Genomic DNA, 72,089 nt, shown 5'->3' with positions numbered 1-72,089 from the left:
AACTCATTTGATAAATATAAGTGTGAGTTTTCATGGAAAACACAAAATTGTCTGGGTGACCCCAAACTTTTGAACGGTAGTGTATATATGATTCTACTACAAAACAATGTGCTACTAAACAAGATATGTATATACTTATGCATTATTGTACCTGTATGCAAGTAGATAATATAGATGTTGTACTATATATAAACTATTTTATCCACTGTTTATTTTTTCTTTAACCAATATCTCCAGATATCATAGCCTGTATAGAGACGGGTTTTTTTCCAGTACTGTCCTTATTTCTTTTCCCTGACTGGTGTGACACAATCTCAACCATTTGAATTCCTCTATTGAGCCTTATAGAATATGCATACTGTATCATATTCAATTGTACTCACCACTCATAGATAGATACCACATTGCATTAACCCGTTGCGTACCTGCTCCGCAATAGTACGGCACACGCCGCTCATTGAAGCGGACCTGCGCCGTACTATTGCGGAGCAGGAATAAACTGTCACTATGTGTTATCACTATGTGATTTCACAGCGACGGCAACTGTCATTGACAGCTAACCGTCTCTGTTACCGGCCTGGGGACCAATCAGCAGGCCCCCATGCCGGTGATTGCTGTGATTGGTCAGTCTTCAGAGATTGACGAATCACAGCTGTCTGTGACGTCGTTTACAGGAGAAAGCTCCTGTCACTTTCTCTGATCTCCTTATTTCTGTGAGATTCGTGACGAGATCAGAGAAAGACATATAAAAAAAACAAACACAATTTTTATTAACCCCTTCCCGCAAATGGGCGTATAGTAACGCCGTGAGGATGAAGCGGGCACAGGAGCTGCGCGCTCCATCTTCATTGGGTGTTGGCTGTAATATACAGCCGACATCTCACTGCATTTCACTGTTATCTCCGATCGCCGTCGTTTAACCCCTTAAATGCTGCTGTCAATAGCGACAGCGGCATTTAAGTGATTGATACAGAGGGAGGGGGCTCCCTCTGCACCCCGTTGGCACCCCCCCCGCAAAAAATAGCGGGGTTATGATGCTTGCAATGGCAACCAGGGAGCCTAGCAGCGGCTTCCTGGTTGCCAGGTACGGGAGCCTAATAAGTCCTGCCCAAGGCAGGACGTAATAGGCTCAACTGTCAGTTGTAAAATGACAGTTACAATACACTGCACTACACAAGTACATACAGAAGTAGTGCAGTGTATTGTACAGGGGATCAGAAGATCAGATCTTCCAGTCTCCTAGTATGTGTAAAAAAAAAAGTGAAAAAAAATAAAAATTTAATAAAAGTTTTACGTAATAAAAACAATAATCGCCCAGTTTCCCTGATCAAGCCCTTTATAATTAGAAAAAAACGAAAAAAAAACCTAGACATAATAGGAACTATATAAATTTGGTATTGCCATAATCGTATCGAACCGCAGAATAAAGTATACATGTTGTTTATACTGCACAGAGAACGCCGTTAAAAATTTATTAAAAAAAACAGTGAGAGAATTTCTGTTTTTTGGTCTCCTCACCTCACAAAAAATGGAATGAAAACTGATCAAATTATCGCATGTACCCCAAAATGATGCTAATAAAAACTACAGCTCGTCCCATGAAAATCAAGCACTCACACATCTCGTCAACGGAAAAATAAAGTTATGACTCTTGGAACGCAATAATGCAAAACGACCTCCCAGACTAAGGGCAGATTCAGACGAACGTTGCGTTTTTGCGCGCGCTAAAACCACTTGACAGCTGCGTGTGTCATCCGTGTATGATGCGCGGCTGCGTGATTTTCGTGCAGCCGCCATCATAGAGATGAGTCTAGTCGACGCCCGTCACTGTCCAAGGTGCTGAAAGAGCTAACTGATCGGCAGTAACTCTTTCAGCACCCTCGACAGTGAATGCCGAACACAATATCGAGAAACCTGTTAAAAAAAAAGAAAAAGTTCGTACTTACCGAGAACTTCCCTCCCGGCCGTTGCCTTGGTGACGCGTCCTTGGTGACGCGCCTCTCTTGACATCGGGCCCCACCTCCCTGGATGACGCGGCAGTCCATGTGACCGCTGCAGCCTGTGCTTGGCCTGTGATTGGCTGGAGCTGTCACTTGGACTGAATTGTCATCCCGGGAGGTCAGACTGGAGGAAGAAGCCGGGAGTTATCGGTAAGTCAGAACTTCGTTTTTTTTTACAGGTTCATGTATATTGGGATCGGAAGTCACTGTCCATGGTGCTGAAACAGTTTAACTCTTTCAGTACCCTGGACAGTGACTATCTCCTGACGTCGCGTACCGGAAATTTTTTTGCCGGGTTCAGCCAAAACGAGTTCGGCCGAACCCGGTGAAGTTCGGTTCGGTTGTCCGGGTTCGCTCATCTCAAAGACACTCCGTTTGTATGTTTGGAAACAGAAAGGCATGTGGTGCTTTTCTGTTTACATTCATCCTTTTGACAGCTGGTGCGCTGTTTCAGTCGGTTCGCACGGAAGTGCTTCCGTGCGACCTGCGTGGTTTTCACGCACCCATTGACTTCAATGGGTGCGTGATGCGCGAAATACGCGGAGATATTGAGCATGTTGCGCTTTTTGCGCAGCTGACAAACGCTGCGCAAAAAGCACGGACTGTCTGTACTGCCCCATAGACTTGTATTGGTCTGTGCCTGGCGCGTGAAAACCACGCGGCCCGCACGGACCCAATACACGCTCGTGTGAATCCCCCCTAATTTATATGTGCAGGAGTTCTTCACCTAAAACCCCACGTCATCATTTGCAGCCCCCAATGGTAGACCCTGTAAATGCAGCGGAAACTATGACATTTTGGGGTCTGTGCTACATATGGGGCTAGTGAAGAAGTTAAAGATTAGGCAATGCTGGAGTGTGGATATTTTGTACAATACCACGGACACCCTTTAGAAGTGCGACTCCTACACCCAAAAATCCGACCTGTGCATGAAGGATTGGTTCAAAGCGTACGTCACTATCCATGGATAATTAATTTTATTATTCATTCACCCCATTATTACATCATCCTATTATGACCTGTTGCACTCCGCCCAGCTTACATATACCCTGATGTACTCCACACAGCTTACATATACCCTGATGTACTCCGCCCAGCTTACATATAGCCTGATGTACTCCGCCAAGTTTACATATGCCCTGATGTACTCTGCCCAGCTTACATATACCCTGATGTACTCCGCACAGTTTACATATACCCTGATACACTCCGCCAAGCTAACATATACTCTGATGAACTCCGCCCAGCTTACATATACCCTGATGTACTCCGCACAGCTTACATATACACTGATGTACTCCGCCCAGCTTACATATACCCTGATGTACTCCCCACAGCTTACATATACCCTGATACACTCCACCCAGCTAACATATACCCTGATGCACTCCGCCCAGTGTAAATATGCCCCCACATTATAAACTGAAACACCAGTAAAACACTAAACAAACCGAAAACCATTCCAGTAAAATCAGCGCTCCAAAATCCAAATGGCGCACCTTCCGTTCTGAGCCCTGCTGTGGGTCCAAACAGCAGTTTATTACCACATATGGGGTATTTTCGTAATCGGGAGAAATTGCCTTACAAATGTTGGGGTGCTTTTTCCCCTTTATTCCTTGCAAAAATTCGAAATTTCTAAGTTTTTCCAGAAAAAAAGTAGATTTTCATTTTCACAGACTAAGGGGGGATTCACACGAGCGTGTATTCGGTCCGTGCGGGCCGCGTGGTTTTCACGCGGCACGCATGGACCAATACAAGTCTATGGGGCAGTACACACAGTCCGTGCTTTTTGCGCAGCGTTTGTCTGCTGCGCAAAAAGCGCGACAGGTTCAATAACTCTGCGTATTTCGCGCATCACGCACTCATTGAAGTCAATGGGTGCGTGAAAATCACGCGCACCACACGGAAGCACTTCCGTGGGACGAGCGTGATTCGCGCAACAGCAGTGAAAAGGATGAATGAAAACAGAAAAGCACCACGTGCTTTTCTGTTTCCGAACATCCAAACGGAGTGTCTTTGCGATGAGCGAAGCCGGACAAGCGTACCGAACTTCACCGGGTTCGGCCAAACTCGTTTTGGCCGATCCCGGCAAAAAAATTATCGGTACGCGACGTCAGGAGATAGTCACTGTCCATGGTGCTGAAAGAGTTAAACTGTTTCAGCACCATGGACCGTGACTTCCGATCCCAAAATACATGAACCTGTAGAAAAAAAAACGAAGTTCTGACTTACCGCTAACTCCCGGCTTCTTCCTCCAGTCTGACCTCCCGGGATGACAATTAAGTCCAAGTGACAGCTCCAGCCAATCACAGGCCAGGCACAGGCTGCAGCGGTCACATGGACTGGCGCGTCATCCAGGGAGGTGGGGCCCGATGTCAAGAGAGGCGCATCACCAAGGACGCGTCACCAAGTCAACGGCCGGGAAGTTCTCGGTAAGTACGAACTTTTTCTTTTTTTTCTACAGGTTTTGCGATATTGTGTTCGGCATTCACTGTCAAGGGTGCTGAAAGAGTTAGCTCTTTCAGCACCTTGGACAGTGACGGCCGTCGACTAGCCTCATCTCTATGATGGCGGCTGCGCGAAAATCACGCAGCCGCGCATCAGACACGGATGACACACGCAGCTGTCAAATGGTTTTTGCGCGCGCAAAACGCTGCGTTGTTTGCGCGCGCAAAAACGCAACGCTCGTGTGAATCTGCCCTAACTCCAATAAATATAGCAAAATACCTGTGGGGTCAAAATGCTAACTATACTCCTAGATAAATTCCCTGCAGGGTGTAGTTTAAAAAATGGGGTCACTTTTGGGGGTTTCCACTGTTTTGGCACCACAAGACCTCTTCAAACCTGACATGGTGCCTAAAATATATTCTAAAAAAAGGAGGCCCAAAATCCACTAGGTGCTCCTTTGCTTCTGAGGCCTGTGTTTCAGTCCATTAGCACACTAGGGCCACATGTGGGATATTTCTAAAAACTGCAGAACCTGGGCAATAAACATTGAGATGCTTTTCTTAGGTAAAACCTTCTGTGGTACAGAAATTTTTTTTATTACAAATTAATTTTGTAAAAAAAAAAAATGAAATGTGAACATTTAAGATCTACTTTCCTTCAATTCCTGTAAAACGGCCTAAAGGGTTAAAACACTTTCTGAATGCTGTTTTGAATACTTTGAGGGGTGCAGTTTTCAAAATGGGGTGTTTTATGGGGTTTCTAATATATAGGGCCCTCAAAACCACTTCAGAACTGAACTCGTCCCTGAAAAAAATAGCCTTTTGAAATTTTCTTAAAAATGTGAGAAATTGCTGCTAAAGTTCTAAGCCTTGTAACGTCCTAGAAAAATAAAAGGATGTTCAAAAAACGATGCAAAGTAGACATATGGGAAATGTTAATTAGTAACTATTTTGATTGGTATTACTATCTGTTTTACAAGCAGATACATTTAAAATTGGAATATCATAATTTCTTCAAATTTTCTCAACATTTTGGTGTTTTTCACAAATAAGCAATTAATTTATCGACCAAATTTTTTCACTAACATAAAGTACAATATGTAACGAGAAAACAATCTTAGAATCAATTGGATAGGTAAAAGAATTCCCAAGTTATTACCACATAAAGTGACATATGTCAGATTTGAAAAAATGGGTCTGGTCCTCAAGGCCAAAATGAGCTTGGTCCTCAAGGGGTTAAACTCGCCATGATATTTACACTGCCGCTACTATTTCTTAACCAGTTCAGGACCGGGCTATTTTGAGCCTTCAGGACCAGACACCGTTTAGCCCTTTTTAGCACGTTTTAGTTAAATGGCTATAATTTTTTTTATTTGTTGGGCTAACGACTTGATTTTTGCGATGTTTTTTTCCGTAGACAATGCAGGTTTCTTTTTTATCGTTTTTATACACATCCTTTTTGCCATTTTAGAATTTTTATTCTTGAAGTTTGAAAATAATAGTAAAAAAATAAGCTTTTTTACGTTTCAGCTGTTTTTTTTTTTGGTAATAACATAGTTTTACCCTAAAATAGACCTTTTATTTGTGATTGTCATTGTCTAAAGTAAATTTTAATATATTACATGCCTATATTAGGGTAATTGGGTCCGGGCTAGCGTTACGACAATGATTGGCGGGAGGGGAACGTTTTTTTGGGGTGGGTATTTTATGTGTATTTATTATTAATGTTTTTGCACTTTACTTTACTTTTATTTTTTTATTACTATGGTCTGTCCCTCAAAGGTCAAAAAAGACCTTTGGGGAACTTGATATATTTTTTTTCTTTCTTTTACACCATGCTTTTCCACTGTAAGTGGAGCTGCACAACAGCCCCAGTTACAGGGGAAATCAACCCTCTCATAGTGACTATTGTCACTAATAGGACTGTGCTGGGTCTAGTAAGACCCAGCAGCAGTCTGTCAGTAACGGCACCCGGCGATCATGTGACCAGTCACATGAACACCGGGAGCAATAGAGACAGTGGCGCGGCCGCTGCCTCTATTCCTATACACAGCGTTCATTGAGCGCTGTGTACAAGTGATCAGAGAAGACAGAAGCAGCGAAAGCTGCTTCTATCTTCTCCTCAGAGTCCCCGGCAGTCACTGACAGCCGGAGACCCGACATTCAGCTTCCCGATCGCTCGGGCAGCAAGTTAAAACCCGAGCCGTAAATAGTCTATGGCTCTGGTTTTAAGGACCCTGACCGCTGGCCGTAAAAACACAGCCAGCGGTCGGGAACCAGCTACCTTGATGTTGAACCTGCGATTGATGTATCAATTTGTTATTTTGTTCCATTTTTACTGCTATGGTATGCTCAATTGAGTACTCTGTATATACCATGTTACACAGTTCTTATGACACTTGCATATGGAGAAACCTTTATATGTATTTAGTTTGATTGCTTTTTCAAAAAATTATTTCTAGGCCTGAAGAAGGTCATTAAGACCAAAACGTTGCATTCCGCCACTGGCATTAACATAAATAATAAAATATCTTAACTTCAGGGCAGACTTACACGAGCGTGTGCGTTTTGCGCACACAAAAAAACGCTGCGTTTTGCGTGCGCAAAAGGCACTTAACAGCTCCGTGTGGCATCACATAGGATGCGCGGCTGCGTGATTTTCGCGCAGCCGCCATCATTATGACACTCTGTTTCGATGTTTGTAAACAGAAAAGCACGTGGTGCTTTTCTGTTTGCAAACATACTTTTGACTGCTGTTGCGCGAATCACGCGCGTCCCACGGAAGTGCTTCCGTGTGGTGCGCGTGATTTTCACAATATAGGGCCTGTCGTGAGTTTTACGCAGTGCTGCGCAAAAATCACTGACAGTCTGCACTGCCGCATAGACTAGCATAGGTCCGTGCGACGCGCGTGAAAAGCACGCGCGTTGCACGGACGTATTACACGTTCGTGTAAATCCACCCTCAGTTTGTGTGCCGGATACTTTTTTCTGATTCAGAATTGGGTTGGGCCCCTATCCGTGCACCACCCTATGTTATTTAACCCTCTCAATGAACACAGTAAAAAATAAAAAACAACAAAAAATGGAATAAAAAGTGGTCAAAAACATGCATGTAACCCAAAATGGTACCAATAAAAACTACAGCTCGTCCCTGCAAAAAACACCGGGGAATCCCTCTGCAGTCAGCCCTGGGGACCTACAAAGGACCCCAGGGCTGTTTGTTGAGTTTGCCTGCTGTTCGGGCACACTATGTGCTGCCCAAACAGCAGCCTGTGTCATAGTGACACAGTATGATGTATTAACATACAGGAGTATGCTAATACATTACAAGAATAAAGTTATAAATACAGTTATCCCTTAGGCCCTGTTCATACTGAGTTTTTTTTACACGTTTTTTGACGCGGTAACCGCGCCAAAAAACGTCCGAAAATACCTCCCATTGATTTTAATGGGAGGCGGACGCGTTTTTTTTACTGCGAGCTGTAAAAAACACTCGCCATAAAAAGAAGCGTCATGCCCTATATTCAGGCGTTTACGCCTCTGACCTCCCATTGACATCAATAGGAGGCAGAGAAAACGTATTTTGCTGTGTTTTTGCCCGTGGCACTCAATGGGCGCAAGCGAAAAACGCAGCGAAAATCGCAGCAAACCGCGTGCAGGCAGATCAAAATCTGCCTCAAAATTCCAAACTGAATTTTGAGGCAGAATTTTCCTCTTGCAAAAAACTCAGCGTGAACTCAGCCTTGACCCCTTACCGCACCAGGACGCACCTGTACGTCTTGCATTGAAGTGCTTTAAGGCACCAGGGCGTACCGGTGCGTCTTGGCTAAAAACTGTCACCCTGTCAAATGACAAGGTGACAGAACTGTGCCGTCAACTGTTTATGACAGTTCATCGGCACAGTAAGACGGCAGGGGACCATTCACAGCGGTCTCCTGCCGGTGATCGCTGTGATTGGTCAGTCAAAGCAGACTGACCAATCACAGCTCCATGACGTGTGTATGTGATGGCGCTGGCTCAGAAGCTGAGCCAGCGCTATCACCGCCGGGTATCGGCTGTGCAACACCCTGCTGTAACGGCCAGGACCGAAGCTAGGCTCCGATCCGGCCGATTAACTCCTTCGATGCATCGATCAACGCGATCGATGCATCGAAGTGTCTTGTAGCCTGTTGGCAACCACGATGGTTGCCACGGGCGCGGGTGTCAGCTGTTTGTCACAGCTGACATCGTGCCCTAACGGCCAGGACCGGAGCTAGGCTCCGATCCGGCCGATTAACCCCTTAGATGCAGCTTTGGCTGCATCTAAGCGATTAGATCGTACCCTATGGTTGCTAATGACAACCATCGGCACCCACGGGTGTTCCAATGGTTGCTATGGCAACCTTAGCCTAACAATCGCCTCCTAGTACGGAAGCCTATTAGGCCCCGCCGGGAGGCGAAGCCTAATAGGCTTGCTGTCAGTGAATAGCTGACAGCTCTAATACACTGCACTATGTAGGTAGTGCAGTGTATTAGAATAGCGATCAGGGCTTCATGCCTTCAAGTTCCCTAGTGGGACCAAAAAAAAGTTAAAAGAAGTTAATAAAAATGTTGTAAAAAAGTATAAAAAAATACGTTTCATGTTAAAAAACACTATAACAGCCTTTTTTTCTATAATAAGTCTTTTATAATAGGAAAAACCAAAAAACATAAAAAAAGTACACATATGTGGTATCCCCGCGTCCATAACGACCCAAACGATAAAAATATCACGCTATTTTACCCGTACGGTGAACACCGTAAAAAAATTAAATAAAAAACTATTCCAGAATAGCTGATTGTTAGTCACTACCCCTCGCAAAACAGAATAAAAAAAGGGATCTAAAAGTTGCATGTACCCCAAAATTATACCATTAAAAACTGCAGCCCGTCCCGCAAAAAACAAGTCCTCCCACCACTTTTTTGACGGAAAAATAAAAAAGTTATGGCTCTCAGAATATGGTGACACCAAAAATAAATTATTTGAAACAAAAAGTGATTTTATCGTGCAGACGCTGCAAAACATAAGAAAAACTATATACATCTGGTATCGCCGTAATCGTACCGACCAGCAGAATAAAGTAAATTTGTCATTCATAGCGCATGGCGAACGCCATAAAAAAATAATAAGAAAAAACATCAGAATTGCAGGTTTTTGGTCACCTTGCTTGCCAAAAAAATTAAATACAAAGTGATCAAAAAATCGCATGTACCCCAAAATGGTGCCAATGAGATCTACAGATTGTCCCGCAACAAATAAGCCCTCACACGGCTCCGGTGGAGAAAAAATAAAGACGTTTTGGCTCTCAGAATATGGCGATGCAAAATGTGCAGAGTGTCCAAAAGCAGATAAGATCTGGCGCCATTTATCAGTGCGACATCGGCCACATATCTGCGGATTATTATTTATTTACCCAATTATCATACCCTCTTATTATACCCTGATGTACTCCGCACAGCTAACATATGCCCCCACATTATAAACTGAAATACCAGTAATACCCCAAACAGAACAACTAGCGAGCAAAATCCACGCTCCAAAAGCCAAATGGCGCTCCCTCCCTTCTGAGCCCTGCAGCGTGCCCAATCAGCAGTGTACATCCACATATATGGCATCGCCATAATCGGGAGAACCCGCTTAACAGTTTGAGGTATTTGTCTTCAGTGGCACGAACTGGGCACAAAATATTGTGCACTAAAATGGCACATACCTGTGGAAATTTGCAATTTTCACTTTGCACCATCCACTGAGCATTCATTTCTAATAGAAAAAAAAACCTGTGTGGTCAAAATTCCTTCAGGGGTGCAGTTTCCAAAATGGGGGTCACTACTTGGGGGTTTGTTTTACTATTTGACCCCAGAACCCTGCCATTGTGGGCTAATGCTACGAAAATCACCAAAATAGGTCTCACATGTGCCTTTCACTCCTAAGCCCTGTCATATGTCCAGGAAAATGATAAATGCATTGAGGGGTGTAGTTTACAAAATGGGGTCACTTCTCAGTGTTTTACGCTCTACTCTGGTACCTAAGGGAGCTCTGCAAATGCGACATAGCGCCCGTACACCAGTCCAGCAAAATCTGTGCTCTAAAAGCCACATGGCACTCCTTCCATTTTGAGCTCTGCCATGTGCCCAAACAGCAGTTTAGGGCCACACATGGGGTATTGCCGTACTCAGGAGAAATTGGGTAACAAATTATGTGTTGTTTTTTCTCCTATTACCTCTTGTGGGAAAAAAAATTGGGTGCAAAACGACATATTTTTGGGGAAAAAAATATTTTTTCATTTTCACTGCCTCATTCTAATACAATCTATGAAACACCCGTGGGATCAAAATGCTCAGTACACCCCTAGATGATTACCCTGAGGGGTAAAGTTTCCAAAATGGAGTCACTTCTCAGGGGTTTCTACTGTACGGGTACTTCAGGGGCTCTGCAAATGCGACATGGCGCCCAAAAAACAATCAACCAAAATCTACATGCGAAGTAGCACTCCTGCGATTCTGAGCCCTGCAGTGTATCCAAGCAGCAGTTTATGACCACATATGGGGTATTGCCATACTCGGGAGAAATTGCTTTACAATTGTTGGGGCACTTTTTCTCCTTTATTCCTTGTGAAAATGAAAACAATTCAACATTTTAGTGGAAAGAATGTAGATTTTCCTTTTCACTGCATAATCCCAATAATTCAGCAAAAAAACTGTGGGGTCAAAATGCTCACTATACCGCTAGATAAATTCCACGAGGGGTATAGTTCCCCAAATGGGGTCACTTTTGCCGGGTTTGCACTATTTTGGCCCCTCAGTGGCTTTGCAAATGTGACATGGGGCCGCAAACCATTCCAGCAAAACTTGAGCTCCAAAAGTCAAATGGTGCTCCGTCCTTTCTAACTTCCGCCGTGTGTCCAAACTGCAGTTTATTACCACATATGGGGTATTGCTGTGCTCAGAAGAGTTTGCTTTACAAATATTGGGGTGTTTTTTCTCCTTTATCTGTTGTAAAAATGAAAAAATCTGAGCTAAAACTACATTTTATTAGAAAAAATGTAGATTTTCAATTTCACTGCATAATTCCCATAAATTCAGCAAAAACCGTGTAGGGTCAAAATGCTAACTATACCCCTAGAAAAATTCCTTGAGGGGTGTAGTTTCCAAAATGGGGTCACTGTTGGGGAGTTTCCACTGTTATGGTCCCTCCAGGGCTTTTCAAACACGACATGGCACCGAAAACCATTCCAGCAAAATCTGCGCTCCAAAATCCAAATGGCCCTCGTTCCGTTCTGAGCCCTGCCGTGGGTCCAAACATCAGTTTATTACCACATATGGGGTATTGCCGTAATCGGGAGACATTGCTTTACAAATGTTGGGGTGATTTTTCTCCTTTATTCCTTGTAAAAACTAAAACATTGTATGTTTTTTCAGAAAAAAAGTAGATTTTCATTTTCACAGACCAGTTCCAATAAATTTAGCAAAAAAAACGGTGGGCTAAAAATGCTAACTATACCTCTTGAAAAATTCCTTGAGGGGTGTAGTTTCCAAAATGGGGTCACTTTTGGGGGGTTTCCACTGTTTTGGCACCACAAGACCTCTTCAAACCTGACATGGGGTCTAAAATATATTCTAATAAAATAGAGGCCCAAAAATCCACCAGGTGCTCCTTTGCTTCTGAGGCCGGTGTTTCATTCCATTACCGCACTAGGACCACATGTGGGATATTTCTAAAAATTGCAGAATCTGGGCAATAAATATTGAGTTGCGTTTCTCTGGTAAAACCTTCTGTGTTACAGAAAAAACTGTATTACAAATGAATTTCGTAAAAAAAAATGAAATTTGTAAATTTCACCTCTACTTTGCTTTATTTCCTGTGAAATGCCTAAAGGGTTAAAATAATTTCTGAATGCTGTTTTGAATACTTTGAGGTGTGCAGTTTTTAAAATTAGGTGTTTTTAGGGGGTTTCTAATATATAAGGCCCTCAAAGCCACTTCAGAACTGAACTGGTCCATGAAAAAATAGCCTTTTGAAATTTTCTTGAAAATGCGAGAAATTGCTGCTAAAGTTCTAAGCCTTGTAACGTCCTAGAAAAATAAAAGCACGTTCAAAAAACGATGCAAACATAAAGTAGACATATAGTAAATGTTAACTAGTAAATATTTTGTGTGGTATAACTGCCTGTCTTACAAGCAGATACATTACAATTTAGAAAAATGCAGATTTTTGCAAATTTTCTCTAAATTTTGGTGTTTTTTACAAATAAATATTGAATTTAACGACGAAATTTTTTCAGTATCATAAAGTACAACATGTCACGAGAAAACAATCTCAGAATCGCTTGGATAGGCAAAGTCATTCTGGAATTATTACCAGATAAAGTAACACATGTCAGATTTGCAAAAATCGGCTGTGTCCACAAGGCCAAAACAGGCTTAGACACTAAGGGGTTAATGGGATAAAAAAAAAAGTAACAAAAAAAAAAGTAACAAAAAAAAAAGTAACAAAAAAAAAGTAACAAAAATAAATAAACAAAAAAGTTAAAAAAAGACATTATTTTGCATAATATATATTTTATTGTCCTTACACTAAATAAAAACAAAAATCCTACACATATTAGGCATGTAAGCGACCGTAATAACCTGAAGAATTAATCTCATGGGTTATTTAGCGTGAAACGTGAACGGGATAAAAAATAAAGAAGAAAAGCGATGCAGAGAATCGCTTTTTCTTATATTCATGCTGTAAAAATTATTTTTTTCTACCACCAAACTATGAAAAAAAATAATACAATTTCTCCCACATAAAACAAGGCCTCATAAGGTCACATCACTGAAAAAATAAAAAATGATGGCTGCTGAAATGCAGAGAGGTAGAAACTGAAAAATGTAGCTGGTCATTAAGGGGCCGTTCACATATGTCCGGCGTTCGCTTGAGTTTACCTCCGTGTACGGCACCGGACCTCCCTGGGAGCCGGATCTAAAAACTTTACCTGCAGCGTTTTTGGCTCCAGCACCGTATCCTATCTATTTTAATGGTGGCCGGATGAACGCCGGGCACTGCCGCATCCACCTTCCGGCAGCACCCGGCAGGAAGGTGGATGTGAGCTAGGAGCGGAATTCCCAGTCATAGCATTGCGGGGATTCCACTCCAGGCGGAGACCCTGACGACTACTCTCCCACCCAGGGCCGGCCTTAGGTGTGTGCGACCTGTGACATTGCACATGGCGCATCACCCCAGCAGGTGGAAGGGGGCTCTGCCCTGGCTCCCTTCCCCTGCTTGTTTCAGAAGCCCCCGGGCCCGGCGACTGAGTAGTCGCCTTTCTGCCTGGCCGCTTCTTCACTCAGTGGCGTCGCTACCGCTATAGCAGCCATAGAGGCTGCTAGCGGCGACACCAGGCATGAGTGCGCCCGTCTGAACGGGGGACGGGAACCCCATAGCTGCTGCGGCTGCAACAGTGGTTGTGACGCCAGTATAGCAGAGCAGGGAGGTATCTCCCTGCTCTGAAATCTACTAGCGCCACTGTAGCTCCCTGAAGGAGCGGAATTCCCCGTATGGCCGGGGATTCCGCACCTGGACGAAGCGCTTGATGTCTCTGTCCATATATGAACAGTGACATCAGGAGCAACTCCTGAAGCGGAATCCCCGTACACAGCGTTGCCGACTCTGTGACCGGGGATTCCACTCCAAGATAAGCCAGTGACGTCACTGTCCATAAAAGGACACAGACGACAGGGGCTTCTCCTGGAGTGGAATCCCCGGTCACAGCGTCGGCAATGCTGTGTACGCGGATTCCACTTCAGGATTTGCCCCTGATATATGGACAGAGACATCAAGCAGAGCGCTCCAGGAGCGGAATACCCGGCCAAACGGGGATTCCGCTCCTTCAGGGAGCTACGGTGGCGCTATCTACAGGAGGTGGGTGTGCTATCTACAAGGGGGCTGTGTGGCACTACCTACAAGGGGCCATTGGGCTGTGTGGCACTACCTACAAGGGAGCTGTGGGCTGTGTGGCGCTATCTACAAAGGGGCCTGTGTGGCGCTGCCTACAAAGGGGCCTGTGTGGTGCTGCCTACGAGGGGGCTGTGTGGCGCTACCTACAAGAGGGCTGTGTGGCGCTACCTACAAGGGGGCTGTGTGGCGCTACCTACAAGGGGGCTGTGTGGCGCTACCTACAAGGGGGCTGTGTGGCGCTACCTACAAGGTGGCTGTGTGGTGCAACCTACTAGGGAGCTGTGTGGCGCTATCTACAGGGCGGCTGTGTGACATTATCTACAGCGGGCACTGTTTCATTATCTACAGGGGCATGTGTGGCACTATATACAGGAGGTGTGGCACTATCTAAAGGGAGCACTGTAGTATTATCTACAGGGGGTGTGTGGCACTATCAACAGAGGGAACTGCGGTATTATCTACAGGGGGTGTGGCACTATATACAGAGGGCACTGCGGCACTATATACAGAGGGCACTGTTTCATTATCTACACATGTTTTTAAAAATTTGGCAAAAACGGAAAACATGAAACGGGTTCGGAACGGGTACAAAACGGCCGTCAAAAACAAACCTAGATGGCTGTTTTTAACAGCCGACACCCAAACCCTGTTGTGTGAATCCCTGCGTGGTGTGGGATGGGTAGGAAATGCAGGGTGGTATTGGGTAGCTCTAAGGCCTCATTTACACGAACGTGATATACGTCCGTGCGACTCGCGTGCTTTTCACGCGGGTCGCACGGACCTATACAAGTCTATGGGGGAATGCAGACAGTCCGTGAGTTTTGCTCAGAGTGAGTGCGCTGAAAAAAACTCACGACATGTTCTAAAATTCTGCGTTTTTCGCGCATCACGCACCCATTAAAGTCAATGGGTGCGTGAAAACCACGAAGGTCGCACGGAAGCACTTCCCTGCGAACTGCGTGATTCGCGCAAGAGCTGTCAAACTGAATGTAAACAGAAAAGCACCACAAAGCACCACGTGCTTTTCTGTTTACAAACATCCGAACGGAGTGTCTTAGAGATGAGCGAACCGAACTTCACCGGGTTCGGCCGAACTCGTTTTGACCGAACCCGGCAGGAGACAGTCACTGTCCAGGGTGCTGAAAGAGTTAAACTGGTTCAGCACCCTGGACAGTGACTTCCGATCCCAATATACGCGAACGTGTAAAAAAAAAAAAGTTCTGACTTACCGATAACGCCCGACTTCTTCCTCCAGTCTGACCTCCCGGGATGACAATTCAGTCCAAGTGACAGCTGCAGCCAATCACAAGCCAAGCACAGGCTGCAGCGGTCACATGGACTGCCGCGTCATCCAGGGAGGTGGGGCCAGATGTCAAGAGAGGCGCGTCACCAAGGACGCGTCACCAAGGCAACGGCCGGGAAGTTCTCGGGAAGTACGAACCTCTTTTTTTTTTAAACAGGTTACTCGATATGGTGATCGGAATTCACTGTCGAGGGTGCTGAAAGAGTTACTGCCGATCAGTTAACTCTTTCAGCACCCTGGACAGTGACTGACGTCGACTAGCCTCATCTCTATGATGGCGGCTGCGCGAAAATCACGCAGCTGCGCATCATACACAGATGACACACGCAGCTGTCAAGTGCCTTTTGCGCACGCAAAACGCTGCGTTTTTTTGCGTGCGCAAAACGCACACGCTCGTGTAAATCAGGCCTAAAGGTGCCAAAAACTATCTACTCACTGAAGTTATGGCTAGTGTTTGGCGTCTTTTCAGGCTGCATTCAAGATTTGATCTGAGGTCAGTGGACAGCAGCTGCCTTCTGGGCTGTCTCTCTTTTGGCGCTGGGCCTTGGCGCTGCGCTGAAAATGACACACGTGACATTACATTGTGTGTGTCAGACTTTCGTGTAGCACCAAGGCCGGAGCAGAGAAGGAAAGCCCTGACATGGAACACAAGTATCTAATCTATCATGTATCCAATCTATCACAAACTATCCACCACTCTTAAAAAAAAGTGCAAACATTTTCATTTTTTGCATCAGTTTTTGCATCAGGTGTAATCACTTGAGAGACCAAAAAAACTGATGCTGATACAACTGATATATGTGAACGCACCCTAAGACCTTTTCAGGACTGGTCATTAAGGGGTTAATAAAGATCCTTTTTTTTTTTTTCCCCCATTCACTACTAGGTGAGAATTATCAAAACTATGGCATGGGAAAAATTGAGCTGTCACTCATAGCAACCTATCAAATACCAGCTCTCATCTTTCAGAGGCAAAATGAAAGCAGTAATTTGATTGGTTGCCGTAGGCTGCTTATCTATTTTTCTCTTGCGCTGTTTTTTTTAAGCTTCTCCTGCGTGGTACTTCTATATGTACATCACCTCCGATCAGAGTATATTTACCTCCTAACTCATCGCTTGTATTTGCACGCAGTTAAAGCAGTGCCGTAAGTCATATGACTATATGCGTATCAATCATATGTTCTACGTGATTACGTCATACGCTACTTTTTGCAGGAAGAAGGAAGTGTCCCAACATGGCGTCGCACACTGAGGCCGGGGCCGAGGTGCTGGGTGTGTAGGAAAGTGACGGATTCACAAGCAGTAGGGGAGGCAGCTCAGCGGGTGAGTACAGTCCAGGACTTCTTCCTAGTCGGGTTTTCTGGATCTGCACTAGTTTCCGTCACAGTGCCGGAAAGATTACAGCTGTGGGTGGTAAAACGATGACAGATTAAAGGCTCACACCACTGGTTCCTGGAGTCCTATGCCTGGCTCCCGCCTCTCCGCTGTGTCCTCATGATATGTGTCCTGGTGACTGGATCACAGCACTGGACTGACAGTAACAGTGACTGGATCACAGCTCCGGACTGACCATAACAGTGACTGGATCACAGCACTGGACTGACAGTAACAGTGACTGGATCACAGCTCCGGACTGACCATAACAGTGACTGGATCACAGCACTGGACTGACACAATGATGGTGACTGGATCACCGCACCGACCATAACAGTGACTGGATCACAGCACCGGACTGACCATAACCGTGACTGGATCACAGCACCAGACTGACCATAACAGTGACTGGATCACAGCACCGGTCTGACCATAACTGACTGGATCACAGCTCCGGACTGACCACAACAGTGACTGGATCACAGCACTGGACTGACACAATGATGGTGACTGGATCACCGCACCGACCATAACAGTGACTGGATCACAGCACCGGACTGACCATAACAGTGATTGGATCACAGCACCAGACTGACCATAACAGTGACTGGATCACAGCATCGGTCTGACCATAACTGACTGGATCACAGCACCGGACTGACCACAACAGTGACTGGATCACAGCACTGGACTGACACAATGATGGTGACTGGATCACCGCACCGACCATAACAGTGACTGGATCACAGCACCGGACTGACCATAACTGTGTCAGTCCGGTGCTGTGATCCAGTCACTGTTATGGTCAGTCCGGTGCTGTGATCCAGTCACTATGATAGTGACTGGATCACAGCACCGGACTGACAGTAACAGTGACTGGATCACAGCTCCATACTGACAATAACCGTGACTGGATCACAGCTCCATACTGAGAATAACAGTGACTGGATCACAGCACCGGACTGACCATAACAGTGACTGGATCGCAGCTCCGGACTGACAAGAACAGTGACTGGATCGCAGCTCCGGACTGACAAGAACAGTGACTGGATCACAGCACCGGACTGACAATAACAGTGACTGGATCACAGCACTGTACTGGCAAAATGATAGTGATTGGATCACAGGACTGACAATAACAGTGACTGGATCACAGCACCGTACTGGCAAAATGATAGTGATTGGATCACAGGACTGACACAATGATAGTGACTGGATCACAGGACTGACGCAATGATAGTGACTGGATCACAGGACTGACACAATGATAGTGACTGGATCACAGGATTGACGCAATGATAGTAACTGGATCACAGGACTGACACAATGATAGTAACTGGATCACAGGACTGACACAATGATAGTGACTGGATCACAGCATTTGACTGACACAATGTTAGTAACTGGAACATAGCACGGGACTAACACAATGATAGTGACTGGATCACAGCAGCGGACTGACACAATGATAGTGATTGGATCACAGGACTGACACAATGATAGTGATTGGATCACAGGACTGACACAATGATAGTGATTGGATCACAGAACTGACACATTAACTGACTTAATCTTATTGGTTACTCTGGGTGATTTCTCAACATTTATGTTGCTCTAGTCTTGATGAATCTTTTTGATAAATTTCAAACATTCTGGCACTTTTTTTCTTTTTTGGCACAGCGCCCATTTTACAGAAGTGACAATAGAAGAGCAGCCATATTGGTTGTCACTTTTGAATTTGTATTCTCAGAAAGCTGACACTTTGTTATTGAGTGAAACTGCTGATACTTCTGAAAGTTGCCAAATCAAAGGTGACAACCAACCATTATGGCTTCACTTCTGTTTATCGCTTTGCAAAAATGGCAGCCACAAATACCAATATCCCCGTAAGTAAGAGATGTAATGACCACAGACTTTGGCTGCTGCTCCAACGCCTCACTCACTATTATATAGTCAGTTTTTTAATTTTTGGTTGGAATTTCTCTTTAATATTGAATGTGCAACTACAGCTCTGTTGCTGTGGGCCTGAAAACTTTATTTAAAAAGCGACAATATTGTTACCCATAGCAACCAGTGACTTTTTTTTTTCTTTTCCAGTGCTGTTTAGTGAATAAAGTTATGTATAAGATGGGCACTTTGTCCCTTGGACCAGGGTGGCTCTTGGTGACATGGATGTGTGGACTTTCAGGTTTATTAATGACTATGGCGTCACTCATTAATTGTATCATACTCCGTGTATATTTACAAGTATATAACATGAGGTGTATACAAGGTGACTTCTTCATGACAGACGTCTTTCTATTTTCCCAAGACATGAACTATATACTGTAAAGTAATGTCCGCCTTTTTCCTGTTTTCTCATCTTGTTAGATAAATGGTTTTGATCTTGGTCAGCAATGTTCACACTGCAAATGACTCTCGGTTACAGTGGGATGGCTCGGATATATACTGTGATTAAATACGGGGGGATACGGTAGGAGAGGAAATCATTAGTTGTGATACGTGTTTGAAAAGCCCTCTAATGTTCACATTCTTCTAACTACAAGACCCAATTCACATGGCAAAGGTGCATGCACAGAGTTTGTATGGAGTCCCTAAGGTTGTGTTGAGCCGTCATATGGCACCATATCACGGAGATCGTCTAGAATATTTCCATAATACGGCCTCCTACAGAATGTCTCTATAAGTGTCCATATGAAATCGGAGGCCTACAAGGACACCGTATGGGCCCATAGCAATCTGTGGGCGCTGTATTACGGCTCCATACGTCTCTATACGTGTCCATATGAAATCGGAGGTCTACAAGGACACCGTATGGGCCCATAGCAATCTGTGGGCGCTGTATTACGGCTCCATACGTCTCGGAGCTCAAACAGAGGTGTAATTCGACCACATACATGAGACCTTAAATAGGCTCTGTCACCAGATTTTGCAACCCCTATCTCCTATTGCAGCAGATAGGCGCTGCAATGTAGATAAGAGTAACGTTTTGTTTTTTTTTAAAAACGAGCATTTTTGGCCAAGTTATGACCATTTTTATATTTATGTAAATGAGGCTTGCAAAAGTACAACTGGGCGTGTTTAAAGTAAAAGTCCAACTGGGCGTGTATTATGTGCGTACATCTGGGCGTGGATTGTGTGTTACATCTGGGCGTTTTTACTTCTTTTACTAGCTGGGCGTTGTGAATAGAAGTGTATGATGCTGACGAATCAGCATCATCCACTTCTCTTCACAACGCCCAGCTTCTGGCAGTGCACAGACACACAGCGTGTTCTCGAGAGATCACGCTGTGATGTCACTTCCTGCCCCAGGTCCTGCATCGTGTCGGACGAGCGAGGACACATCGGCGACAGAGGCTACATCGACTTACCTGCAAACGCTGATGCTGCTGCAGAATCAACTGTAGCCTCTGGTGCCGATGTGGCCGACACGATGCAGGACCTGGGGCAGGAAGTGAGTGACGTCACAGCGTGATCTCTCGAGAACACGCTGTGTCTGTGCACTGGCAGAAGCTGGGTGGTAACGAAGAGAAGTGGATGATGCTGATTCGTCAGCATCATACACTTCTAGTCACAACGCTCAGCTAGTAAAAGAAGTAAAAACGCCCAAATGTACACACACAATACACGCCCAGATGTACATAACTTTAAACACGCCCAGTTGTACTTTAGAAAGCCTCATTTGCATAAATATAAAAATGGTCATAACTTGGCCAAAAATGCTCGTTTTTCAAAAAAAAAAAAAAAGTTTCTCTGATCTACATTGCAGCGCCGATCTGCTGCAATAGGAGATAGGGGTTGCAAAATCTGGTGACAGAGCCTCTTTAAGCTATGTATACCTTTTTGAAGATCATTTTTCAAAGAAATCAATGTTTTATCTTATTTTAAACATTTTTAATATTGAAGTTTTAAGACACAGCTTCTATGAATCTTGTATACAGAGACGCTGTACCAGTTCCGTCAAAGCCAATTCTGTCAGTTCAGCTGAGCTGACGGCTCGGCTGCAAGCTGGTCCTGCGTGTTTCTGACACACAGGATCCACCTAATATCGATCTCATCTAAGTCCATAACTTAGATATGATCGTCATTAGCGGTATTCCGTGTGTCAGAAACAGGCAGGACCAGCTTTCACCGGAGCCATCAATGCAGGCTGTACTGACGGAATCGGCTGAGAGAATAATACAGCTTCTAGGTATACTGGGCGCATTGAAGGTGTATCTTAAAAGGTAATTTAAAAAAAAATTATTTTTTTTAAATAAAAGTCGATTTTAAAGTTGCCTTTAACTGTCAGCAAGCAGAGATCTCGATAATGGTGCAGAATTTAAACACAAAGTATATTAGAAAGTGGCAGAATTTTACAATGATTACGCTCTTGTTGAAAACCCCTGTCAGCCCTCGCCTATTACCTGTTTACAGGAGCGGTGATTGGTTATAGTGCTGTAGAGCGCGGGGATCTGTTACACTGTTTCCGGAGCGATTTTCCTGCTTTATCACTGCCTTATATCCCTGAAATAATCTACCTAAGTGACGTTGAAAATAAATGTTCAATTTCTAAGAAAGCTGACTTGTAAATACCATGATCTGAGCCGTCAGGAGAATCGGCGTGGCGCGCTCTCACGGCTTTCATTGATTTTAACGGGACAGAATTTTCTCCCTGCATGTTTAATTATTTTTCAAAAGATCCAAGCAACAAAGATACCAGTGTGACGATCTGATATAGGAGACTATTTATATCCGCGTCACTTTGTCTTAAAGGGGAATTCCACTTTTAGTTTTTTGTGACATGTCGCTGTGCTAGGCTGGGCGTTACGCAAGTAGCATAGCTCTGCAAGCTTGGTTGTTTTCATAGAGCAGCGATAGCGGGACAAGGTAGGATGGGGGTCTGGGGGCCTCGTTCTGGAGATAAGTGCAGTTCCCAGAGGTGGGACCCACATCTATTGGACATTTATGGCATAACCTGTGGATATGCCATCAATGTCCTAGTTGAGAATACCCCTTTAACCTACATAAATGCTGTGTAACTTTTTAAATACATTGTATTACTTATCTTGTATTGAGCCTGAGTAGTAAAATACAGTCTGTATTTTACTCCAGAGCTGCATTTATAATTCTGCATGTATTCTAGCTGAGATCTCTAAATTTTTTTCTCGTTCAGTGTCTGCACAGAACTTACTCTAGTGATTTGCATTCTGGGAAAATATATTTTTACACGAAGTACTGTGCAGTCAGGTATGTTCACACGTAGAGTAAACATTGTATTTTCCGCAACTGATTTCATTGCACAAAATCCGCAGCAGCAAAGTGGATGAAATCTGAACAAATCTCATCCACACGCAGAGTAAACCGTTTGTCGAAAAACGTTCATAAGTTGACCTACAGTGCGTTTTTAATTTATTCTTTGAAATTGCTTTTCTATTGCAGGTTTTCCCTATTGAATTCCGTGAAACCCACAAGAAATAGCAAATGTTGCGATTTTTGCGGCGGAAAAGAAAAGCTGCTGTTTCACTGCAAAAATCGCAACTCGGCATATGACCGTATTTTCATCTATCCCGAAATACTGTCAGTATATATGGATCCGTAAAAAATGAAGGGAGGGTGCAAATTTTCATCAGCATGTTGCATAGCAATGCTTCCGTAAATACGGACGGTATATGGATGTACATCCGTAACCGTCTGTATTTACAGAAGCTCCCATAGACTTCTATAGGAGAGTCCATGCCGTAATTACTGACAAGAAGAATAGGACAGGTTCTATAATTTTTTTCAGCAGGGACACCCATTAGTAAAAATACTGAAAGGTGTCCGTGGCCAATAGAAATTAATGGGTCCGTATTTACTGATGAAATGCTGAGGCCCCATGCACACGCCCGTATCCGCAAATACTGACCGTAAATACGGTTCCATATTGTTTTATAGTCTTCAGCAATGTACCCATTTCTGCTGAATGGTATCCGCAAACACGGTCCGTAGTGAATCCGTATTGTATATACGGTTCCGCAAAAAAAAAAGAAGAGGCCTGGTTAACCCCTTAAGGACACGGCCAATTTTAGCCTTGAGGACAGAGCAATTTTTTTTACATTTCCCTCTTTGCATCCCGACGCTCATAACGCTTTTATTTTTTGTACGACGTAGTTGTATGAGACTTTGTTTTTTGCGAGACGAGTTGTACTTTATGTACGTACCATTTTTTTGGTACAAATACATTATCGTTTAATTTCTATAAATTTTTAATTAGATTAAAATGCAGAAAAAAAGCAGTTGCGCAGCAGTTTTAATATTTTTTTTTTTACACCATACACCGATCATAATAAATAATGGTATACATTTGTAGTACAGGTTGTTACGGTCGTGGCGATACCAAATATGTCTATATTATTTCATGTTTTGGGACTTATATTTTAAAAAGTTGATTTATTATAAAAAATGTGTATTTCTGTGTATTTTATTTACTTTTTATTTATTTATTTACCATTATTTTTTTTTTACATTCATTTAACTTTTTTTTTTAATCCCATAAAGGGATTTATCATTTTGATTTTTATTTTGTAACTGTAATGTACTGGCATAGATCTATATGCCAGTACATTAGACTGTGTACTGATTGTACACAGGCAGTTGTTAGGGCATACCTCAGTATGCCCTAACAACAGGAAATATGTTCAGACAGCCCTGGGGTCCTTCACTGGACCCTGGGCTGTCTGGCCATACGAGTTGTGGGCTTTGATCGCGTCACAGTTATTTTCTGTGACGCGATCAATGTGCAGTCCCCTAACCTTGAACGCCGCGATCAGCTGTCATCGCGGCGTTCAAAGGGTTAACAGCGGAGAGAAGATGTTTCTCTTCTCTCCGCTGTCAGAGCGGGGCCGTGGCTGTGTATTACAGCCGTTGCCCCGCTCTCGATCGCAGGCACAGACGCGCAGGGACGGCTGTCACACAGGACGAGTATGCTCGTCCTAATGCGCGAAGTGCTCGCTGCTCAGGACGAGCATACTCGTCCTGTGTCGGCAACCAGTTAATGGGAAATCCCCTTTGTCGTGCTTAGCAACACTAATGTATTTGCGGATGGCTATACGTATTTGCGGGTGCACCTCCATAGCCATCTGCAATTTTGGCTTCCCTCATAGACTTCTAGACGGACATGCTCCATAATTCCCGGCACGTTTCTGCGGCATGGACACTCGTCCGTAGCGCTACGGAAAGGTGTCCACGTTCAATGAAAGCGAATGGGTCCATTTTTGCGGACCGCAATTGCGTTCCGCAAAAACAGAGTTTTTTTATGGTCGTGTGCATGGGTCCTTACAGTTGTGTGCATGGGGCCTTCAACAAATAAAAAGGTTTAGACCCCATGCACACGACCGTGCCCGCAATCACGGCCCGCGATTGCGGGCACGGCCGGCCGCGGACTGACAGCCGCATTTTCCGGCCGTGCTCCCATACAAAGTATGGGAGCACGGCCCGCAAAATGCGAAAGAACGGACATGTTCCATAATTCCCGGAACATTTCCACGGCACTGACACCCTTCCGTAGTGCTACGGAAAGGTGTCAGTGTTCAATGAAAGTGAATGGCTCCGTTTTTGCGAACAGAGGTTTTTTTACAGTCGTGTGCATGGGGCCTTATACTTACCACCCGGGCATTGTCATATCGACGCTTTCTTTAGCGTCCAGGCCGGCCTCCTGACATTTCATCCCATGTGCTGCTGCAGCCAATCGCATCCCAGGAGGCCGGACTGCACGGACAACAGAGGGACATGTTGCCATGACAATGGAGAACGGGGTAAGTCTAAACCTTTTTTTTTTTTTTTATCCACTGCAAACATACCACCCAAAAAACTGCACCACAATTTTTATACAGCGTATCTGCCCTGTGTGAACATGGCCTATCACTATTACACCTGGTTGCAGTACAAGTATGTAAACCAGTGAAAATGATGAACTGTCTGTGGCTTGTTTTGCGGAATCTCCTCTGACTGTGTTTAGGCTGAAGATTTTGTGGGAGGATTCGTGTGCGGGTTGAATACGTCCTCGCAGTTTGTGGGAGGATTCGTGTGCGGGTTGAATACGTCCTCGCAGTTTGTGGGAGGATTCGTGTGCGGGTTGAATACGTCCTCGCAGTTTGTGGGTGGATTCGTGTGCGGGTTGAATACGTCCTCGCAGTTTGTGGGTGGATTCGTGTGCGGGTTGAATACGTCCTCGCAGTATGTAGGAGGATTCGTGTGCGGGTTGAATACGTCCTCGCAGTTTGTGGGTGGATTCGTGTGCGGGTTGAATACGTCCTCGCAGTATGTAGGAGGATTCGTGTGCGGGTTGAATACGTCCTCGCCGTTTGTGGGTGGATTCGTGTGCGGGTTGAATACGTCCTCGCAGTTTGTGGGTGGATTCGTGTGCGGGTTGAATACGTCCTCGCAGTTTGTGGGTGGATTCGTGTGCGGGTTGAATACGTCCTCGCAGTTTGTGGGAGGCTTCGTGTGCGGGTTGAATACGTCCTCGCAGTTTGTGGGAGGCTTCGTGTGCGGGTTGAATACGTCCTCGCAGTTTGTGGGAGGCTTCGTGTGCGGGTTGAATACGTCCTCGCAGTTTGTGGGTGGATTCGTGTGCGGGTTGAATACGTCCTCGCAGTTTGTGGGTGGATTCGTGTGCGGGTTGAATACGTCCTCGCAGTTTGTGGGAGGCTTCGTGTGCGGGTTGAATACGTCCTCGCAGTTTGTGGGTGGATTCGTGTGCGGGTTGAATACGTCCTCGCAGTTTGTGGGTGGATTCGTGTGCGGGTTGAATACGTCCTCGCAGTTTGTGGGAGGCTTCGTGTGCGGGTTGAATACGTCCTCGCAGTTTGTGGGTGGATTCGTGTGCGGGTTGAATACGTCCTCGCAGTTTGTGGGTGGATTCGTGTGCGGGTTGAATACGTCCTCGCAGTTTGTGGGTGGATTCGTGTGCGGGTTGAATACGTCCTCGCAGTTTGTGGGAGGATTCGTGTGCGGGTTGAATACGTCCTCGCAGTTTGTGGGAGGCTTCGTGTGCGGGTTGAATACGTCCTCGCAGTTTGTGGGAGGCTTCGTGTGCGGGTTGAATACGTCCTCGCAGTTTGTGGGAGGCTTCGTGTGCGGGTTGAATACGTCCTCGCAGTTTGTGGGAGGCTTCGTGTGCGGGTTGAATACGTCCTCGCAGTTTGTGGGTGGATTCGTGTGCGGGTTGAATACGTCCTCGCAGTTTGTGGGTGGATTCGTGTGCGGGTTGAATACGTCCTCGCAGTTTCTGGGTGGATTCGTGTGCGGGTTGAATACGTCCTCGCAGTTTGTGGGAGGATTCGTGTGCGGGTTGAATACGTCCTCGCAGTTTGTGTGAGGCTTCGTGTGCGGGTTGAATACGTCCTCGCCGTTTGTGGGAGGCTTCGTGTGCGGGTTGAATGCGTCCTCGCCGTTTGTGGGAGGCTTCGTGTGCGGGTTTAATACGTCCTCGCAGTTTGTAGGAGGCTTCGTGTGCGGGTTGAATACGTCCTCGGAGTTTGTGGGAGGCTTCGTGTGCGGGTTGAATACGTCCTCGCACTTTGTGGGAGGCTTCGTGTGCGGGTTGAATACGTCCTCGCCGTTTGTGGGAGGCTTCGTGTGCGGGTTGAATGCGTCCTCGCCGTTTGTGGGAGGCTTCGTGTGCGGGTTTAATACGTCCTCGCAGTTTGTGGGAGACTTCGTGTGCGGGTTGAATACGTCCTCGCAGTTTGTGAGAGGCTTCGTGTGCGGGTTGAATACGTCCTCGCAGTTTGTGGGAGGATTTGTGTGTGGGTTGAATACGTCCTCGCAGTTTGTGGGAGGCTTCGTGTGCGGGTTGAATACGTCCTCGCAGTTTGTGAGAGGCTTCGTGTGCGGGTTGAATACGTCCTCGCAGTTTGTGGGAGGCTTCGTGTGCGGGTTGAATACGTCCTCGCAGTTTGTGGGAGGCTTCGTGTGCGGGTTGAATACGTCCTCGCAGTTTGTGGGAGGCTTCGTGTGCGGGTTGAATACGTCCTCGCAGTTTGTGGGAGGCTTCGTGTGCGGGTTGAATACGTCCTCGCAGTTTGTGGGAGGCTTCGTGTGCGGGTTGAATACGTCCTCGCAGTTTGTGGGAGGCTTCGTGTGCGGGTTGAATACGTCCTCGCAGTTTGTGGGAGGCTTCGTGTGCGGGTTGAATACGTCCTCGCAGTTTGTGGGAGGCTTCGTGTGCGGGTTGAATACGTCCTCGCAGTTTGTGGGAGGCTTCGTGTGCGGGTTGAATACGTCCTCGCAGTTTGTGGGAGGCTTCGTGTGCGGGTTGAATACGTCCTCGCAGTTTGTGGGAGGCTTCGTGTGCGGGTTGAATACGTTCTCGCACTTTGTGGGAGGCTTCGTGTCTGGGTTCACTTCTCTTTGTCAGTAATTCTGTCTTGTTTCAATGAAATTAAATATTTAAAACAGAAGTATTAATAATAAATGCAGTCATCAGCAGGAGGAGCGCAGCCGGTCCGCTCATTGGAATCCTCTAGAAAGGTTCTTTCCAAGTAGAATGAGACTTTTATACAGGTGGAAAGTTTGAGAAGGCATGTGAAGCTGTAAAGATTGTATCTGTCCTGGTAACAGTATTTCATATATTTGGTATGTGAGGTCTAGTAAGGCCTGAATATACAGAATGAGTATGTGGCTATAACAATCATAAGAATGTTTCTTGCCCTCCTACGTGGGTGGGGGTTCTGCATTGGTGCTGAGTCAGTGATTTAAATGTACAGGAGACCTTCTGTATATATAAGGGTGCGCTAACACGTGGCGTTCTTGCATTGTATTTCCGCAGATGAAAATGACAATGAATGCCTGTGGGAAAAATATTCTGCAACGCAAGAACTAGAGAAATCTTTCTGCGTTGCAGAATATTTTTCCCATGGGCATATATTGTAGTTTTCCACTGCATATTTTTACAATGCGGAAATACAATGCAAGTACACCGCGTGTTAGCGCACCCCAATGTTACCTGTACATGTAGTGGCTGAGCCGCTAATTGCCGTGCTTCACCTGTCCTTTGCGTGGTTGCAAGTACAAGTGAAACATGACAATTAGCGTTGTAGTTATTGCGGCTCAGCTGCAACGTGTACTGGTAGCCTGAGGCTATGTTCACACGCTTAACAAAAAACGGCTGTAAAATACGGAGCTGTTTTCCAGGGAAAACAGCCTCTGATTTTCAGCCGTTTTTTATACATCAGGTGTTTTTTGATGAGTTTTTGGAGCCCAATGAAAAACGGCTCAAGAAGAGACATGCACTTCTTCTTTTTTACAGGGTGTTTTTTTTAGGTGCCGTTTTTAAAAGCGACCGAGTAAAAAATGCCCCGTGGGAACGGAACGGCATTTTTCCCATTGAAATCAAAGGGCAGATGTTTGGAGGTGTTCACGGCCCAAAAAACTGCTCAAAATAGGCCGTGTGAACATACCCTAAGCCATCCAAGGGGGACGTTGTTGATTATAGTGTTTCTCAATGGGGTGAGTGACCATAAATGCCTGCCCCATGATCACTAAGGGTCCATTCACGCGTTGTGGGTAGAAGCACATCTGAAAAAAAGCCTGCGTTTTTACCGTAATTTGGTGTGTTTTTCTATGCGGTTGTGCTTTTAACCGCAACCACATTAAAAAAAACACCAAAACGCGGTAGAAAGCATTCTGTTTTCAGATGCGGTTCTAACTGCACCTCAACCGCAATATGTCAATAGAACTGTATAGTAGGGCTGGGCGATTATGATCAAAATCTTGATTGATTGAACATGTGACTTCGATGACGATTAATTAACAATTATTTAGGCCACACCCCTTTTGCATATCACCCCTACTATTGGCGTGCCACAACATTGAATTAATATTTATCCCTTGAGTGTGCTGTATACTACTGTATATAATATACCCCGACACTGCCCCACACAGTATATTGCTCCACACACAGTATATTGACCCATAGCTGCCCCCCACAGTATAATGTCCCTATAACTGCCCTCCACACAGTATAATGCCCCCATAGCTGCCCTCCACACCATGTAATGCCCCTATAGCTGCCCTCCACATCGTGTAATGCCCCCATAACTGCCCTCTACACAGTATAATGCCCCCATAACTGCCCTCCACACAGTATAACGCCCCTACAACTGCCCTCCGCACTGTATAATGCCCCTATAACTGTCCTCTGCACAGTATAATGTCCCCTATAGCTGCCCTCCGCACACTCCTGTGGATGCAGATACAATTGAAACCGGGAAAATATAAATAATCGAAGAAACCAAAATGCCGAAGATGATGTCGGTTAATTGCGCTGAGTTTCGGTTTTGGTTATTTTTCGATTAATTGCCCAGCCCTGCATTACAGTACTGAGAAACTCCAGAAACGTTTACATTCATATTGCACGTCTACTCGTAGCAAGCGTCAAAAAGAACCCAAACAGTCAAACGTTTCCAAGTTCACCAGATTTTTTAAGGCACGATTCTCAGAAGCTACCCTCTCTAATTTCCTTGTTGCAGAAAATACCTTAAAGACTTTCATTTGCGGGTCCAGAGCGAGAGAAATAATGACCCTGACATGATAAATAACCATCGTAGGGGTTATAGGGTTATTCAGTTTTTAGTTTTTTATGGTATGTCCACAAGATTTGCCATAAATGTCTGATATGAGCCTCTGCCCTGTCTGCAGTAGGACACGCAGAATGCTATGCTCCGCCCCTCAATCTGTCACCAGCAGGAAATTAACCCCTGTCTTCTCTGCAGGATTTCTACAAGACTGTCTGTTTTAAGAACATGCAGAAGATCCTGCAGACTGACAAACACTGGGAGCAAGTTTATCCGGTTTACTTTTATTATTCATATCTAGGCTTAGGCCACATGCACATGATGCGCATTACGTGTGGATTCGCCACGCAGACATTCCTGTGGCAAATCCACAGTGTAATACAGTACCAGCAAAGTGAGGGCTTATTCAGACGAACGGGATATACTTCCGTGCAACGCGCGTGATTTTCACGCGCGTCGCACGGACCTATATTAGTCTATGGAGCCGTGCAGACAGTTGCGTGATTTTTACGCAGCGTGAGTCTGCTGTGAAAAACTCACAACATGTCCGTTCTTTGTGCGTATTTCACGCATCACGCACTCATTGAAGTCAATGGGTGCGTGAAAATCACACGGAAGCACGTCCGTGGGACGCGCGTGATTCGCGCAACAGCTGTAAATCTATGAATGAAAACAGAAAAGCACCACGTACTTTTCTGTTTACAAACATCCAATCGGAGTGTCATAATGATGGCGGCTGCGCGAAAATCACGCAGCCGCGCATCATACGTTGCTGACACACGGAGCTGTTAAGTACCTTTTGCGCGCGCAAAACGCACACGCTCGTGTGAATCCGGCCTAAATGAGATTGGAAGTAATCCGATCTACACATTGCAGAGTTTTTCTGCACATACGTAAGTTGACCTATGATGCGGATTTTAAAATCTGCAGAATGTCCATTTGTCTTGAGTTTTCTGATATGTTTATAAAAAAAGAAACGCACCAAAATCTGCAGCAATTCACACCTGTTTCCACATCAAAGTGTAAAATCCAAGACTCGCAATGCATCAAAAAATGCAATATTAAGTGGGGCTTTTACCTTCGAATTACAAGAATTTATCTGGGTTCTCCAGGCATGGGGCGGTTTTTCATACTGATGACCTATCCACAGGATAGGTCATCAGTATATGATCGGTGGGGGTCCAACACCCGGACCCCACACCGATCAGCTGTTCCAGCTGCCTCCAGGCGCCGCATGTTATGGCACATTATGCAATAGTTGGAGCCGGCAGCAGATTCACTTGAATAGGAATTGTTTCAAGGCCACTTCTGACTTAGGTTAATATATTACTAGGCCACAAGATGGATTCCAACGATCCATCTTTTAAAGGGAATGTGTCATGAATTAAAGCGCTTTTTTTTAAGTAAGTTACTTATTTCTATTATATTTTTTAAGTTTTTTGCTGTATTTTTTTTTTTTTTTCTTCCACATGGTGGAAAGTATTAAAAATTTAATAATTTGACATGTTTTCCTATGTTGGCCACCAGAGGGAGCACTTCCCAGAATTACGGAAAGGTGAATAAGGCAAAGCAACCTGACTCACAGCTGCCGTAAATGTGGGAGGGAATCTCACCCCCCCTCCTACAAGCCAGGAAAAGGTGTCTTCAAATTGCTAAGCAGTGTCCGGCTGCCATTTTGGGAGTGATTGTACAAATGGCAGCTGGCAGAAGCTATAGAACACACCAAAAGGCTAAGGTATGATTCACACGAGCGTGTGCGTTTTGCGCATGCAAAAAATGCGGCCTTTTGCGCGCGCAAAAGGTCCTCGAAAGCTATGTGTGTCATCAGCATATGATGCGTGGCTGCATGATTTTCGCGCAGCCGCCATCATTATGACACTCTGTTTTTATGTTTGTAAACAGAAAAGCACGTGGTGCTTTTCTGTTTTCATTCATAGTTTTGACTACTGTAGCGCAATGAAGTGCATGTGCCGTGCGCAGGTTTCACGCACCCATTGACTTCAATGGGTGCGTGATGCGCGAAAAACGGGCAAATATAGGGCATGTCGTGAGTTTTTGTGTGAAAATCACTGACAGTCTCAACGGAACGGCCCCATTGACTAACAGGTCCGTGCGACGCGCGTGATTTTCAAGTATTATACGTTCGTCTGAAGAAGCCCTAAGGGTATTTTCACATGCTTACTAAACAAAGGGAAAACCGCTCCAGATTTTCAGCCATTGTTTAATCAAACTCGCGTTTTTGGCAGCGTTTTTTACGGCCGTTTTTGGAGCGGTTTTTCTATAGTCACTTCTTCTTGGTGGGCATCTTTTTAAGTGCCGTTTTTGGAAACCGGCGCGTAAAAAACCCCCCTGTCGGAACAGAACGCCGTATTTCCCATTGAAACCAATGGGCATATGTTTGTAGGCGTTCTGCTTCCGATTTTTCAGCCGTTTTTCAGGACGTTTACGGCCCGAAAAACGGCTGAAAACACTGCGTGTGAACATACTTTTGGGCTGGATTCACACGAGAGTGTTCAGTCCGTGATATACGGTTCGCAGGTCGGCCGCATTTCCAAGACCGAACACAGTGCAGGGAGCCAGGCTCCTAGCATCATCGTTATCTATGACGCTAGGAGTCCCTGCCTCTCCGCGGAATTACTGTCCCGTACTGAAAACATGTTTTAAGTACGGGACAGTTTTCCCGCAGCGAGGCAGCGACTCCTAGCGTCATAGATGACGATAAGAGCCCGGCTCCCTGCAGTGTGCTCAGTCCGGGAAATACTGCCGACATACGGACCGTATATCCCGGATTGAACACGCTCGTGTGAATCCGGCTTTAGAATGATGAAAGTGAAGTGAATGACTTTTAGTACATGATTACAGTACGGGACAGTTGTCCTGCAGCGAGGCAGGGACTCCTAGCATCGTACATAACTATGATGCTAGGAGCCCGGCTCCCTGCACTGTGTTCGGTCCGGGACTTGCGGCCGAATTACGTCCGTCAATTACGGACATAATTAGTGTTTGTGCACATACCCTTAAGTTGACAGGTTCACACTGCGTGTATTTGACACGTGTCTTTTTTGCGCATTTCACGTGGTAAAAACCGCATAAAAAAAACAATTGATTACGCTTTTTATTTACATAATTGGTAAAGTGAGCTGTTAGTACATACAACGCGCTTTGTTACACACACGTTTTTAAAAACGTTGTCAATTCCTTTCCACACACGCTCCGCTCTGCTACACACACACACACACACACACACACACACACACACACACACACACACACACACACACAGACACACACACCACTGCTACACACAGACACACACACACCACTGCTACACACAGACACACACACCACTGCTACACACAGACACACACACCGCACTGCTACACACAGACACACACACACCGCACTGCTACACACAGACACACACACACCGCACTGCTACACACAGACACACACACACCGCACTGCTACACACAGACACACACACACCACTGCTACACACAGACACACACACACCACTGCTACACACAGACACACACACACCGCACTGCTACACACAGACACACACACACCACTGCTACACACAGACACACACACCACTGCTACACACAGACACACACACCGCACTGCTACACACAGACACACACACACCGCACTGCTACACACAGACACACACACACCGCACTGCTACACACAGACACACACACACCGCACTGCTACACACAGACACACACACACCACTGCTACACACAGACACACACACACCACTGCTACACACAGACACACACACACCGCACTGCTACACACAGACACACACACCGCACTGCTACACACAGACACACACACACCGCACTGCTACACACAGACACACACACACCGCACTGCTACACACAGACACACACACACCGCACTGCTACACACAGACACACACACACCGCACTGCTACACACAGACACACACACACCGCACTGCTACACACAGACACACACACACCGCACTGCTACACACAGACACACACACACCGCACTGCTACACACAGACACACACACACCGCACTGCTACACACAGACACACACACACCGCACTGCTACACACAGACACACACACACCGCACTGCTACACACAGACACACACACACCGCACTGTTACACACAGACACACACACACCGCACTGTTACACACAGACAGACACACACACACCGCACTGCTACACACAGACACACACACACCGCACTGCTACACACAGACACACACACACCGCACTGCTACACACAGACACACACACACCGCACTGCTACACACAGACACACACACCGCACTGCTACACACAGACACACACACACCGCACTGCTACACACAGACACACACACCGCACTGCTACACACAGACACACACACACCGCACTGCTACACACAGACACACACACACCGCACTGCTACACACAGACACACACACACCGCACTGCTACACACAGACACACACACCGCACTGCTACACACAGACACACACACCGCACTGCTACACACAGACACACACACCGCACTGCTACACACAGACACACACACCGCACTGCTACACACAGACACACACACCGCACTGCTACACACAGACACACACACCGCACTGCTACACACAGACACACACACCGCACTGCTACACACAGACACACACACCGCACTGCTACACACAGACACACACACCGCACTGCTACACACAGACACACACACCGCACTGCTACACACAGACACACACACACTCGGCTCTGCTACACACAGACACACACACACTCGGCTCTGCTACACACAGAGACACACACACACACTCGGCTCTGCTACACACAGAGACACACACACACACTCGGCCCTGCTACACACAGAGACACACACACACTCGGCCCTGCTACACACAGAGACACACACACACTCGGCCCTGCTACACACAGAGACACACACACACTCGGCCCTGCTACACACAGAGACACACACACACTCGGCCCTGCTACACACAGAGACACACACACACACTCGGCCCTGCTACACACAGAGACACACACACACTCGGCCCTGCTACACACAGAGACACACACACACTCGGCCCTGCTACACACAGAGACACACACACACTCGGCCCTGCTACACACAGAGACACACACACACTCGGCCCTGCTACACACAGAGACACACACACACTCGGCCCTGCTACACACAGAGACACACACACACTCGGCCCTGCTACACACACAGACACACACACACTCGGCCCTGCTACACACAGAGACACACACACACTCGGCCCTGCTACACACAGAGACACACACACACTCGGCCCTGCTACACACAGAGACACACACACACTCGGCCCTGCTACACACAGAGACACACACACACTCGGCCCTGCTACACACAGAGACACACACACACTCGGCCCTGCTACACACAGAGACACACACACACTCGGCCCTGCTACACACAGAGACACACACACACTCGGCCCTGCTACACACAGAGACACACACACACTCGGCCCTGCTACACACAGAGACACACACACACTCGGCCCTGCTACACACAGAGACACACACACACTCGGCCCTGCTACACACAGAGACACACACACACTCGGCCCTGCTACACACAGAGACACACACACACTCGGCCCTGCTACACACAGAGACACACACACACTCGGCCCTGCTACACACAGAGACACACACACACTCGGCCCTGCTACACACAGAGACACACACACACTCGGCCCTGCTACACACAGAGACACACACACACTCGGCCCTGCTACACACAGAGACACACACACACTCGGCCCTGCTACACACAGAGACACACACACACTCGGCCCTGCTACACACAGAGACACACACACACACACTCGGCTCTGCTACACACAGACACAACGCTGCTACACACAGACACAACGCTGCTACACACAGACACAACGCTGCTACACACAGACACAACGCTGCTACACACAGACACAACGCTGCTACACACAGACACAACGCTGCTACACACAGACACAACGCTGCTACACACAGACACAACGCTGCTACACACAGACACACACACACACGGGGCGGGGGTCGCGAGTCGGGGTCATGAGAGGGCGGGTCTGTGAGAGAGGGACAGACAGGGACACACACACACGGTCTTCATAATGGCGCCTGCTATCTCCCTACAAACCAGCTTCTCTGGTGTGTGGCTCTGAACTGCGGCTGCGCAGTACAAAGGCAGATGTAATGAACGGCTCCCGTTCATTGTGTCCTATGCACTGTGCTGCCGTATTCCATCTGTGTATGAGTCGTTAAGAGAGACATACACAGATTAAATAAAACATGGCAGCCTCCAGTACAGTAAGAAAGTGTTAATAAAAAAAAATACTTTGTGTGTGAAAAATTAAAAAAAGTCAATATAATATTTGATTAAATAAAACACATAAATTAATAAAAAAATAAAAAAACATCATGACACTGTCCCTTTAAACATATTCTAATCACTTTCACACATGTTATGGCACATTATGCAGTAGTTGGAGCTGGAAGCAGATTCACTTGAATAGGAGCAGAGCTTCAGTACTATGACTGGAGCCATCTGCTTCGGCATGGACATCCGGTGCCCGGAGGCAGCTGAACTCTGCGGGGTCTGGGTGTCGGACCCCCACCGATCATATACTGATGACCTATCCTGTGATCGGTCATCAGTATGAAAAACCAGTCCGTGCCCGGACAACCCCCTTAAACAAAAATAATTTTATTTTTTTTTTATTTTTTTTAACACGTATTTTATTTTTTGTATATTGTCCAAGAAATATGATAAATCCTTCCTGAGGGAAGAGTGAAACATGTAGTAAAACGGCCAGGGCTTCTCCACCCTTCTCTATCACACTTTCTAAACCTGTAATTTAATTGCTAAAAATAACTCTCGCCGTCCGTGTCCTGGCATTTAAATGTATTGGTCATGGCTTACACTTGTTAGTCTGTATGAGATCATTATGATAATCAGTGGGCTGAAGCTGTGCCCGTAGCTCCGATAGTTCCACCTAAAATTTGTAGGCATATTTGGGGCGTCTAGAAGTGCGGCCGTTCTAACATTCATGGAAACTTTCAGCAACTTTCACTCCCTTTTGACTCTCACATGATAAAGGTGACGCGTGCTCTCCTCATAAATGGAGTCATTCATTCTGGCCAGGGTTATTTTCTAATAGTGAACTGTTTTGAATGTGGTCACGTCACAGCCAAGAATATGAAGTGAGAGCCTTCTCTGTTGTGTAAGGGAAGCTACTTTTGGAAAACTGTTTTATAAGCTTGCCCTTAAACAAGCAGTTGAATAGTGTTCCCTCCTCTCCATTATTATTTTTATATTATTTACTATGATTGTGGACCATTGACCATAAACAGCCCATGTGATAGCATGGCGACCGCCATATCTGGTTAGCTTTCAGTGCGATCTAGTGGTCACCATGATCAAGGGAACAATTCAACCTTTTGCCTTTTAAATAATGTAGGCGCATCTGTTTTTTTTTTTTTTTTTACCTCTCCATTTTCTCCCTGTAAATAATGTAAGCACATATAGTACTGGTTCTTTTTCTACTCTCAATACAATGTAAGCACATATATTACAGTCTCTTCCTGTAAATGATGTAGGCACAGATGGGTATTTCCTCCCTGTTTTTTTCTGTACATGATGTAGGTCTAGATAGTACTGCCTGCCTCTCTGTCTGTAAATGATGTAGGTTTAGATAGTACTGCCTCTCTCTTTCTCTACATGATGTAGGTTTACATAGTACTGCCTCTGTCTGTAAATGATGTAGGTTTAGATAGTACTGCCTCTCTCTTTCTCTACATGATGTAGGTTTAGATAGTACTGCCTCTGTCTGTAAATGATGTAGGTTTAGATAGTACTGCGCCTCTCTTTCTCTACAGGATGTAGATTTAGATAGTACTGCCTCCCTGTCTTTTTCTGTACGTGATGTATGTTTAGATAGTACTGCCTCACTGAATTGTTGAGCGAAATATAATATCAGTACATCCTTTTTTAGCTCCCCTCTGCACATTTGCTTTGAATTGCCCCACATCAGACTAGTACCACTAGTACCAGACTAGTATCAGGTACTATTGCTCTTTCAGGATGTGAGGTCTGCGTTAAGTCATATACATGAGCTCATGTCTTACAAGTGCAGTTACTGTTTAACATTAGACGCTTTCCTATAAATGTCAGGTCCAAAGTTCAGCAACAATTGTTCACATGACTTAGTGACTTACATCATGTGAGTGGTGAAGCATCGGAGACTCTTTTCTAAAGATTTATTTAATAACTTTCTGGATATGTTACAAGACATCGCTTCAGTTTTGCCCTTGACAACAAATTAGGTGCTTTTAATTTGCTTTCCGTTATTTGCAAAATTCAGTCCTTTGTTGCAATGATTTGCAGGGCTTTATTTGTTTACCTTCAGTATTTATGACTTTTGTGTATTTCATTACAAGAATCTACTACAAAAGGAAACTGCGTAAACAACAATTCCCTATCCTGTATGAATTATGTGTATATGTACGTGGTGTACTCTGCTGTACTGCATTCTGGGAGAGATCGCTTCTTTGCCACTGCATTGCCTAAGTTTTGCCGTAAGTTTGGCTATTTGTTTTTGAGGATTTGTGTGATAACATCCATTAAATGAATATTCCTAGTTTGCATGTCATGTGGCTTTTTATATGAATCACAAGTTGCGCTGCATTCACTCCTGTCTTTCTGTTCTTGCAGACTCTAAATGGCTTCTAGGAAGTCGGCTTCAGATTTTAACGGTAAGAAAAATAGGTGACTAGTTGCCTGTCCAGAGGTTATCCCAAGCATATCTAGAGCTCCTCTACCATCTGTGTTTTCCTGTGCTTTGTGACCTTTCAGAGTTAAAGGGGTATTCTGACATGTCATATCCAGAAGTCCACCACTGGGACCGCTACTAGTTGGGAGAGTGTGGGTCTTATGTCCCTGTAACGCGACTAAACCTGTGGCAAAAGTGGAAAACTGGTGATTTTGCTGCAAACTGCGATAGTCTGTCTCCATTGAAGTTTCCCAAAAGTAGAGCGTTCATCCGTTTCCATATCTCCCATACAAATCTGAGAGGTCACACTCCATAGACTACAAGAGACAACCACTCACATGCTCGCCGATCCTCTTCTCTTTTTTTATCTAGGTTTAGAAGAGTAACGCTCCTCTACAACATCCATGTGCATAGAAAGGAGTTTAAATAAATCTATTTTTAAAAAGTTTGGTTAGGCTTCGTTCACATCTTTGCCAGGGTCCCGTTCCGTCGGAGCTATCTGTCTGAACGGGACCCGGACTGAGAGAAACGGAAACCAGAGGTTTCCGTTTCCATCACCATTGATTTCATTGGTGACTGATCCGGTGCCAACAGTTTCCGTTTGTCTCCGTTGTGCAAGGGTTCCGTCATTTTGACGGAATCAATAGCGTAGTCGACTACGCTATTGATTCCATCAAAACAACGGAACCCTTGCACAACGGAGACAAAGGGAAACCGTTGGCACCGGATCCGTCACCAATGAAATCAATGGTGATGGAAACCTTTGGTACTGAAGAGACGGAGCATGACACAGACTCAAAGAATTCCAAATCGAGAATCCTTGAGTCGTGCACGTCACCCCTCTCAGTCCCTGCACTAACTATAACACAGTATCAGTTTGACTCTTAATCTAAACCTATTTTTCCCATGTAAGAAAGCGCGACAAAATACAGTGACATAAAAAAAATTATAAAAAAAGATGTGCTCCAGACTTGTAACAACATGCATGGCACTTCGGTTCTTCCAGATCTTCTTTTAATAGAATGTTGGATTACCTAGACCGGATACGATTGTAACAAACTCTCAGCTGTGACGTGTTTATGTATTTTCGCCCTCTTGATATAAACGACTGCTTACATTCTCTGATAGCAAGCAAACACAATAATAAAAAGCTGCATAACTTTTAGTTATACAATGATTGACTTTTATTTACAAAAAATTGGAGAACCCCTTTAAGGTGCATTTTTATTTTTCTGTTTTCTAGGTCCTTTCAGTTACCTCGAGGACGTCCCGTTTAAGATTGGTGAGAAGTTCAGAGTACCAGATAAAGTTGGTTTGCCCATTGGTTTCTGTGTGCCGGACATTAGCCAGCTCATCGGAGAGGTACAGGTAGGTGTTTCTGGTACTTTTAGGCGTCTTAAAGATAGCAAATGTGTATCTGCTTCTGTAAGGTTAAGTGGAAATATATATTTATTCAATGTCATTGCGAATCCTCTTTTTTATTTGTTTCAATAAATGTAAAGTAAACGCCATTTTACAGATAGATGTTACCTATCCAGTACTGATCCTGACTTACAGCCTGTACTATAGTTCAGAGCTGTACTCACAATTCTCCTGGTTGTTACTGGAAACATTCAGCAAGTTTGTTGTCAGACACCCCAACCAGCTTAGCTTCTATGTATGGCATGTTTAGTTTTCCCTACATTGGATATATAGTGCAATGTAAAAGGACAACACTTCCAAGGATGTAAACTACCAGAGCAAGCTCTGTGCAGTTACTGGGCAACAAGGGGCTCTGAAACCCGCAGAATCGTGAATGCAGCTCTGGAGTATAAGATAAATAAGGCCATGTTCGCATCACTTTTGCTCAAACTCACGGCGTATATGCCAAACTTATCCATCGGGTTCCTCTCAACCGAAAGCGTGTCCTTCTGGCCTTCATCGAGCTGGCTTACAATGGAATAGAACGGTACAACGGTATAGAACGCTTTTGCTGTATAGAAAAGTGTTGTTTATTACGCTTTTATTACGTTTTTCAATGTAGCGGTATCTTGCAAAAAACACATACAGAGCTGTATACGGCAACTTTTTCCCCTGTAAGCCTATTCAGCGACCTAAGCCATCTATCAGAATTATATTTTACGGAACGGAAGGCTCAAGTGTCATGTAAAGAGGTCCTAATAAAATGTATTTGCGAAGTGACTCATGTAGATTAATTCTGCGGGTTTATTTTGTTTTGTTTTTTATGTAATAAAAATTCTTAGGATCAGTTCACATCGAGTTTTATGGCGCTGATTTTGACGTGGAAGCTGCTTTGGAATCCACACCAAAGAACGGCCGAAACTGCCTCCCATTGATTTCATGTTCTTTCTTGCTGTGGTCCCGCCTCTGACCTCCCATTGAAATCAATGGGAGGCAGAAAAAGCGTTTTTCGCTGCGTTCTTACCCCGCAACTTCAATGGCTGCAAGTGAAAAATGCTGCGACAACCGCGGCAAGAAAGTGCAGGCAGGTCAAAATCTGCCTGGAAATCACTCACTCCTCAGTGTAAACTCGGCCTTGGGCTACCTTCTAACGTAGCAGAATTGCTGCAGATTTTCCATCTGGATTTGCGGATGGAAAATCTACAGTAGAATACAGTAGCAGCAAAGTGGAGGAGAGTTCAACAAATTACGAAACGCTATCAAAAGTTTCCATGTGGGAATCGACCTGAAGTGTGGATTTTTAAATCTGCAACATGTCAATTTATGCTGCGGACTGGTCGTGGGTTTGTTGCCGGTTTTCCATATTTAGTTCAATGGGGAAGTCCAAATCTACAACAAATGTTACGGATTTTTCTGCGAGTTAGCTGGGGATCTACAACAACATCTGCAAGTATCCCAAAACACCCCCCCCCCTATTATTTTCTCGATTTTAAAATAAAAAATACTATACTCTCCTCACTTGGCGCTCCTGTACCAATGCGTTCCTTCTCCCTCTGCAGCTTTCACATCTCACGAAATGTTTAAACTGAGAAAATAGTGGGGGGGGGGGGGGTTTGGGGTACTTGCAGATTTCTTTTTATTTTTTTTTATTTACCACAGCAGAAAATCTGCCTGAAAATTTACACCAAATCGTACTAAGCTTGGTGCTGATTTTTTATTTGGTGCTGATTTTCAGGCAGGCTTCCCTGTGGATACTGGGTAGTTCCGCAGCAAATCTGACCCATGTGGAGGTATCTTTACATGAAGATGATTTTTTGAGATTGGGAGAATTTCAGAAAATCTCTTTACCCTATGTGGGTCTATTTGGGAAAATAAAAATGTCATATATATTTACAGCCTTGAAAAAGGCAGCTTCTCTGCTGTAAAATTCACCTGAATCTTGACAAACCCCTTTAAGTTTCATCACATGAAGACCCTTGTGGTTGACGTCGTGTTCTCTATCCTTCTACCAAGGTTTGGTAATTGTTTGTTTTACTTCTAGAGCGATTAGGATTTTTCTATTTAGATTTCGTGGCTATTTTTGGAAAGTGACAACTAAATATAAAATATTGTTTTATGTTAAACAAACAATTGTCAGATATTGGATGCTGCTCTGACTTATGATTCAGGGCTCATTCACATACGTCTGGCCTTCCAGCGAAGTACAAAAAAGACCGGAGGGAAACTGAGGCCAAAACTCCTCCTATAATTTCCTTTGTGGTCAGTTTTGTGTCCGGGTGCATCAGTTGCACTGTGCATGTATTGTCTCTCTGTCCACCTGGCAAAACGTAATACCCATTGAAATTAATTGGCCGTCCACTCAGGGACCCCTCTTACCTCGATATTCCCTAGTAGGACTTTTATGAATGTTGTTGATTTCCTCTTTTGAGTATATAGTGATAAATCCTATTCTAAGCTTTTCTATTTTATTATTGATAGTATGACTTTTCCCTGGAGAAGAAAACCGTCCGATGGGCAGAAGAAGTAAAACAGATCAAAGCTGCGCAGAGGGAGGCCGATAGGAAGGCAGAAGCGGCTCATTCCAAAGCTTTTTCCGATGCTGAGACGGAGAGGGAGGGGGGTGAAGGTATAGGATGCCCTCCCCCTATCAACCCTATCCTGGCAAGCCTCCAGCACAACAACATCCTGACCCCGACCCCTGCCAACCGCAGTGCCGTGCCTCAAAAAGTGCTGAGCCCGACACACGGCAAAGCAGACTTCAACCCTGCCGACTTTGAGTGCGAGGAGGACCCCTTTGACAAGTTAGAATTAAAGACCATCGACGAAAAAGAAGAGTTAAAAAATATTCTTGACATTCACGTGAGGCCTGTTGTGAGCCCAGACTCGAGTAATGCTAACACAGTACAGAGCTGCCAGTCACGGCTGAAGGACGAGGACACACTCTCCACACTGAAACTGGAAGCTTTAGACATTAAGCAATTCCATAAACCCAATGGTTTTATCACTATACCACAGTTAGAAAACTGTGAACTGCCCCCGTCTTCCAAAGTGTCACTTGCCCCCATGACCACGGTCAGCAATATCAAATCCCTATCTTTTCCCAAACTAGACTCTGATGAGAGCAATCAGAAGATATCACATACAAGCACTGACTGCCTGAACAATGGCACTTTCCTTGAATCCTTAAAATCCCGCTCGCCCCATATTGGCGATGAACTGAACGGACACCTCATGTGGGGACCCTCCCTTCATTTAGACAGTGGGATGTTAAAGTGTGCATTACCGCCTTCTACTGTGGGTCCTGTCTCCGGTACAGAAGAAATATCGAGGAGCTATCTGAGCGGCGACACAAAGGTAAGTGACGGCTATTTCCTATACAAATATCATAGGAATGTATTTTTAAGACCGGCAAAGTTCTGCAAACACATTTTAGAGATGGGTCCACTAGTTCTTGTTGCTGTCCATATAGTTCCACTTTTACATGTTAGAAGTGCTCAGATTTTTTTAATTAATTTTTTAAAGGTAAATTTTCTTGGGAACGTGATAATGACGTAGGTACTACAAAAAAAGGCATAGGAGATACATAAAACTAATAGTATATGTACCTATATGTACAAACACAGCATTTTAGGTATATAACCTAATAGAAACATAAACATGTAACAAGTAGCTTTCCATTGGTTTACAGAAAAACGAGATGGTTAGTGAGATGCAATACTTAAAAGGTGGTCGGTGGAGGAGTAGGTAAACGAACAGGAGATACTCCGGAAGTGATAATGCTGTTAGGAAGTATGAAGATTAGCTATACAGGGTTGGCCAAATTTTCATAAACTTATCCGTTCATCTACGTGCTCCATAAGTCAACTTAACCCCTTAACAACCACTACATAGTGCTTTTACGGCGGCCGTTCAGGGTAGTTCTTCTGAAGCACCGCCTTGTCACGGCGGCACTTCAGAAGAAGTTTTCCCGCATGGAGCGGGGTGCTCCAGAAGCCCGGGCTGTTGCTAACAGCCTCAGGTATCAGGGCAACGATCGGAGACCGCCAACAGTGGTCTCCAATCATATTTAACTTCTTAGATGCGGCGATCAATAGCCGCATCTGAGTGGTTTTAAACGGAGGGGGCTCCAGCTCTCTCACCACAGGGACTCCGCAGGGGGCCAATGATTTCTATGGCAGCCAGGGGCCTAATAAAGGCCCCCAGGTCTGCCTTCAGTGACTGCCTGTTAGGCCACGCCTCTGGCATGACCTAACAGGTGCCTGTCAGTTTTACACTGACAGGCAATAATACACTGCAATACAGAAGTATTGCAGTGTATTATAAAAGCAATCAAAAGATCGCATAGTGAAGTCCCCTAGTGGGACTAAAAAAAAGTTTAATAAAGTTTGAAATAAATAAGTCCCAAGTAAAAAAAAATTAAAAGCTTACTTTTTCCACTTACAAAATACTTTATTACTAAAAAAAGTTAAAAGTTACACGTATTTGATATCGCCGCGTCCGTAACGACCCCAAATATAAAACAATTACATTATTTAACCCGCATGGTGAACGGCGTAAAAAATTAAATAAAAACCAGTGCCAAAATTGCTGTTTTCTGTTCATCCTGCCTTCAAAAAAGTTTGATAAAAACTGATCAAAAAGTGGGATATACTCCAAAATGGTACCAATAAAAACTACAAGTCGTCCCGCAAAAAAAAAAAAAAAGCCCTCATACAGCTGCATCGGCAGAAAAATAAAAAAGTTATGGCTCTTAAAATATGGTGACACAAAAACAACTAATTTTGAAAAAGTGTTTTTACTGTGTAAATGTAGTAAAACAGATATAAATTTGGGAGCGCCGCAATCGTAACAACCCGCTGTATAAAGTTATTATGTTATTTATACCACATGTGAAACGGTATAAATTTAAGACCCAAAAAAGCGTGGTGAACTTTCCGTTATTTTTCCACTACCCCATCAAAAAAAGTTAATAAATGATATGTACCCCAAAATGGTGCTATTAAAAAATACAACTTGTCCCGCAAAAAAAAAGAATCCTTATACAGCTATGTCGACGGACAAATAGAAAATGTATAGCTCTTGGAATGAGACGGTGGAAAAATGTAACTGCTTGGTCATTAAGGTTTAAAATACCTTCGGTATGAAGGGGTTAAGGAGAGGGAGACTGGAATTAATGCAATCCACGCTGGTAATGTAGGGACTATAAGCTGCTTCCAGTTGCGAAGGATAATCTTTTTTGCATAGAAGAATAAAAGCATCATAAGGGATCTGGTAGCTATAGCATTATTAAGATCCCCCACCAGGAGAAGTAAGCAGACTTAAAGATCCAATATATGGGGAAGTCAAATATAATTGGGCACTCCCAAAGCATGTGGAGGAAGGTACCCTCCTCCCTCTGGCAACGCGGGCATGTAGGGGAAGAGAGCTTCCCCATTCTAAACAATGGTGTTTGGTCCTGAGTTGTGTAAAAGTGACAGTTTTATTTTCCATCCCCCACATCCTCCAAAGTCGCCCAGTTCCGCCCATGTATTAGGATCACGGTTCCCAAACTCCACTTCAGACATTTCTGGACAACTGAGCTAAAAATCACGGATAGATCAAAATTTTTATGGACACATTACAAAATCAAGTAATCAAGTAATGCTAGTGTGAACAAAGCCTAATACAATTAAGATATTAATAATATTTTTTAAAAAAAAACCTGCTGGGTTTTGAACATGTGATCTTTCAAATGTAAGACAAACGAGATAACCACTACACTATTGAAGCGATCATACTCAATATGTGCCAACACTAGTAGTTGAGGGTCAATTCAAGAACGGCGGGCACTGTCAATGTAGAGTGGACCCCTTGGCTCCTGTATCCACAGCCATTATCAATGTCTTGGACCAGTTAACCCGCAGGCCAGAAAATAATGTAAATTTGTCAAATAGCGTTAGAGAAGTGCTCAGATTTCTGCGGAGTAGACTAAATAGATTCATAATCTGTGCAGGTTAATTTCATAATATATATTTATAGGTTTATATCTGATTTTCTAAAACAAATCTCCGAATCCTCAATTTCCATTGACACAACCATAGTTACAAGAATTTCTGACTGGCACCACTAGGGGGTGTTTACGGCATACAGATTTATTCTAGAGTACAATTGGTGATGTATACATCTGTATGCTATTTGTAATGAGTGGCTGCACCATCAGTGGCTGCAGGATGCCAGAATTTTATCATGTATCATGGATCTAAGGCTTTTAATACAGCTTCCATCATGTCAGTTTTGACTTGTTTCCATCAGGATCCGTTTTTTTACAGGACAGACAAAGGCTGTATTCACACATCGTGTATGTGATGCAGGTTTTTGAGCTAAGGCCAGAAGTGGATCCTGGAGGACGGAGAAGTACACATTCTTTCTTTATATTTCCCATTCCTTTGGAAACCACTTCTGGCTTTAAAATGGCTCAGAAATCCAGCCAGAGACTCTTATTTTCTGTATTGTTGAACAACTGGATCCTAAAGGATCCGTTTTTCTGTACAATGCAAGTCTTTGACAACAGGATGCTACAGGATAGGCATAGATGTTTTTTTTTTTTGTTATTTTTTTTATTTATTTTTTTATTGATAAAAGAAGAAAGCTAGATGTTTTAACAGGATGCAAAAACATAATGTGAAGCTAGTCTTAGGCACTCGTCACGTCTTACGTTTGCATATGTCGGAAGCTTTTTCCTGACACATACGTTAAACATAGGCAAAAAAACGTGATGTGAACATAGCCTAACTTTATGGCAATGTGAAGGGAATCGGCAGACTTGTTTGACGCAATTTAAAGGAACACTAAACCTAGAAAGGAATAATAAAATGAAACGGGATAAACTTGTGCACACTGTTGTCATTCTGCAGGATTTTCTGCATGTTCCTGAAAAAAAACTGTCTGGTCGAAATCCTGCAGAGAACATAAGGGGTATATGGACCGTGACATCGGCAGCAGTACTGGAGTCCCCTGATGCTCTGATCGGGGACTCCAGTACTGCTGCCGACGTCACTGTCCATATATGGACAGTGACTTCAGGGGTTTCCTATCGCTGGAGTCCCCGAGCAGAACATCAGCTGATTGCAAAGGGAACCGTAAACTCCTTCAAGCTACTTTATCCTGTTCACTGCAATAAAACATCTGGCTGCTGCATTACATTAACAGTGGCCAAACCTAAAAAAAAAAAAGTGTGGCCACTGGTACAGGAAGAAATTGAGGGGGAAGAAGGCATCAGGACATGAAGAGCAGCATTTCGTTTTGAAACATCCCCTTTACAGTTTATATATAGAATTCATCTACATATAAAGCATTGTCGCACTGTAAATACATAACTTATCTTGTACTGATCCTGAGTTACAGCATGTATTCTAGTCCAAAGCTGCATTCACAATTCTGCAGTGCTGAAATCTGTCAACATTCCTTTTTATTAAGTGTCTACGTAGAGTGTACTCTGTCATCTTTACCCCGGGCACTGCAATAAATGAACTTTCCACATTGAATTATAGGAGCTTGCTGACTGTTTCCAGTAAGGCCTCATGCACACAGCCGTAGCCATATGCACGGCCGTGATTTTCGGGTCGGCCGGCAGCGGAGTGTCACCCGCGAGCCGCCCGCAAATCGCGGGCCATGCACATGGCTGCGTCCATTATTTCCTGTGAGCCTGGACCGCAGAACACGGCCGTAATAAGACATGCCCGTTCTTTCTGCGGTCCAGGCTCTTGGGCCATGCACGGACCGTGGAAACCATAGGAATGAATGGGGCCGCAATTCTCCCGTGGATTTTCTGGTGAATTGCGGCCGCAAAAGCACGTTCGTGTGCATGGGGCCTAATAACCAGAGGCAGCATAGTGGCTGCAGGTCTGGAGTAAAATACAGGCTGTAATTCAGCATTAGTACAGGATAAAGGCCCCATGCACACAACCGTATTTTCATCCATCCCTAAAACCTGTCTGTAAATACGGATCCGTAGTCATCAGCAGCTTATGAGAATATACAGAACGGTATCCGCAAATACTATCCATAGTGCATCCATATATACGGATCCACAAAAGAAAACCCACAAATGATGTGCAACACCTGCAAACCTGCCGTTGCCTAGCAATGCTTCCGTAATTACGGACGGCTACGGGTGCACATCCATAGCTGTCCATAATTACGTAAGCGCCCATAGACTTCTATGGGGAGTCCATGCTGTAATTACGGACAAGAATAGGACATGTTCTATATTTTGCAGATCATTTCTACGGAACGAACACCCATCCGTACAAATACGGAAAGGTGTCCATGGCCAATATAAATCAATGGGTCCGTAATTTCGGATGAAAAATACGGTCGTGTGCATGAGGCCTGAGTAATATATTTACAAAGTGACTTAATTTATTCAATGGTTTCCATAATGGGATAGGCTGGTGGAAATGAACTACTTTCTATCCTTTTAGGACAATTGAGTGTCTTTTGACACAGATTTTGACATGGAATCAGCGACAAAGTGGCTGAATTCACCCCCCCCCCCTTGATTTAAAAAAAACCTCAGTGTGAACAGGGCCTTAGAGAATGAAGGTGAAGCTTTGGTTTTGGAAATATATAAGATGTTATCTATATATATATATATATATATATATATATATATATACACATTCATTCTCTGAAATGGTTGGGAAATAATTGTGGGAACACGTACTCGCCTTTTAATAAATTTTCTTGATCTATTTTCCTACTCGCAGATGTCAGCTCACCAGGTCGCAGTGTCCAAAGTGCCCAATAGTGTAGTTGTGACGCGGCTCAGTGTCCCGGGCTACGAGGAACTTCTCAAGGCGCTGTCAAGCAGCGAGCGACAATGTGCTGAGACCATTGTCAGTATGGGGTATTCATATGAACATGTGATGAGAGCCATGCAGAAGCAAGGACAGAACGTGGAGCAGGTGAGGGCAGAAGCCTGACACAGGGATGAGATGTTTAGTAGTTGTACATAATGGCAGCTCTAGTAATAATTTTTAATACTGCGTTATTTCCCTGTGTAACAACACACTTGCCACCCTGGCAGAGAGCTTGATGTGAAAGTGACCCTCCAGTCTCCGGACACAATTTTAAATACGATGGTGTATATATAGAGTAAGATTACCAGGTGCCCTCCACTTCTTCCTCAGTGCCATGGATCTGGCATTTTAGGGTCCCCTCTGTGTTATCTCAAAAAGGCTGCTTCTCTTCTCAGACCGAGTCTAAGACACTCCCTCTGTTTACGGAATGGCCAGAACTGCTCACATGCACAGCTCTGGCCCATCCGAGAACAGCGGTAGTCTCGCAGACTTTGAGTCTAAGAAGTGCTTCAGCCATTTTGGAATAGCACAAAGGGGACCCTAAAACTGCGGATCCAGGGCAGAGGGGCACAACTGGAGGGCACCTGGTAATATTACTCCATATACACCATCATATTTATAATGTTGTCCCGGGACCAGAGGGTCGCTTTATTATAAGAGGTATCTTGGGCAGGATGACTTACGCTGGGAAAAGACCCAGTGTGACTGCCTGATTCCTACAATGACTGATGTGTAGATCAGAAGTCTCTCACTATGCATTCCTATGAGACTCACATTGAGCACCACATAGGAATGCATAGTAAAATAGACTTCCGGTCCACACAGCAGGTGCTGTAGGGATCAGACAGTCACCTGATATAGTGGGGGCCAGGATTGGTAGAGATAGTTCAGCAGCAAAGCGCCCGCTAAGAGGATGGGCTGCACCATCTTTTACCGCGTGTACTTTCCAAACAGAAGTCATGATAAAAAATGTAAAAAAAAAGTTACTGCACCACTGGTGATTGTGTCAGGGTCTTCATCATCATCTTTAAAGGAGCACTCCAGTGATTTTTGATTTTTTTTTTTTTGATCATAACTTCTGTTTGGAAAATACACCTGGTAAAAGATAGCTCTGGTTATGTTGTACTGACGGTCATGCGCAGACACTTTAACCATAGCGTTAACGCATCTATCGGGGACTTCATCGTGATCTTCAGAATGCATCCGGGAGCAGGTAAGTACAAAGCTCTTTATGTTGATGCTTCAGAATTATTATGGGAGCACTTTCCAATGTACACGCAGAGTATAGACACAGAAAAAAACAAATATTTCCACCTAATATGGCATTTAAAATGATCACACGCTCATTGGCAGAGGCTTATGAAAAATGCAACTATGCACTTTGTATTTTCACCAGTTTTGAGATATCTCTTCCTTATCGGTCACACTTTTTTATATGGTGTCCACCACTATTATTCACTGCAGTCAATAAGAATCTGTATTTATATAGCGCCAAAATATTCTGCGGCACTTTACAATTTAGCGAGTGAGGGTCCTGATCACAGGATCTTACAATCTATGAGCAAATAGGGCTAACACAAGGGTAGTACACGTTACACTGCATAAGTCCGGTCACCAGCCAGTGTCTGTGTATGCACCAAAATAAAGTGCATTAGAGTGCAAGGAGTGTGGTGGATAATGTTGAAAGAAGTGATGAGGCTCTGAAGAATAATGTAATGGGGGGGAAAGGGGGTTAAAGGAGAGAAGTCCGATTTAGAGAATGAGAAGTCTCCCTTAAGGACTTGTTCACACAGTGCAGATTTGATGCAGATTTTGCATGCGTTTTTTTTTTTAGCCAAAAACAGGAACCTAAACAGAAAATATATATTTAAAAAAAAGTCAGAAGTTTTGATCGGTGGGGGTCCAATCACTGAGACCCCCCCCCCCCCCCCCACCCAATCACTAAAACTAAGTGCCAGAAGCGCGCAGGGTCAGCGCTGTGCCGCTTAGTTTCTGAAAATATACAGGCAAACTCTGGAGTGGGGTGTGTGAGACCAGCAATAAGTATTAAAATAATAGCACAAAAATGTATTCGTATGTGGAGTTGCCCTTTAATTTGAAACAAGCGTCTCTGGGTATTTTGTGGTTTCTGTCATTACTTCACCTCTGCATTATATTTATTTACATACTGTAAAGTGGAAACTCCCTTTTAAATATGAAAAGTGACTTAGTGGCTTATAAATATCCTATTGTTTGGCTGCTACTGTATGGTACAGACATGTGCGCAAAGAAACCCTAAGAAGATAATTCTGATGATGCTGACATTTATGTGGGCGATTTTATGGATATTGGTGACGGTGATTATCTCTTCTATGACACAGGTGCTGGAGTATTTGTTCATCCACTCTCAGCTCTGTGAGAGAGGCTTTGATCCTTTGCTTGTGGATGAGGCTCTGGAGATGTATCAGTGCTCGGAGGAGAAGGTTTGTGTCCAGCATTTGGTTGTATAGTCCATTTAACGTCCCTGCCTGACATTTCTACTGTTAAAGTAACTCCCCTAAATTAACCTGACCTATAATATAAGCGCCATTCACAAAGCACCGGGCGTAGTTTTGTTCGCTATAAGCATATACTGCTGCTTATTTCCCGCCTAGACTTTCGTTAGACCTTCGTGTCCAGCATCTTGAGTCTAGGCTGAATCCCCTCCGAAATGTTATAAAGACTACAGCTAGATCTGAACTCATTGGGGGAGATTTATTAAGACTTAAGATTTATTAAGTGTTTAATACGCCAGTCTTAATAATGTGTTGCATCTTTCGTCTGGCTGTGGCCGTGCGCCATCAATTCCCACCTTTCAAACGGACATAAAAAAGTACAGTCGCCTCACCAATCCTCTTCTCCCCTCCAGGTCTCCTCAGGCTCCCTCGGCAGGCTCCGGCTCATACAAGGTCCTGACGCCGAGCAGCGTTAAGGCCTCAACCTTGCTACACCCCACAGATTTAAATAGAGATAGATTTCTTCCTTCATTTATGCCAGTTTTCTGGTGTAAATTATAATAAACTTGTTAGGCCCCTGTAGCCACACCCCTTTTGGAAAGTCACACCCCTTTTCACAAAAGTGGTGAGGGTTAAAGGGCAATTGTGTGTCTTTTATAATAATAATGAAAACATAAGTGTTAATACTGCCCCCTATGTACAAGAATATAACTACTATAATACTACTCTTATATACAAGAATATAACTACTATAATAGTGCTCTTATATACAAGAATATAACTACTATAATACTGCCTCCTATATACAAGAATATAACTACTATAATACTGCTCTTATATACAAGAATATAACTACTATAATACTGCCCCCATGTACAAGAATATAACTACTATAATACTGCCTCCTATATACAAGAATATAACTACTATAATACTGCCGCCTATGTGCAAGAATATAACTACTATAATACTGCCTCCTATGTACAAGAATATAACTACTATAATACTGCCTCCTATGTACAAGAATATAACTACTATAATACTGCCCCTATATACAAGAATATAACTACTATAATACTGCCCCCTATGTACAAGAATATAACTACTATAATACTGCCTCCTATATACAAGAATATAACTACTATAATACTGCCGCCTATGTGCAAGAATATAACTACTATAATACTGCCTCCTATGTACAAGAATATAACTACTATAATACTGCCTCCTATGTACAAGAATATAACTACTATAATACTGCCCTCTATGTACAAGAATATAACTACTATAATACTGCCCTCTATGTACAAGAATATAACTACTATAATACTGCCACCTATATACAAGAATATAACTACTATAATACTAGCTCCTATATACAAGAATATAACTACTATAATACTGCCCCCTATGTACAAGAATATAACTACTATAATACTGCCTCCTATGTACAAGAATATAACTAGTATAATACTGCCCCCTATGTACAAGAATATAACTACTATAATACTGCCTCCTATGTACAAGAATATAACTACTATAATACTGCCTCCTATGTACAAGAATATAACTACTATAATACTGCCACCTATATACAAGAATATAACTACTATAATACTGTCTCCTATATACAAGAATATAACTACTATAATACTGCCCCCTATGTACAAGAATATAACTACTATAATACTGCCTCCTATGTACAAGAATATAACTACTATAATACTGCCCCCTATGTACAAGAATATAACTACTATAATACTGCCCCCTATGTACAAGAATATGACTACTAGATTATCTAATATATCAAAGACATTTATCTATTTTTTCATACACATTTATATACTTTTGGTTTTTAACATTGGTTTTCTGTTTTTGCAGACTATGGTATTTCTTCAGTTGATGAGCAAATTTAAAGAGATGGGGTTTGAACAAAAAGAGATAAAGGAAGTTTTGTTACTACATAACAACGATCAGGACAAGGCACTGGAAGAGTTAATGACACGCGCGGGCTCCAGCTGAATCCCTTACCACAATAGGCTCTTAACAAATGTTCGGATAGGAGAATCCTACGATAAACTTTCCGTTCACAGAGGAGCGCACAGAGCGAGATAGTGGCCAAACCCGCTGCGTCCTACCATGTTACGTGTTCTACTTGGTTTTTCCCTTTTCACAAAAACGCCAGCTATAGAAAAATTGTAAGACATAAGAAGTGCCCTTTCACACCCAAACCCCCCCCCCCCCCCTTCCAAGGGAGAAGAAAGTTTTTCTAAACCTTGATATGCACGACAATGGGGGAGATGGATTTTAGGTAATTTTTTTCTTTGCAGTGTAAATGGGAAGGTAGAACCTGAGAGGAAAAGATGTGTGAAGCTGCTGGTGCTTATACTGGAATATGGACTGTTGCACCCTGATACGGCTAACATTTAGTGCAATTATTTTCTTTTGTCCTTTTTTTTTTGTTGATAGTTAGTGCTACACTGGTTATTAAAATACTTACAGGAGCATAGAGTAAAATACAGACTACCCTGGTCACTCTGTCTTATCCACCGGCTTAGCCTGTGATTGGTGCGGCTGCTAGTGGTGGTTACAGTTTAGCACTGGTAAAGCTGTGGCTGCTTCCCGGGATTGTTTAATTATATTCTATAAGTTATTGAGTTTTCAAAGCTTTATCTGGGCATCAAAGGACGCTGTTTAAGCCCCTCTCCCTCAAAGGACTTCATTTTGGAAGGTGTAGACTTAAAACAGGTTTATACGTTGTATGGTTCCAAAAGCTATTGAGCTGTACAGGGAAGGCGGTTGCAGTCAATCGATGTCTTTTTTTTTCCAAAAAGGACCACTTTTGTTGAAATTATAACAAGATGTTTCTTGAATTCACCGCTTGATGGAAAAAGGCAGAAAAATGGACGGGCTGTGTCAAAATAGTTTGAGCTGTCCCTCGGCAACTATAGGGGTGTGATCATGAGATTGCTGGATGGGGACAAATTATCATTATCGAAAAGTAAAGGGGGTGAAGACCAATTTCAATGGATAGGTTCTTGAAGGTTGGATGAACATTTGCCGCAGACTTAATGGTGTGGTCTCCAACCTGTGGCTTTCCAGCTTTTGCAAAACCACAACTCCCAGCAGGCTGTCAGGGCATGATTGGAGGTGTAGTTTTGTCACAGGCTGGTAATAACTGCCATATGGTAAGCTTAGGCAGCAAGTTTTCATTGATCGGCCAAGCAATGACATTCCCCTGCAGCTCAGCAGCCGCTAGACCCAGGAGCAAGTGGCATCACCTGTCCGCGTTAACCGACTTTTCTTTAAGCACTTTGTTCTCCCCGCTTCTGTTTCTCTCCAGAATTATATCTAGTATTTAAAATCATCTTTTGATAGTACAAAGTCTATTATGTTGTACATTGTTTAAGATAAAAAAAAAAAAACATGTAAATCTTAAGTCTTGATGAATATGTAAGTAATTTGCTAAATATTTTCTTTTTCCCTACAGAGGTACTAATAAAACTCTAAAAGAACAATCATTGTGCAGTGTGTTTACTTTTGTCTTGTGTCTTTATATATAAAGGGGTTGTCAGACGCCAGAAAAAGTACATTATTGTTTTCCAAATGCACAATCAATAAACTTACTAATATACTTTAATTTCCAAACGGCAATTTCAGTCCATGTCCGTGTGGTCCTGGAAGTGAAACTTCTGTGTAAGCCTTGACTTGTCATCACAGCCCCAGGGTGGTAGGGCGCTTCCTCACCCTCCCTGTGTATCAGTGATGTGGGTGACGGGACTGTCAGGCTCAGAATGCATTCTGGATAAGAAGATGGCAATAACTGTCAAGAAGCTTTCCCTGCTCTAACAACGCCACATAATTTAACCCTCCCTCCCTCCTATGCCCACACAGCACCTGCTTACTTTTTTCTCCTCTTGCTCCCCTCTAAAATATTGGTGGTACTAACCCTTCTTCTGTCTTGCGCTAGTAATATTAGCCTGTCTATACATCCGTGCCTCTGCGGCATTCCTATGCCGCTATTGTGAGCATCAGGCCGCTGGAGCTGTTATTGTTTATACAGATTGTCTACTGTTTCTTGAAATGTTACCCACTTTTAGCTTGCACTATATTGCCCCTGCCTGGCTCTTAAGAATGCCATTCGTGGTCCTGCTTCCTCCCAAATTGGTCCCCACTGAGCTAGGTTGGGCATAATCCTTATTTTTGGCAGTGGCTGACCTTACTAGGTCTACCTATCTTGCATTCTGGGTCATCTAGCCGAACCAAACCTTCCCAGGAGGCTGCCCACTGAACCACATTGGGGAAGGCCCCCTTGTGGCAGACCAGGTAAAAAGGCCCAGGTCTGGTGCTCCCCCTATGCCCCTCACTCATTCGCTTTCTCTGATAGAGGTTTGCTCTGATGCCGCATCAGCAGGGTGAAGACTTTGCACTGCATCTGGGAGAAGCCTCAGGTCGAGAACCTGAACCCTCCACTTAACTCTACAACCTATGATTATCAAAAAGCAGATACCCTCATGACTAAAGTTTTTTCCTTCCCACTTGGACTTTTACAAAGTCCTCTAAAACAGTGGAAGCTCCAGTTGGGGATTTTTCCTACTCCGATCGCCTACAACGGAAGCCCTTCCGGCCTACGGTAGAACCACCAGTCTCGACTGGTCAAAGCCATCACTATCATTATGGCAGACTTTTCCTCATGGGAATCGCCACGGCATCTTGTCTAGAGCCCCCAGGGGACATTGGAAAGTACCCAGTGAGGCCTCTCTGGGTGTAGGCACACTGTTTGCGCGCTTCACTGCGCTTAGTGTCATCTGCTGCGCTCTTTGGTTTAATCGCTTGGGCAGCTGATCCAGCCGCTTCTCTATCAGGACGGATGCAGAGAAAGAGAAAATGGCTGATTCCACTTCTGGGACCACACGGACAAGAACTGAAATTGGACCTTTGGTGCAGTTTAGAAATGTTAATATATTAGTACCGTGTTTGTTTTGCATTTGGAAAACAATATTGACCCTTTCCTGTTGTCAAGACAACCGCCTTTAAAAAAAGAAGACTCCAGGCGAAACTCATGCCATGCCCAGTATAAAGCCAGAGATGGAGTGGAGCATGACACAAGAATTCTCTTTTTGGTGTTCTTTGAATTGGGCATAACGAGTTAGAAATAGAGCTTCTAGGGTCATTTAATATACCAGGACCATTTATTGCCAAGGTGATCTGTACATTATAGGTCCTTAACACTACACAAAATGGCTGCGTGTTAATGGGCTGTAAAGTTGCCAAAATGACAGCCCTTTCTCTGGCATCACTTCCTGTGCTGCCGCTTCACCTCCCAGACTTCCTGCTCCGCCTGCCCACTGAGATATGGTTCATATTCAGAGCTCTGTGCTTTATTTTAGCACTTTCTCCTGCATTCGGACCAGAAAGCAGCGACAATTACCAGAATATGAGCAGAGGGCTCTCCGTATTACCAGTATTTAATAGGGTTGTCGCTTTCTACTTACAGCCTTAAACGGTAACTAAACGTTCAACAAACTTTTGACATGTGACAGTGACACGTCAGAAGTTTTGATTGGTGGGGGTCCGAGCACTGAGACCCCATCAATCGCTAAAACGAAACAGCAGAAGCACTCGTGTGAGCGCTTAGCTGCTGCGTTTCTGTTCGGCCAAACAGAAACAAAGCGGATAAGCACTCACACGAGCACTTCTGCTGCTTCGTTTTAATGATTGGTGGGGGTCCCAGTGCTTGGACCCCCACCAATCAAAACTTCTGACTTGTCACTATTGCATGTCAAAAGTTTGAACGTTTAGTTACCCTTTAACTACCACCGATTGCTTACGCTCCATGCTGAGAGGCGGTTGTGCATCCATTTATAAGGAGCGTTACTGTATTGGCCCAAAACGTTGCTTAAATAGTATGGTGCACATTTGTCTGGAATAAAATGCCAGACTAAAGCACTAACAATTGGAGTGCTGTATTTTATTCAAAGGAAACACTGCTTACTCCTGTGCTGCATTTGAAGGTCCCCTACAAATGGTGTAAGCGGTAGATAGCGGCGGGGCTCCCGTCCATATCTCTCAATATGGTGCCAGGATGTGAACCCATGATCCTAATCTTCCAGACAGCTATACTAACTATTGAGCCACTGACAAAAATAAAATAAAATCATACAGTGCCTTGCAAACGTATTTACCCTCCTTCCCTTTGTTTTGTTGCATTACAACCTAGAATGAACCCCTTAATGACCAGGCCATTTTGCGCATTCATGACCAAGGATTATTTTTTGTTTTCGCACGGTCGTATTCCAAGAGTCGTAACTTTTTTTTTTTTTATTATTCCGTCTACATTTTTGGATGCATATAATACATCCATTAAGTTTTATTAACTTTATTTTACTAGAGAATTGAAAATAAGCAATTCCAGCATTGATTTGCACGTTTTGAATCCACGCCGTTTACTATTCAGCGTAAATAACATTCTATGGGTCGGGACGATAACGGGGATACCAATTATATAAAAGGTTTTATTTGTTTTCCTACGTTTGCACTAGGGATGTCACGATACCAGAATATGGACTTCGATACCGATACTTTGTGTAGTATTTCGATACCAAAACGATACTTTGCCAACAGTAATAAAAAAATAAAAAAGTTCTTCCATTTTGTGATGTGAGGCGCGAGGTGTGATGAATTTTGAATGTGCCTCACATTAAGGCCTTACTCAGACGAACGGGATATACGTCCGTGCAACGCGAGTGATTTTCACGCGCGTCGCAGGGACCTATATTAGTCTGGGGCCGTGCAGACGTGCGTGAGTCCGCTGGAAAAAAGTCACGACATGTCCGTTCTTTGGGCGTTTTTCGGGCATCACGCACCCATTGAAGTCAATGGGTGCGTGAAAACCACGCATGCCACACGGAAGCACTTCCGTGCGACCAGCATGATTCGCGCAACAGCGGTGAAAAGGATGAATGAAAACAGAAAAGCACCACGTGCTTTTCTGTTTACAAACATCCAAACGGAGTGTCATAATGATGGCGGCTGCGCGAAAAGCACGCAGCCGCGCATCATATGCTGAGGCCACACGGAGCTGTTAAGTGCCTGTTGCGCAGGCAAAACGCCACGTTTTTTGCGTGCGCAAGAAGCACACGCTCGTGTGAACCAAGCCTTATAGTAATTAACCTCATCCTGTACCTTACATATTAACCCATTATGACTGGGAAACGTGATGGGGTTAATTACTATTAGGGCTCATTTACAAAAGCGTGTGCGTTTTGCGCACGCAAAAAACGCGGCGTTTTGTGTGCGCAAAAGGCACTTAACAGCTCCGTGTGTCATCAGTGTATGATGCGCGGCTGCGAGATTTTCGCGCAGCCGCCATCATTATGACACTCCGTTTGGATGTTTGTAAACAGAAAAGCACTTGGTGCTTTTCTGTTTACATTCAGAGTTTGACAGCTGTTGCGCGAATCACGCAGTTCGCACGGAAGTGCTTCCGTGCGGCATGCGTGGTTTTCACGCACCCATTGACTTCAATGGGTGCGTGATGCGCGAACAGCGCACAAAGGTAGGACATGTCGTGAGTTTTACGCAACGCACTCGCGCTGCGCAAAATTCACACACTGTCTGCACTGCCCCATAGACTAATATAGGTGCGTACGACACGCGTGAAAAGCACGCGCGTATATTACGCTCGTGTAAATTATGCCTAACATAGGTCTGTACGACACGCGTGAATATCACGCACATTGCACAGACGTATATCACGCTCGTGTAAACGAGCCCTTAATGTGAGGCACATGGAGGTTAAATTCATCATCACACCTCGTGCCTTGCATGAATAAGTGAAAGAGAGACATTTTTATTTTTCATATTTTTTAAATCGCACACATCATAAATGATGCAAAAAAATTGTTGTGCAGGTTATTAGGGCCGCGCCAATACCGAATATGTCTATATCTTATGTATTGAAACTTATTTTAATGTCTATTGTAAAAAAAGGTGTATGTGTATTTTTTTTATTTAATATTACTTTGTTTTTAAACTTTAATGTACTGGCATATATCTATATTACAGTACATTAGCCTGTGTACTGATCGTACACAGGCAGTTGTTAGGACATACCTCAGTATGCCCTAGCAACAGGAAATATGGTAAGACCGCCCTGGGGTCCTTCAATGGACCCTGGGATGTCTGCCCATATATGGTATGTCCCTCAATCGCATCACAGGGATTCCTGTGACGCTATCCAGGGGCATCCCCCTTCTCATTTTCCCCTGAATGCTGCAGTCCGCTGTGATCGCAGCATTCAGGGGAATAACGGCAAAGATGAGAGGTTTCTCTGATCTCTGCCGTTATAGAGCGGGGCTGCGGCTGTGTAATACAGCCATTGCCCTGCTCCTGACAATAAGGCCTCATTTACACGAGCGTATTATACGCGCGTGCTTTTCACGCGTGTCGTACGCACCTATAATAGTCTATGGGGCTGTTTAGACGATGCGTGAATTTTGCGCAGTGCTTGTGCGTTGCGTAAAACTCACGACATGTTCTAAAATCGTGCGTTTTTCGCGCATCACGCACCCATTGAAGTCAATGGGTGCGTGAAAACCACGCATGCCGCACGGAAGCACTTCCGTGCGAACTGCGTGATTCGCGCAAGAGCTGTCAAACTCCTGAATGTAAACAGAAAAGCACCACGTGCTTTTCTGTTTACAAACATCCAAACGGAGTGTCAAATTCGAGATGAGCGCACCGAACTTCACCGGGTTCGGCCAAACTCGTTTTGACCGAAACCGGTAAAAAATGTTCGGGTACGCGACGTCAGGAGACCGTCTCTGTCCACGGTGCTGAAAGCGTTAAACTGGTTCAGCACCATGGACAGTGACTTCCGCTCCGAAAATCCATGAACCTGTAAAAAAAAAAAGACGTTCTGACTTACCGATAACTCCGGTCCGACCTCCCGGGATGACAGTTAAGTCCAAGTGACAGCTGCAGCCAATCACAGGCCAAGCACAGGCTGCAGCCAATCACAGGCTGCAGCGGTCTCATGGACTGCGGCGTCATCCTGGGAGGTGGGGCCGGATGACGAGAGAGGGACGCGTCACCAAGGCAACGGCCGGGAGACCGGACTGGAGGAAGCAGGCAGTTCATGGTAAGTTTGAACATCTTTTTTTATTCACAGGTTGGTGTATATTGTGATCGGCATTCACTGTCGAGGGTGCTGAAAGAGTTACTGCCGATCAGTTAGCTCTTTCAGCACCTTGGACAGTGACGGGCGTCGACTAGCCTCATCTCTATGATGGCGGCTGCGCGAAAATCACGCAGCCGCGCATCATACACGGATGACACACGGAGCTGCCAAGTGCCTTTTGCGCGCGCAAAACGCAGCGTTTTTTGCGCGCGCAAAACGCACACGCTCGTGTAAATGAGGCCTAAGTGTGCGCACGGTCAGCATGAGGGGATGCGGCCGGCGCTGCACTAATTAGTGCAGCGCTGGCCGCATCGCATCATCCTGACAGCGCGCACATGTCAGGACTCAGGAGCGGGGCAATGACTGTATCACACAGCCGCAGCCCCGCTCTCATACATTCATTTATTACAATACTGAGCTGTGCGGCCGCACAGCTAAGTATCGAAATACATGAAATAACGGTATCGAACCGTTTGGGGATGCAAAGTATCGAAGTTTCGATGCATCGTGCATCCCTAGTTTGCACAATCAAAACCCTTTTAGAAGAAATCTGCTTGTTTTTGCATCGCCGCATTTTAAGAGCCGTAACTCTTGTGTTTCCGTCTATGTGGGCTTGATTTTTGCAGGGCAAGTTGTAGTTTTCGTTAGTACTATTTTGGGGTACAAGGGACTTACTGATTAACTTTTTTTATTTTATTTTTTTATGGGGGGAATGGGAGAAAAGAGAATTTTACAGTTTTTTATGGACGCCGTTCATCCAACGGTTTAATGTGTCAATTTTATTGGTCGAGATGTTACGATCGCGGGGATACCTTAAATGTGTGAGTTATTTGTTTTGATACTTTTACTAAATAAAACCACTTTTTTGGGGGAAAAAGTAGTTTTATTTTTACTATAATTTTTTTTTTTTTTCATAAACGTTAACTTTTTTTTCGATTTGATGCCATTGTCGCGATTGACAGCGTAACCTAATGGGTTAAACTGCCGGAATCGGAGCACGCTTCGATTCCGGCAGGAGCCAGGCTGTTTATAACAGCCTGTGCTCCTACCGCTGATCGCGTGGGTACACTGGCAGTACCCACGTGATCAGAGGACGGATATATCAGTCCTTATGCGGGAACTAGCACCTGCATAGGACGGACATATCTGTCCTTCGTCGTTTAGGTTAAAATGGGCCTGGCAAAAAAGTCCAAGCTGTTACAGTGGAATAAATAAATATCCCTAGTTAAAAAAAAAAAAACTAAAAACTGAAAAGTTGTAAGTACAAATGTATTCACCCCCTTTGCTATAAAGCCCCTAAATAAGGTCGGGTCAAACCAATTCGCTTCAGAAGTCACAATTCGTGAATAAGGTCCACCTGTGTACAATGAGGGTATGTTCACACGAGGGCGTCCGTAACGGCTGAAATTACGGGGATGTTTCAGCCTGAAAACATCCCCGTAATTTCAGCCGTCACGGCATGTGCAGGCGCTTGAACGCCGTGTCAATTACGGACGTAATTGGCGCTGCTATTCATTGGAGTCAATGAATAACGGCTCCAATTACGGCCAAAGAAGTGACAGGTCACTTCTTTGACGCGGGCGTCTATTTACGCGCCGTCATTTGACAGCGGCGCGTAAATATACGCCTCGTGTGAACAGACAAACGTCTGCCCATTGCTTTCAATGGGCAGATGTTTGTCAACGCTATTGAGGCGCTATTTTCAGACGTAATTCGGGGCAAAAACGCCCGAATTACGTCCGTAAATAGGCCGTGTGAACATACCCTTAGTGTCACGTGATCAGTCACATGACATCAGTATAAATACACCTTTTCTGATAGGCCCCTGAGTCTACAACACCACTAAGTTACATGGAGACCAAGAGCCCGCACCATCACCGCCAGGTGCAAGCTCTATGTTACAGCTGGCACCCTGAAGTAACGGCCAGGACCGGAGCTAGCATCCGAGCCAACAGATTAACCCCTCAGATGCTGCATGTGAGGGGTTTTTAGCCACCGACACCCCAGTTGCTGGTTGCTGGTGGCTGCAATGGCAACCGGAGGCCTAATACTGGCCTCCCGGTCAGCCAGCAATGGAAGCCTCCTATGCCCCGTTTGCCGGCGGGGTCTAAAGGGTTCCGGTACCATCGGCAAGATGGCACCGGCTCCGCTTCCAGCTCAGAAGCTGAGCCAGCATCATCAACAGTGGGTGTCCTCTGTATGTTACAGCAGACACCCCGCTGTAACGGCAGGAACCAGAACTAGCTCCGATTCCTGCCATTAACCCCTTCGATGCAACGATCCAAAGCGATCGCTGCATCTTAGTGGTTTGTAGCAAATCGGCAGCCTGCCATGCGATGGCAAGGCTGCCGACTGCTACTATGGCAACAGGAGGCCTAACAATGGCCACCTGTCTGCCATTACGGAAGCCGATTAGGCCCCGACCGGAGCCTGATTGGCTTGCTGTCAGTGAACAACTGACAGTTCTAAGGGTATGTTCACACGGCGGGGGTCCGTAACGGCTGAAATTACGGGGATGTTTCAGCCTGAAAACATCCCCGTAATTTCAGCCGTACCGACATGTGCAGGCGCTTGAACGCCGCGTCAATTACGGCCGTAATTAGCGCTGCTATTCATTGGAGTCAATGAATAGCGGCTCCAATTACGGCCAAAGAAGTGACAGGTCACTTCTTCTACGCGGGCGTCTATTTACGCGCCGTCATTTGACAGCGGCGCGTAAATATACGCCTCGTGTGAACAGACAAACGTCTGCCCATTGCTTTCAATGGGCAGATGTTTGTCAGCGCTATTGAGGCGCTATTTTCGGGCGTAATTCGGGGCAAAAACGCCCGATTTACGTCCGTAAATAGGCCGTGTGAACATACCCTAATACATTTTACTACGTAGGTAGTGCAATGTATTAGAACATCAATCAAACAGTTGGACCTTCAAGTCCCCTAGTGGGACTAAAGAAAAGTGTAAAAATAAAAGTTGTAAAAAATAAAATAGAAGTTTCAAGTAATAAAATAAAACACAATCGCCCTTTTTCCCTTATCAGGTCATTTATTATTGAAAAATAATAATAAAACCATACATACTTGGTATTGCCGCGTCCGTAACGGTCTAAACTATAAAAATATTATGTTATTTGTCCCGCGCAGTGAACGCCGTAAAAAAAACAAAAAAATAATGCCAGAATTGCTGTTTTTTTGGTCACTTTGTCTTCCAAAAATTTAAATAAAAAGTGATCGAAAACTCGCATATATCCAAAAATGGTACCTATAAAAACTATAGCTCGTCTCGCAAAAAACAAGCCCTCATACAGCTCCGTTGACGAAAAAATTAAAAAGTAAGGCTGGGTTCACACAGAGTTTTTTTGCAGGCAGAAGTTTTTTTTTGCCCATGGCCATTGAGCGCTGCGGGCAAGAAACGCAGCGAAATACGCTTTCTCTGCCTCCCATTGATGTCAATCGGAGGTCAGAGACGTAAACGCCTGAAGATAGGACATGTCGCTTCTTTTTCCCGCAGGCCGTTTTTTCCGCTCGCAGGAAAAAAACGCCTCCGCCTCCCATTGAAATCAATGGAAGGCATTTTCGGCCATTTTTTGGGGCGTTTTCCGACACGGTTTTCCGCGTCAAAAAAACGTGGCAAAAAACTCTGTGTGAACTGACCCTTATGGCTCTTACAACTTGGCGAAAAAAGTTCTTACGCGCAGAATAAAGTTAACATGTAATTTAGAACACATGGTGAACGCGGTGTATAAAAAACCTAAAAAAAAACGATGCCAGAATTTCTGTTTTTTGATCACCTTGCCTCCCAAAAAAAAGGATAACAAGTGATCAAAAAGTCGCATGTACCCCAAAATGGTACCAATAAGAACTACAACTCGTCCCGCAAAAAAAACAGCCCTCAAACCACTACGTCTATCAAAAAATAAAATTAGTTAAGGCTCCAATAAGTCAGGAAAGGAAAAATATGCAGTTGTGTAGGCCAGTGGCGTAGCTAGGAGGGGGGAGGCGGGGAATGTGCCACGGGTGCAACTTAGAAGGGGGCATAAGCTCCACCCCCTCCTGCACTATAGTTGTACCTGCGTCTATAGGACACAGGTACAATTAGAAGCAATGAATGGCCGGGTACGTTCCGCGCCCGACCATTCAGCGCCTTTCTACGAGTGAAGCGGCGCGATACTTTGCGCCGCTTGCGTAGTTGAAAGGTGCTGATTGACAGGGAAGTGCTCAACCCCAGGAGACCTGCGCAGAAGAGAGCAGGTCTCCATTGCTGCCGGACGTGGGAACGGGATTAAGGTGAGTCTGAATAGTTTATTTTATTGTGAAAAAAAAAGTGTGTGGCATTATCTACGGGGGGGGGGGGGGGCTTTTTCTACGGGGCGCTCTATCTACAGGGGGGGGCTATATACTGAGGTGGGCTATATGTGGAGCACTATTTACAGGGGTGGGCTATATCTACAGGGGGGCTATATACAGGGGTGGGCTATTTGTGGAGCACTATATACGGAGGTGGGCTATATCTACAGGGGGGCTATATACTGGGTTGGGCTATATCTACAGGGGGGCTATATACAGGGGTGGGCTATCTGTGGAGCACTATAGGGGGAGCTATATGTGGGACACTATACAGGGGTGGGCTATATGGGGGTCACTATCTACAGGGGGCACTATCTACAGGGGGCTCTATGGGGGCTATATCTACAGGGGGCTTTATGGGAGGCACTACCTACAGGGGGCACAGTGTGTGTGTGGGACACGGTGTATGGTGCTATTATAATTAGAGGTGCAGTGTATGGTGCTATTATATTTAGGGGCGTAGTGTGTGGTATAATGAGAACTTTATCTTTTGTTTATAGGTGTAGAAATGTTGGAAAAGTGAGAGGCTGAAGACCTCTGAGCGGCAAACTGCAGAAATGGGCTGTGACCAGGAGAAGTCATCATAGAGGTCTGGATCAGATGGAGAAAAATAACTAGAATCTGAGACATCACCGGTGAGTCACTTAATGTAGATGTTCATTCTGCCTCTAATCAGTAATGTAGTCACTCTATGATCTGTAGCGAAATGATGGGTGGCATGATTATGATATGATTTATTTTTTGTGAAACAGCAATGCCTAGCATATCTTTACCATTGTTTGGGCCATGCTGGGAGCTGGAATCAATTTAGTGCAAACCTATACGTCAGGGGTTGCACTAAATTGAGCTATATTTGTGCTGGTGCTGTATATATGTATTGAGCTTGGTTCTGGGTCTGTATTTATGTACTGAGCTCTATTCTGGTGTTGTGTATAGAACTATATTGATTGTAAAATGTACAAATGTTTTTATGCTCGAGTTACATGAAAAGAAATGACACGTCGATTGGTAGAGAGAACATACATGGCGAGGGGGAAGGAGATGTCGGGAAAGAGGTTGGGGGGGGGGGGGGGCGCTAAACTGAATCTTTGCCCCGGGTGCTGGAGAACCTAGCTACACCTCTTGTGCAGGCCCAAGGGGAACATTTATTTTGTTTCAAGTGGCGATATATCAAGCCCCTAAAATTAGGGAACCAGGAAGGGTAGGGCCCAAGCATATCTGCTGGAAGCGCGGGTGCCCGTATTATACCAGGACAACACTTCGCACCTTTGCAGTTTGAGGATTTTGCTGGGGAGTGTGGACCAAAATGGGGATAAGAAAGGACATTTATCAGTGCGACATCGGCCTGTGCAAAGGATTGCTTCACAGCGTAACAAATATTTATGGATTATTTTATTGTTTACCCCATTATTATACCACCTAACTATGCCCCTGATGTACTCTGCCCAACTCACATATGCCCCACATTATAAACTGAAATACCAGTAAGACTCCAAACAAAACTACTACCAAGCAAAATCCACGCTCCAAAAGCTAAATGGCACTCCTTCCCTTCTGAGCCCTACAGTGTGCCCAAACAACAGTTTACTTCCACATATATGGCATCGCCAAACCAGGGAGAACCCTTTTAACAATTTTTGGGGGGTGTGTCCCCAGTGGCACAAGCTGGACACGGTCTATTTGCCACTGAAATGGCATATTTGGGGAAAATTGCTATTTTTTACTTTTCCATCATTGATTGCGCTGCGGATGGTGTAAAGACCTGTGGGGTGAAAATGCTCACTACACCCCTTAATAAATGCCGTGAGGGGTGTAGTTTCCAAAATGGGGTCACTTCTCAGCAGTTTCTTTTTATTATTTCACATCAGAGCCTCTGCAATTGTGAACCAATACTGTGTAAGTTGGGCTTCAATTTCGCATGGTACTCACTCACTCCTGAGCCCTGTTGATAGTCCAGGCAAAAGATTAGGGCCACATGTAGGGTGTTTCTAAAACCGGGAAACACCGCATAATAATTAGAGAGCTGTCTTGTTATGGTGGCACAAGCTGGACACCACATATTGGCATATCTATGGAAAAAATAAAATTTTCACTCTGCAACATCGAGTGCACGCTAATTTCTGCAAAACACCTATGGGGTTAACATGCTTGCTACACCCCTAGGTGAATACCTTGAGGGGTGTAGTTTCCAAAATGGGGTTACTTGTGGGGGGTTTCCACTGTTTTGGTCCCACAGGGGCTTTGCAAATGCGACATAGCGACCAGAAACCAATCCATCAAGATCTGTACTCCAAAAGCCAAATGGCGCTCCTTCCCTTCTGAGCGCTACTGTGTGTCCAAACAGCAGTTTATGACAACATATGGGGTATTGCCGTACTCGGGAAAAGTTGCTTTACAAAACTTGTGTTTCTTTTTTTCATTTATTTATTGAGAAAATTAAAAATTTTGAGCTAAAGCTGCGTCTTATTGAAGAAAAAGGATTTTTTTTTTATTTCCACTGCCCAATCCTAATAAAAACTATGAAACATCTGTGGGGTCAAAATGCTCACTTCACCCCTAGATAAATTCTTCAAGAGGTGTAGTTTCGTGAATGGAGTCACTTTTAGGGAGTTTCCACTGTATTGGTACCTTAGGGGATTTGGAAAAGCTACATGGTTCCAAGAAATCAATCCAGCAAAATGTGTACTCCAAAAGCCAAATGGCGCTCCTTCTCTTCTGATCCTTGCCATGTGCCCAAACAGCAGTTTATGACCACATTTTGGGTATTGCCGTACTCCAGAGAAGTTGCTTTACAAATGTTGGGGTTCTTTTTTTCCTTTATTTGTTGAGAAAATGCAAAATTTTGAGCTAAAGCTAAGTCTTATTGAAGAAAAAGGATTGTTTTTATTTTCACTGCCCAATTCCAATAAAATCTCTAAAACCCCTGTGGGGTCAAAATGCTCACTACACCCCTAGATGAATTCCTCAAGGGGTGTAGGTTCCAAAATGGATCCACTTGTGGGAGGTTTCCACTGTTTTGTCCCTGTGGGGGCTTTGCAAATGCGACATGGCCTCCGCAAACCATTCCTGCTAAATTTGAGCTCCAAAAGCCAAATGGCGCTCTTTCCCTTCTAAGCCCTGTCGTGTGTCTAAACAGCTCAGTTTTTAAAATGGGGTGACATATTGTGGTTTTCTAATATATAAGGCCCTAAAAGCCGCTTCACAACTGAACTGGCCCCTGTAAAAATAGCCTTTTGAAATTTTCTTGAAAATGTGAGAAATTGCAGCTAAAGTTCTAAGCCTTGTAACGTCCTAGAAAAATAAAACGATATTCAAAAAACAATGCCAATCTAAAGTAGACATATGGGGGATGTTAATTAGCAACAATTTTGTGTGATATTACTATCTGTCTTACAAGCAGATACATTTAAATTTAGAAAAATGCTAATTTTTGCAATTTTTCACTAAATTTTGATGTTTTTCACAATTAAACACTGAATGTATCAAGCAAATTTTGCCAGTAACATAAAGTCCAATGTGTCACGAGAAAACAGTCTCAGAATCGCTTGGATAGGTAAAAGCATTCCGAAGTTATTACCAGATAAATTGAAACATGTCAAGATTTGAAAAATGAGGCTCTGTCAGGAAGGTCAAAAGTGGCCAAAGCCGGAAGGGGTTAGATTGAACTTTTTGGCCATCAGGGGAAACGGAAAGTGTTGGGTTTGCGCCACACGTAGCATTATCCCAAGACCACCAGACCCACAGTGAGGCATGGTGGTGGCAGGATCATGCTGTGGGGATGCTTTTCATCGGCAGGGACTGAAAAACGGCTTAGGATTAAAGAAAGATGGATGGCAGTAAATACAGGGCAATTTTTGAGGAAAACCTATGTCAGTCTGCCAGAGACTGGGACGGAGGTTCACCTTTCAGCATGACAATGACACAACATACTACTAAAGCTACACTGGAGGGATGTAAATGTCTTGGAATGTCCTAGTCAAAGCCCAGGGCTATATCCAATTGAAAATCTTTGACATGACTTGAAGACGCTGGATACCAACACGACCCATCCAACTTAAAAAAATTGGAGCAGTTTTGACTGGAAAAATAGTCAAAAATCCCAGTGTCTAGATGTGCTGAACTAAGAGAGACATAACCCAAGAGACTTACAAAGTGCAGCAAAAGATGCTCCACAAAAGTATTGACTTTCGGAGGTGAATACATATTCGCATGATAGTTCTCTGTTTTTCTTAATTATTGTTTGTGCCACAGTAAAATAAAATACTTTTCACCTTCAAAGTGGTAGACTTGTTGTGTTAATCAATTGGTACAAACCTCCCAAAAATCCATTTTAATTCAAGGCCGTAATGCAACAAAACAGGAAAGACGTAAATATTCTCGCAAGCCACTGTATATAGACTTTATGCTCGACCAAGAGCAACATCTGCCCAGACTTTGTATGTTCTTGTGTTTTCTCTGTGTACTAATACTGAAGATGGTGGGACCTCTTATCAGGACCCCCTACTTTATTGAAGGGGTTTCCCCACAATTAACATTTATCAACTATCCATACAATAGGTGACCAATGTATGATCATTGGGGGCCCTACCAACCTCTAGAAAGGTGGTCACGTATGTGCGCTACCGCTCCATTCAACGTGTATTGGGCCGTTTGTTGCTACACTTGACTGTATCCCTTCGGCCCCATAGATATTGAATAGAGCGGCAGTGCAGATGCCCGACTGCTGCTCCTTTCAAAATCCTCACTGCAATCGTGGAGTCAGGAGGATCGGAGGTCTGGACCCCAGTTCTGGAGATCAGTAGGGTTCCCAGCGATCATACATTTATCACCTATCCGGTGGATAGGTGATAAATGTTAATTGTGGGATAACCCCTTTAATGAGCAAAGTCAATGCAAAGATGAGCACTCTCACTGTATGGCTGTTGGCTCCTATGCCTTTTGTGGACTTCATCTGATGTCAATGGGCTCATGTAATGCTGAACTGACTGATACCACATGCTGAGTGGTTCTCCAGTGATAAATGTTCAACTCTCCATCCGGTAGGCACCTGCGTCTTACGAGGCGGTTTACATTTCATAGCTTTTGTATAAGATTAGAAGAGTCTGCTCCCCATCTCCTTTGAAAAACCAGCGCCACTCTATTACACAGGCTGGGTTTGGTATTGCAGCTCAGCACCATTTAACTGATTACTAGACGCAGACCATGTACAAGAGTAGTGCTTTTTGGGAAGAGACCTTTCCTTGTAATATCCCTCCACTCCTTTCATAAATGACTTTCAGGCGCTCTTCGCTTACCAAGCAGTGGCATTTATGTCCTTCCTATACACATGTATGTGGCCTTATGACAGAAAATAGTTTAGTTTATACTTGAGCTAGAACAACAGAAGACAAGGAATTCATAATTTATTAAATCAGTGAAAAATGTAAACCATGTAACAATCATGAACTGTCAAAAATAAACAAAAAAGTAAATAAAAGTCAAACATTTCACATCACGCACAACCCTGACCTAAACCTTCATTGCATTGTATCAGAACATTTTGTTTTATAATAAAGTTTTCTTGACAAGTAGTAAATACATGTATTCCTTTTGAAATAACAAGTCCAGAGCATTTGCTCTTAGAACTGCATTGTGCCTTTCCTCTGTTGCTCCTCCTGGAAATGTATGGAAAAATTGACTGGATGTTAGCATTCCTCCTGTAAAAAGGTTGTGTCTATATACCGTCTGACACGGTCAACACTGATTGGACAGTATAAGGGTAGGGCCCCACAGTGCAGAAAAGCGGCCACGATGCTTCCGACAGAAGCACCGAACAGTTAATCGCCGCACGTTGTTGCGGGTAAAACAGCTGTTTACCTGCCAATTTCTGAAGCCATAAAGGGTCCGCTCATTAACGGCTGCACGATTTTGTAGGTAAACGGCAGTTTTAGCGGCAACAACATGCGGCCATTAAGTAGCGAACAGAGTGCAGCTATTGGACACAAAACGGTTACATCAATGCCGCTTTGTGGTGCCTTACCCTTACCCTTACCCTCAAAACGTCAGACGATTTAGGGATAGACCCTTTTGACAAGGGGTATGGTAACACCATCCTCAATTATTCATACATTTCCAGGAGGAATAACAGAGGAAAGGAACAATGCAGAGCTCTATGTGAAGGTACTGCAGTTTTTGATGCAGTCTTTTCTGCCAAACACAGGAGAGGATACAAAAGAGGAGACATCAGTCTTTAATTGCCTTCTTTTTGGATCCACGCCTGGCTTTGGCACAAAAAGCTGCATCAAAAACTGCCACCAATACTGCATGTGTGATTCCAGCCTTAGCAACGTCTGAATACACTCTTAGGCTGGATTCACACACACAGCATTTACTGCGTTTTTGGTGGCTTATTTTTATTTTATTTTTTAAATCAAAAACACTGTGGCTGGGTGTTACTTTAAGGTTTATTGTAAAATACAAAAAGGCCCACACCACATATACAGCGTTTTAGTTTGTGGTCTTTGGTGAGTGCCGGTTCATCCATAGACTTTTATATATGACTTAGCTGTTTCCGTTGCTCCCAACTTTCGGAAACAGTGTAGCACGCTGTGCCACGCTGTCTCCGTAACTCCAATTCTCTTCTATAGGAGTTACGGAAACATTGTAGCGCAGCTGTTTCCGTAACTCCCGACCACCAGATCATGGAGAGTCGGGAAGCAGCGGGAGCTGAGCAAGGTAGACCGGGGTTTAGGGGGCCCCGTTCTAGAGATAGGTGGGACCCGCATCTATCGGACATTTATGGCATATCCTGTGGATTCGTCATATGTCTAAAATGGGAAAAACATCTAATAATCTAGAAAGTTGTTTTCAGCACATACCTACAATATTGTGGCGTTACACAGAAGGCTAAAAAAAAATGAAGAAATTCTTCTGTAGCAGATTGTGCGGTAACCAGAGGTCACACTAAATATTTATTGTATAATATACATAATTGTATATTCAGTCTAGTACAGAGGCACTTTGGACACAACATATCGGGGTGATTCTGCAGCATGTGTATGGATGAAAGCGACAGTTACACAGATTTCTGCCGCATGTGAACATACCCTTATGGGACACACATGACACGCACTCCGTATATAATAGGACACATACAACACCAGTCCGCACTCAGGACACAGCATCCATCCCACTCCCAGACTCTCCGGTAAAGGATTCCGTCCTGACTGCAATACGCAACGGTTTCTTCCTTAGCCACATCCACCATCTTCAACACCCAGTGCCCTCCTCATTCCCTTTGTGCTTATTGGCAAACGTACCAACGCACAGGTAAAATAATAGAGGATTATGTTGTGAATGACTTTACAAAGTTCTATAGAAGCAGATGTGTCTAATCACTTTCCAGGAAGATAGAGGAACATCCA

At 44.4% G+C, this 72,089-nt stretch overlaps 1 protein-coding gene across 2 annotated transcripts; it reads left to right on the top strand.

Moving 5' to 3' along the window:
- Positions 1 to 16,769: 16,769 nt before the first annotated feature.
- UBAP1 (ubiquitin associated protein 1) lies at positions 16,770 to 54,680 on the top strand. 2 transcript variants are annotated; one of them, XM_075840203.1, is made up of 9 exons: positions 16,770 to 16,853; positions 16,924 to 17,031; positions 19,453 to 19,555; positions 38,390 to 38,430; positions 39,691 to 39,815; positions 42,327 to 43,202; positions 48,596 to 48,793; positions 51,049 to 51,150; positions 53,044 to 54,680. In XM_075840203.1, the coding sequence occupies exons 4-9, from the start codon at positions 38,397 to 38,399 to the stop codon at positions 53,182 to 53,184; spliced, it is 1,476 nt and encodes a 491-aa protein (XP_075696318.1). In that variant the 5' UTR covers positions 16,770 to 16,853; positions 16,924 to 17,031; positions 19,453 to 19,555; positions 38,390 to 38,396; the 3' UTR covers positions 53,185 to 54,680. The 2 variants fall into 2 exon arrangements, with proteins under 2 accessions (XP_075696318.1, XP_075696309.1); XM_075840194.1 differs by lacking the exon at positions 19,453 to 19,555.
- The last annotated feature ends 17,409 nt before the right edge of the window (positions 54,681 to 72,089 follow it).

The sequence above is a fragment of the Rhinoderma darwinii genome, chromosome 1, assembly GCF_050947455.1.
Source record: "Rhinoderma darwinii isolate aRhiDar2 chromosome 1, aRhiDar2.hap1, whole genome shotgun sequence".
NCBI classification, from domain to species: domain Eukaryota; kingdom Metazoa; phylum Chordata; class Amphibia; order Anura; family Rhinodermatidae; genus Rhinoderma; species Rhinoderma darwinii.
Note: the sequence above shows the minus strand (reverse complement) of the source record. Positions and strands in the feature narration are given on the sequence as shown.

Coding starts and splice junctions, on each gene's coding strand:
- UBAP1 (XM_075840194.1), top strand. CDS start 38,397: ATGGCTTCTAGGAAGTCGGCTTCAGATTTTAACG. Junction 38,431..39,690: donor GTCGGCTTCAGATTTTAACG/GTAAGAAAAATA, acceptor TCTGTTTTCTAG/GTCCTTTCAGTTACCTCGAG. Junction 39,816..42,326: donor AGCTCATCGGAGAGGTACAG/GTAGGTGTTTCT, acceptor TATTATTGATAG/TATGACTTTTCCCTGGAGAA.